This window comes from Rosa chinensis, chromosome 7 (assembly GCF_002994745.2).
Source record: "Rosa chinensis cultivar Old Blush chromosome 7, RchiOBHm-V2, whole genome shotgun sequence".
Classification (NCBI taxonomy): Eukaryota; Viridiplantae; Streptophyta; class Magnoliopsida; order Rosales; family Rosaceae; genus Rosa; species Rosa chinensis.
This window is the reverse complement of record NC_037094.1, coordinates 15,960,342-16,031,942: the sequence shown is the minus strand read 5'-3', so window position 1 is coordinate 16,031,942 and position 71,601 is coordinate 15,960,342. Positions and strand designations below refer to the sequence as shown.

The window sequence follows — 71,601 nt, the reverse complement described above, 5'->3', positions numbered from 1 at the left end:
AAGAAAAACAATAAAGCATAACCAGATGCACAAACGCATCTATAAAATAGGAAAAACAATAAAAGATAGCAAGATGCACAGACACATCTAAAATGAAAGGTAACCCTGTGACTTAATGTCAGACGACATCGCTGTACTGCATATGTCACGAGAGCAGTGAAAATATAATAGTAATCGTAACCGTAACCGGTGATATGATCACCTAGAAGAGGTGATTCGCTCACCGGGAGTTCGAAAGTAACCGAAGGTGTCAAAAACTCAAAAATTAGCAAACGAACTCCCAAGAACTAGAACAAATACCAAATCAACATGAGCAGCTATCTCGGATCCAAGATCCGGATTTGAATGCTATCCAGGTCCCAAATACGGATCCAAATCCTGCCAGAATCCAAAGTCAAATCTGACGGGTCAAACTTGACCAAAGCCCAAGCCCACCTTAATCTGATCTGGGCACCCTGGCTTCAACCTGATGTCCACTGCCATCTGAAGCAAAAAGCCGCGCCGCCTTTGCTTGAGGGAGGAGAGCAAACCGGAGGGAGAAACCCAGCAACTGTGACCTCCACTGGTGCCAGTCGATCCTTGCTACAGTGTCGTCAGCTTCTTCTCTTCTACCTCTCTCTGTCACCGTCGCACCTTGATCTTGCCACAAGACCCAAATGGACATCTGATCATCCAGACACTGAATAGCCAGAAGCTTTCCATGGCGAGACTGCTGCTGACCCGACACAGAAATTCGCCAAGTCACCAACTACACCCACCAAGATCGTCCTAGATCTACCAGCGCCGCCGCCATCATCATAGAATGCCGTTTGAGTCGCGCTCGCCTAGGCCTAGACGAGCCACCACAACACGGCGCCTCCAATGGGGCTCCAGAGGGTTGCACAGCAAGAGACAAAGGATCTGATACAACACAAGCCTCCACGCCAGCTAGCCATAAAGGCCCGGAAAACTTCTGCCACTGAGAGACCACAGCGACAGTCGGAACGGATTTGGGCAACCCCAAAGGGGATACCGAAGTTGTACTCCACGCAGGATGGAGAAAGGTACATAGAGGCCAAGCTCGAAGGCGGCGCTCTCCCAACCCTAGCAGAGCTCTTCTAGGTCGGAACATTTCGCCATTTTGGTTATCTTTATTGATGTGTAAAAAAATAAATAAATAAATAAAGGGGATAGACTTTTTCCAATGAAAGAAAGCCTCCAAGGGGGAAACAAAACAAGAGACTCATTTTGCTAACGACATTTTGTGGTTTACGCTAACGAATTTGACCTTGTCAACGCATTGTCGTTGGCAAAGATATTGAAGGAAAAAAGAAAAAGAAAAAAGAGGGACTCATTGTCGAAGACTTTGCGTTGATAAGGAATACCTTGCCTACAATTATCTGTCAATAAAGAATACCTTATTGATGAATTATTTGTCAGAAAATACCTCCCAAAAAGGTTTAAGACAAACTTTTGGTAAATCGTCCTAAAAAATAAAAGAGACTTTACAATCTTGTAATGTCATGACAAGTATCTCAAAAAAAAAAAAAAAATCCGTGGAAACTATTTTGTTTTAGAATGTAGGATGCAAGAGAGATTAATGAGAGAATTGTGTGTTCTTTTATTGATAATAGGAGCCCTATATATAGGGATTACAAAGTACAATTTCTTGCACAATATGATTGTTGAAGACGAGCATGATGAAGATGCAGCAGAGCCATTTGATCCGGATGATATCCCAACTAGACCCAAGAAAGCAGAGATATATGACAGACCAATAATTCCCACCGATGTTCATCGCAATCCGCATCAACTAAATCAATTCTTGCGTCGTCATAGGGAGGTTAGATGTCCAGTGATGAATAAAAACCTCCAAGATGATCTAGTCGATCATCTATGGACCATGAAGCTACAAGCTGATCAGAACCACCAGTGAGGAGTATGCCTTGGTGTTTTTTTTTTTTTTTTGCTTTCAATAAGTGGCCATGTAGTCATGATAAGTGGTCATGGCCTACTATGTATTGTGTGGTATGCGTTTACTTTGTATTGTGTGCTTTTAATTTGTGTGGTGTGCTTTATTATGTCAATAAAGTTCAGTGCTTTATTATGAAGATGATCTACTGAATTACATCCAAACAATTCAAGTTAATGGAATATTTTTTATTATCATAAATTAAAACACAAACAATTCAAGTTAATGGAATATTTTTTATTATCATAAATTAAAACACAAACAATTCAAGTTAATAATATGAATTACATCCAATTTGTCTCTTGAAGTGAATCATAAGTGGCCAAGCCTGTGTTGTCTCCTCCAGAGGGTGTAGGATCTTAAGATTGTTCCGGGATGCTTGAAGTTTCTGTCTCCTTATCCATTATTTGTTGTTGCTTCCTCTCCCAATAACTCCTCTTTCTTGGGGTGAAAATTGATGGATCCACCTGCATCGTGCGAGCATCCTCAGCGCGTTACTCAATTAGTTGGCCTTCCTCAAACTGTCTTTGCCTTTGTTGGTACTCGCGCTCTGTTTGTTCATAACATTTCTGCATTTGAACTCGTAGGCCATCCGCATCCTGCTTATTGCCTTTTTTCTTAGCTAGCTTCTGAGCTTTCTGTCCTTGAGGACGTGCCTTCCTTGATGGAGTCGGCTCATCATCAGTATTGGGTGTTCCATCGTCATCCAAGTCAACATGATTAGGAACACTAAAGGGGGTGTTTTCCATTGATGGAATTTTCCCAAACTTTTCCGTATTTTTCAACTCTCTCCAACAATGCTCAAACAAAAAATCACAACCGTTTGTGTCGTAGTACGTTGATTTGACATTCATGAGCTACATATAATATTAAGTAAATAAAATATTAATTAAAAAATTAGCTTAGTATAAATCGATCAATAAACTAGATAAGAACATTTTACTTTTAACAACTACATGAAAAATAAAAACATAATTATTGTTGAACATATTTCAATATAATTACCTCGTCCTCCATATTTTCGCCGCTTCTTCGTTGAAAATGTTCGACCTTGTTAAGAGCATGGCGCCACTTCATACATGCCGGACTTATTTTCTTCCAACGAGCTTGGCAACTAGAAGTTGTTCTCTCCATGCAACCTACCGGTTTGTGAGCATTGTACTCCTCCGAAACACGACTCCATAATAACTCCGACGTTTGATCTTTTCCGACAGCACCATCACCCCCAACGGTGATCCAAGCTCGGCAAAGAATAACTTCTTCATTGTGTCTCCATGAATCCCCTCTTGGAGCCATTTTTCACAAGACAAAAAAAAAATATATAGATATATTTAAGAACAAGAAGATGTGTTTATGAATGGAAAATTGTAAAGAAGATGGAGTATATTTGGTGTGAGGAAATAGAAAAGAATGGGTTGGTATTTATAGAATTTTCTATAATTTACTGTTCCCAGACCACTGTTCATCGGTCTCAGTCCTGGAAAAGTCTCAATTTTGAGACTTCAGATGGCCCCAAGTCTCATTTTTATGAGACCAGACCCCTCTAAAAATCAAGGTTGGAGATGAAAAGTCTCAAACTTGATCAAATTCTGATTTTTAGTCCCAAGGTTGGAGTTGCCCTTAGAGTACAAGGATTCCTATTCTAACTTGAATTGGGAATTCTCTCCTATTACAACTATAAAACTAATTCCTAGTTTGACATGCCACTCTAAAATTAACATTCTTCAACATTCCCCCTTATGCCGGTCAAACTTGGTGATAACGCTTGAAACATTACTGTGAGCCACGGAAAAATTGTCGAGCTAAGTTGAGATCGTTAAGACAGTAATTTCCGATCTCGGTAATTATTAAAGGTGCTCGAGATTATTTTTCAATTTTTTTCTCTAAATTGAAATTCTTGGTTTAAGAAAGTTATAATAAAGTAAACGACACGACGAGTTCCTGGTAATTTTGGGGGAATTTCTAGGACACTGGAAGTATTTATTATGAATTTCTGAAGTTTGAGAAATATGGAAATTCATTTAAATAAAAAGAAATTATCATGGTGCGATCTTGGCCGTTAGTTATACCACTGATTGTTCACAGCCGTCAAAATTAAGTTAGAGCAGCCTATAAAGAGGCCTTGGCTTGGTTGACGACCATAAGGATCGAGATAGAAGCTCGAAGCTTCTGACCCGAAACGGAGTCGCCGACCCGAGAAAGAAACCCGACCAAAGTGGCGTCGTCCGGCCACCGATCGACAAATGATGACCACCATCTTCTTCGCCTCGCTGTCGCCAACATCCTCCTATCCTCGGATCGTCCATGCAACGATCGTGAACGGAGAGTCGAAGGCGAGAAGCAGCGCCTGCTCCACCGGTTCTGTGGTATTTTCCGGTGACTCCGACCACCGATCGACTTGCATGAGGTATGAAAACAATCCTCCCGTCATGCTCTACCTGTTGGTGTAACTAGTTTCTACATTAGGCTGAGTTTAATGATCTGTGTTTTCTGGGTTGGTATCTGATGCCGCCGCGATTGTCGTCGTGGCCTCGCGGGCAATCGTTCTAGGTTTCTCGATTCATTTTCGGCATCCTTGAGTATGAACTTGCCCCTGGTCGAACCTAATCCGTGTTGCTTGTCGAATTTGGAGCTTCGAGGCCCGAATTGTTCTTTGTTGCTAATTACAGAACTCGTGAACTTGGTTTGGATTTTAAGCACCAAGCTGAGTTGATAGAGGTAAATTCAGAAACTTGCTATGTGGATTGGTGCTTGATTACTTTGTGATGAGGAGATTAGCCTCGGCCTTGTTTTGGTTAAGGTAGATTGGAAGTCTCACTTTGAAATTTTGAACTTTGATAATTGTTATGCTAAAAATGCAGAGCTTGTAAATTGAGGAAAAAGAAGACCAGGGAGAGGAATTCTGGTTTACCGTGTTCTTCCGTGGAGAAGCTTTTGGGCTAAAGTGGGGCTTCTGTTATTAAGTAGAGTTTATATCAAGGTGGGTACGTCCTCTTTGAAGATATGTGAACCAAACTGTGTGAAATGGGTGAATTTGGTTGCACTAGTTTTCTGTACGTTTTGTATTGGTAATGATCAAATCATGAATATATCCTGCTGGGTGAGACAAATAATTAGAAACTTGAGTTGAGTTCTCACAGGTTTGTGGTAGTTGGACAGTGTGTTAAAGCATGTTGAAATTGATTTATGAAGCTTGGAAAATAGTTTAAGGTAAATGGGTGTCTATAGTAATTTGAGTAGAATTACTATGTGACGGGAACATTAAGTGAATTCAAATTGAGATGTTAAAGGATTTAGGAGGTGAAGTTAAATGCATAGAAATTGTTTATATAAAAATTGCAAGTGATGTGTTCGGTAATTGCCCCAATTAGTGAGTTGGTCGTGATTGGTCAAACCTTGGTCAAACTAGAAAGTGGTCGGACAATTAAAGTGTCGATTGTTTCCTTAAATCTTAAGGAAAGTTATTAACGATCCTTATGTCGGAACTTAGGACTCCAGTTATCCAAGGAACGGAAGGTTTGCGACTCTCAGAGTACGTGCAGGAAAGTATCGAAATCTAGGTAGGGATTCAGAACTCTCCTCGGTTAGTGATTTTCTTATATTGTTATTAAATGATGCATGTTAGTTGGTATGGTTTGGTTATGTTCAAATGCAATGCATACTAACCAAACCATGTGAGAAAAGTGATGGCTTGAGAGCGAATGGTGGCTCTGACTTCCTTGGGTTCGATCCCCAAAACCTCCGGAGGGTTAGTTACACCGGTCGGACGGATAGCGATCGCAATGACGACCCGATCCGTGTGTGTAGCTAGGTAGCGGACGCTCTTGCTATGTTTACCTGGTGATAAATTAAATTGAGGTAAGGTCGTGTAGTGGGTCTATGGGACCGGCCATCAGGTAAAACTTGGATTTGGCGCCGTATTTATTTAATCATCATGCATCAGTTTTCAAGTTGAAAAACATTAAAGTTTGTCGTTCCTTTTAAATACTTGGTTTAATCATGTTTTCATACTGGAGCTCCAAAATCTATTTATCGGTTTCAAACCTAGTCGAGTTAGAGTTTGTATTGAGCACCGAGGACGAAAGCTCACCCTTACAATAGTATGAATGCAGGTACTGTGCACTGGTGACGGGACAATAGCGGGCAGAGCTGGGTGTGCGAAAGCCCGGTAAATCATCGTTTGGATTTTATTTTAAATTCTCTTTCTCGAACTTTGTGTTTCAGAGCTTGTTGTTATTTAGCCTCGTGTTAAATTCAGTTGAATTCTCTTTCATTGAAATCTGTACCTTGTGTGAGTCCTTATCCAAGTTCTGGACGAACGAAATAGATTTTAGCAATTCAAGTTTTCACCTCAAAAATATTCATAGCTTCCACTGTGTTTTCCAAAAAGTTTTTCAAACAAAATGAGCGGTTCTCTAGGATGTAAATCGAGCGTTCGGTTTACGTTTTAGAGACTCGCGGCATTGTGACTTGCTTAAGCTGGTGAGGTGCAGCTTGGGGCGTTACAATTACCTCGTTAAAAACCTTGCTCGAGTAATAAAAACCCTATGGGACAAAAATAACCTCTCGGAGGAGAAAACGAGTTCAACACGTCCTTCACTCTTCGATATCTAACATGTAGATGTCATTCCTCCCTCTGATGTCGACATCTCCCTCTGATTACTTCAATTTTAGGAGTTCAGATAATTTTCTCAATTCAGTACTTGCAACATGTTTCTCGAAGGTAGATTTAGGTAATGACTTAGTAAATAAGTCCGCTACATTATCCTCTGATCGGATTTAATTTAATTCAATCTTTATAAGTGCATGCTGTTGCTAATTGTAAAAGAACTTAGGTGATATATGCTTTTTGTTCAATACAAGCTGCATTATCTTCATAAATACATGTAGGTTCATCTGTGGTAGACTTCAAACCATAAATTCCTCGAATACGACTAATTATAGACCTTACCCATATGCATTTATGCACGGCTTCATGTAGAGCAATAATCTCTGCATGATTTGAGGAAGTAGCAACAACAGTCTGTTTTGTAGACCTCCAAGATATCGCAGTGCTTCCCATGGTAAAGACATAACTCATTTGGGAGCGACCTTTGTGAGAGTCAGATAGGTACCATGCATAAGCAAAGCCCATCAAAACATCACCATCGTTTTGATGCAAGGGAGGTGGGTGGCCGGCCACCCTTGGTGGCGGCGGCGGCACCTGCGATGGCAATATCGCCGGCCATGGCATCTTGGACGGTGACGTCATGCCTAATGGGGTCCGAACCCATTCTTCATTATTCATTTTTTCTCTGTAAGGATAAAACAAGTCCATATCGATCGTACCCTTTAGGTAGCGAAAGATTGTCTTTACACCAGTCCAATGAAGGCTTGTTAAGCAGAGCTATGTCAAGCTAACAAGTTCGCAGCGAATGAGAGGTCCGGTCTTGTGCATTGAGCTAAGTATAATAATGCGCCTATTTCACTTAGATAGGGCACTTCGGCCTTCAATAATTCTTCGTCCATATCCTTTAGATGAAACAGATCTTTTCCAAGCTCAAGACTATAGTCAATCATGAGAGTACTCACAGGCTTCACTTTATCATGATTAAAGCACCTTAATATTTTTTGAGTATATGCTGACTGATGGATCAAAATACCATTACTACGGTGCTCGAGTTCCAATCTGAGACAAAACCGTGTTTTCCCAAGATCTTTCATCTCAAATTCGGATTTCAAATACTTAGCAGTTTCTTTGAACTTATCTAGAGTTCCAATTAGGTTCATGTCATCAACATAAACTGCTACAATTGCTAATCTGGAACTTGTCTTTTTAATGAACACACATGGGCATATTTCATTATTAATATATCCCTTCCTAATTAAGTAATCACTTTGACGGTTATATCACATCTGTCCGGATTGTTTTAATCTATATTGTGAGCGTTTTAACCTTATTGAAAAAGCGCTCCGTGGTTTAGAGGAATTAGAGCCACTTGATTTAGGTAATTGAAGTCCATCTGGGACCTTCATATATATATATATATATATATATATATATATTACAGATCCTATCCAGAGCGGAGCTCCTCTTTGAAAATTAATGTGTGAAGTTCGAGTTTTGGGTCACATTTCGGTCGCATATCCACATCTCGACAGTTCAATTTTTAGGTACTAGTGTATAGATCATCTCTACAAATTTTCAGCCAAAATGATGATCGTTAAGACATTGATAACTGCCTTAAAGCTAGTACGGTTCAGGTTGACAGATTCAGTCCGTCCATTGGTTTAACTGAGTTAGATACCTTAACGATCATCAATTTGGCTGAAAATTTACAGATATGATCTATACACTAGTACCTAAAAATTGAACAGTCGAGATGTGGATATGCAACTGAAAAGTGACTGAAAACTCGAACTTCACAAGTTAATTTCAAAGCGGAGCTCCGCTCTGGATAGGATCTCTTTATATATATATATATATATATATATATATATATATATATAGGCGTACCTCAATGGTGTTGGGGAAGGTGAGAGCGACGGTGTCGTGAGGATCGATGCCGGCGGCGAGTAATTGAGAGGCGGCATGCTCGACGAGCTCCTGTAATCGGGCATGGGTCAAGTCGAATTTGCCGGAAATGGAAATAGCGCGGCGGTTTATGGAATTCCGAGGCGACCTTCTTCAACAAACTGGTCAGGGTCAGGCTATCCATTTTTCTTCGATTAAAAAAAAGAAAAAGAAATTAGAAAAATTTGTAGAGTGGTTGTTTTAAAGATTGGGGATTTGGGTTTGTGAGAGTGATAGAAGAAGGAAGGCTTTATATATAGGATGTTCCGATGCGGTGGAGGGTGGAACTAGGAAGGAGATGAGTGACATGTGGCAGCCTTTTTAACGGGTCGGTTTGAGTGTGCGGGACCCCGGGAGGTGTGGTTCCATGTATGGGAAGGGAGTTGTTGTTTACAGTGACATGTCAAGATATCTGACAGGTGTCATATTGAGTTGGGTCCCACTCCGTTGGGGAATGTGATGATGGATGATCTGGTGTTGGAATAGGATGGAAAGCAAATTCGGGTTTGTTTCTTCGACCTTTGGTTTTGTTTCCAGGCCTCCCCATGGGACTTGCGTGATGTTTCAAGACTCCATTGTGGACTTGACTGTAGTAGCTGCTCCTTTTGACTCGTTTTGAAGCTTCAAACTTGACCATTTGGTGTGTGCCACAAAGGGAAAGTTTGAGACTTTGAGGAAAAGATGAGGTTATAATTGGACACTAAAATATGTGGGTACAGTGGGAGGCATGTACTCGTAATTAAGTAAGAAAATTGGGTGGTTCTAGTTGGACATCTAAATTATCTATTTGGACCTCCTAGACTTAGTACACCTCTAATTTACTTTTTAGAATACTTGAAAAGTTAAGTAGGCCTCCTTATTTTTACAAAAACACCATTGAATATGAGATACAATAATCTGTTACTCTACTTTTTATCTCTATCTTCAACTACAAGAAGAAAAATAAATCAAAATCACATAATATTTCTCTCTTATGAGTATGTCTCTCATCCACCAAAATTAATTAGAGGGTTGGTTCTTGGTCTTGATATATTGCTAGAATCCCTTTGAATTTGCTAAAAGAAGGATTTCAAGGGTTTTGGGTTGGAAGATTGAGTAATAAGTATATCATAATATTCAATTAATTTAGTTTAAGAAAATTCCAAATCAGATTGTTTTCAATTTACTTTTGTATTAAATGATGGGCCATGTATAGAAATTATTATTTTTATTTAATTATTTTAGATAAATTATAAAACTATATGACAATATAAGGAAATTCCAGAAAAAGGAAAAAATAATTTAATTGAATGTTATATTTGGGGAGGTAAGAAGAGTAATTTTTTATTTTTTTTTCATTTTCCTTACTTTGTCCTTATTTGTGTTTTCATATGACTTGACAAAGTCTATTAATAATTTAAAAAAGTTGGAGGCCCAAATATCAAATTTGGTGGTCCAACTAGAACCCCCAAGAAAATTATGTTTAGTGAAAATAAATCGACCCAAATTTAAAAATAGTTTTTCTCTAGATATAGATGTAAAAGTGATTGAAAATTATTTTCTTACTCAAGTAAATATTACTGAAATATGGTGTAGTAAAAAATTGAAAAGCTAACGGTGCAGAATTGTCCATATCAGAGAAATTTTGTAAAATCAACTCATGAATTAGCAACAATAAAATTGTATTTGACTTTAGTATTGTCAAAAATGAAGATTTTGAACATACTATCAAACTGTTTAGACCTTGATCATGGACAAATTGCCTCATTATGTTTCTTTTCAAAAGTCGAATGACATTATTGAAACATTGATTACACGCATTTATATGCATGTACTTGTGTCTAAAACACTAGAAATAAATTAATACTCAAGTCAATTATTATGTAATTAATTCACTTTTATTTATTGTTTAGGAAATAAGCTGAGTTGCGGAAAATCAAGAGAAAATTGTAGAAAATTGGAGCAAATTGGAGTTTTCGACAAAAAGACGAAATAGTCAATGTGAGTCAATTATGGTCAATGCCATCAAAGGAATATCTCCAATAGTATGTGCGGAATTGCAACAATTAAGAAGATAAAAGATAATAATAAATAATGGATCTTAATTAATTAAGTTAATTAATCAATTGATTAATTACTTAATTAATCAACTCATGCTGTAGTCAATTAGTCATGCACATCATGCACATGCAGCACCTTCCTTAATTAAGGTTGCTTAGCATGCCCTTTTTCCATCACGTGTGCACCAGCCATGAGCCCCTTCATTCTGCTTTACACGGACCAGCCACGTCTCACCCTTCACCATTTCATTTAGTCTTCCTTCTTTGCCAATCCACATCATACACGTGCTCACCTTTTTATCTCTTCCCTAACACACATGACACACCACACAGCAGCCCATATATATATAATTGTATTGAAGCATAAGAGAGGAGGGAGAGCAGGGGGGAAGCAGCGCCGTAACGCAAAAGGGAAGGGCTTTGCCCTTTCATATCAGACCCATTCCTTCCTTTCTTCCCAGAACAGATAACCACCATTCTCTCTTCTCCTAAACCTACCAAGACCACAAACTCACACCCAATCAATTTTGATCATCTTCTCCAAGGATTTGGGTTAGGTATAGAGAAAGTATAATTCCAAGCTAATCATGCTCACTCTCTAGTGTGGTTGTGACTAGTGTTGGTTTTTTTTTTTTTTTTTCTCAACTCTATACTCTCTTAATTTATTATAATTTGATGAATTTTATTGTGGGTTTGTTGATGGGTTGTGAGTAGTGTATTTGGAAACTAGGGTTTGAGCCCTAGCAGGGATTTAATGTACTAAATATGTTTTGATTTAATGGTTTTCAATTTCGTATTTGGTGGCATATGTTCTATTCTATAATATTTGGCTTAGATGCATGATTAAAAGCTTGATTAACTCTTGAATGTGTAGATAAGCATGTCTAGAACAAATTAGGGGACCTAATCACTTCTCTAATTTATGGCTAGGACACTTGTTTAGAACATGGTTAGTTACAATTCCAACTTCAATTGTCGTGTTGGCTAGCTTGGGAACCTTGATTCTAGGACTCTTCGCATTTTGATGCAACTAGAGGCCCTAACAAGGCTCTAGATTGTCCAAATTGAGTTTATACGGCCCTTGATCCGGAGTAGGAATACCCTTTAAGGAATCTAATGACCCATGAGCCTTGAAAAACCTTGGGTACGGTTCTTGAGCTATTATGAACTGTTTGACCATTGTCGGAGTATATTTGTGCATTGAATTTGGCTAGGAGGATATCCTAGTGACCTAATTTCCATTTCTTACTTTTCTTTTCTTTATTTAATTTAGTTGTTTGCTAAAGCTTTCATTTAAATTCTTACAATTTAGTTATTAGAAAATTACAAACACAATTTTGAATGACAATTTCTCACTCATTTGTACATATCCACCACTAGGCTCTTAGTTTTTATTAGGCTTTGGTGAAAATCAAAGCCGAGCATTGCTAAGTCTTGGTGCCTTAGAGTAGCATTTTTATTTTATTTACTTTATTTTTCTTCTGTTTGCTTAGTGACTTTAGTTCCGACCACCCAAGGATTGTGGGTTAGCCACTAATCCCTGTGGTACGATAATCTTGGGTACAATATTTCCCTCTCTTGACAACGATACGTACGCTTGCGTAAATGTGTATCAAGTCAAACATTATTGGTGGAGACCATGAGAGAGAGAGAGAGAGAGAGAGAGAGAGAGAGAGAGAGAGAGAGAGAGAGAGAGAGAGAGAGAGAGAGAGAGAGAGAGAGAGAGAGATGAGTGGCAGTGGCTGTAGTTTATTAATTAGGTTGAGGATAAAATTGTGATTTTATTTTAAATTGTGTTAGTGGGAATAAAAATCTGTTGCTGGGGTAAGTGAGATAATTTTGGTGCTTTGGGTCAATGACCCTTTTTTTAACCGAAGGATTCTTACCTTTCAAGGGATATAGAGTATCCAAGACAAAAAGAAAATTGAAGGGATATCGAGCATCCAAGACAAATTGACCCAATGAGCCCAGTCTTTGATAGATATGCACGTCTAATATCTACAAGGCATCCAAGACAAATTAGCCTAATAATGGACATTGCCTTTCAACCTGATGTGCAACTTTCAACTAGCAGTTAAAGGACTCTAACATGAGACATTGGAAACAATGTGGGATCGATGTCAAAACAAATTAAAGTTCTAACACAAGAAACACTCACATTATAGAAAATGAAAAACTACATTAATACAAACAGACAATAAAAACCTTTCCTAATTAAAGATTGAGAAAAAATCACAAACGGTGTATGAGCTTTAAATGATTTTACACTTTGGTGTATTAACTTTCAAAACTATCATGTTGGTGTATCCACTTTGCTGGCACGTTTACTTACTTGGAATGGAAAATAATCATGAATCAGAGACAAGTGGAATGGAAGAAGAAATGAATCGGTATTGATTCTGGAGGAATGATTCCTAAACCCATCTCCCCCCTTCGTAATCGAATTCTTGAGTATTCAGGAATTGATTCATGATAAGGAGGTGGGACCTACATCCATTCTGCTTCCTTCATGTGTTAGTAAACGTAGGAATTCTTTTACCCGGAATCATTCCGATTCCTTTATATGTTAGTAAACGCAGGAATGTTTTTACCCCGTAATCATTCCCTTTCATTCCAAGTAAGTAAACGTGCCCTGCATTCATTCTATCACTTTGGTGTATGCCGTTAATTCCTCCGTTTTCATGTGGTATGTCATGTGCCAATTTTCAGGGTTACTTTCGTCTTATTATGTCAAAACTCAAAACCCTTTTGATAGAAGGGGGAAAAAATTGGTTCTGCTTTTCTCTTCTCAAATCATACGCCAAACAGGGAAACGAAATGATCATGTCAAAACTCATCTCTCTCTTGCAATTTGTTCCATGAGATTCTGAGAAAACTAGGGTTTATCGCATTGAGATTCGATTCACAAATCTTATAGATAGGTGGAGTGATGATGGTGAATTATTATAAGTATTTCAGGCTCGATGGAGAGCAACCGTGTACTGACGGTAAGTGATTTTGCATCTCTCATTTTTAAGGAGTAATTAAGCCCAGAAATATTCTCTCTGGAAAGTGGCAACAACTTCTCTCTATCTATGATGATTATGATTAGGGTTTACTTAATCTCTTGTTCTGGGTTGTTTCACACATCGGCTCTCTTGGTCCAAAGATAGCCCCTCTTGATTTTTTGCTTTGGTGTTTATGTTTTTCTTTGGTCTTTTGAGTGTGTTTGTATCGACGTGTTGTTGTTTTAGCTAGCTATTCAATTTCGTGATTGTAATCAAGGCTTTGTTCAGTAATAAAAATTAACAAGGTTTAAGAAGAAAAAAAACAGCCTTTGTGTTTGTATTATAGCCAAAAACCCCATTCTGACAAAGATACCCTTGGAGAATGGCACATGAGAGATCACATGAGCATACTTAACTTAGGAATTAACAGCATACACAAAAGTAATAGACGGAATGCAAAGTTGATACACCGATCTGATAGTTTTGAAAGTTGATACACCAAATTGTAGAATCATTCAAAGTTCGATCATACACTATTTATGATTTTTTCCCTTAAAGATTTAGCAATAAATATTACGTTCGTACCCTCAACAATACCATCTAGTCATCAATTTTCCATTACTTATGCGACTTGAGTACTTGAGAATTTATATTTCTTTGAGTGAACATTTACGTATATGTGATTGATTTGTCGTGATTCAGTATAAATGTTGCTTAAGCAATCCATTCGTCTCCTATCCTTTGAACCAATTCATATACGTACGCAGGAATGTTGATGTTCTCCCTTGTGATAGGATTCTCTATCAAATAAGCCTTGGTCTGCTCCTTATCTCTTAGCTTTTATCGATCATCACTTCATCAGCAAAGAGTCTTATGTCTCTCATTGATCACCTGTAACCTGTTCATTGTTTTTCTTAGATTACTTGTTGTTCTTTCAATTAAGTATGTAATCAAATAAGCATTGAAAATAAAGACAAATATTCAACACTATTTCTCTCAGACTTTTGTTCTTCGACCAGTATATAATTTGTCTCTACCTCATATAAATAGCTTGAAATAGTTTCTTCTTTTCTTCATATCTTCGGAAGATGTATGAGGTTACGTTTTTGTCTATGTTCATTCATCTACCACATACCATACCCAATATATCCTTTTAGGCCATGGATTTGAAGAATCAGGAAAGAAAAACCATTCATTTCCTTTGTTTGGTAAGCACAAACTTGAGAATTATTTTCCTGATAAGGGGGAAAATAGGGTGGAAGATGCACTACTAGAATTTTCTCCAATAGGGAGTAGGGACTAATTAGTAGCCACTAAAAATTATAGGTGGGAAATGGTAATAGTAAGCTACTGTTGTAAATTATCGGTGGGATAAATTTTCTTCACACTGTACAACAGTGGCTAAGTGATGAAATGCCGATATTTGTGATTATTTTATAGGGGAAAACATCACCAATGGTCACTGAGTTATGACTTATTCGACACTTAACTCACTGTATTTTCAACAATATCACTTAACCTATTCAGTTTTACATCTGTCTTTCACTTAACTCACTATCGTTAATTCTGCCGTTAAAAGCTATTAAAATTGAGGGTATATTTGTCTAAACACTAAAAAAATGCATTTCTAACTCTTTTTTTTTTAAGGGCAATTTATTTTTTCAAATTATATTTAAGTTAAAAAAATCATTTTTTATTAGAAATCTCAGAAATTTAAAAAATTGAAAAAATTGTTAAAGTAAAATTGAGATTGAAATTGGTCTACTCATTTCATTTCATAGTCTCTTTATATAGGGATAGAATTACAAAGGAAATATCGATTACATTAATAATACTAAATGCTGATTGATCCGTAATTGCGCTGATTGATGGTAATCACTGATTCCTTGATTCCCTCTCCGTCAGTTGCTTTGATGAAGGCACACAATATGTTTTTCCTTTAACACTTCCTCCTGTACCAAGTCAAAGATGAAATGGTGCATGAGTTGTTGCCTCACTAAAAACCTTGCCAAGTAACAATAAAAACCCTGTGGGACAAAAAATACACCTTGGTCGAAGGAAAAGAGCACAACGCACCTTTTACATTTGAGGATGACATGTGTGTGTTAGACTCCCCCTGACGTCTACACCTCCCCCTTATCTTTACATTAATCAAGGGAGCTTGGAAAGTCTTCGCATTCCTATACTTTTCACATATTTCTCAAATGTGGCCTTAGGCAGTGATTTGGTGAACAAATCTGCCACATTCTTCTCAGACCTTACTTGATTCACTTGAATCTTGAGGAGGGTCTGTTGTTGCTGATTGTAGGAAGACTTTGGTGATATGTGTTTTGTATTATCACCCTTGATATATCCTAGCTTCATCTGTTCGATGCAAGCTGCATTGTCTTCATAAATGCAAGTAGGCTTTTCAGTGGTAGAACTCAAACCACTAGTCCCTTCAATATGTGTAATGATAGTTCGTAACCATACACACTCACGAACAGCCTCATGTAGAGCAATGATCTCTGAGGGGTTCGAGGAGGTACCCACACGGGTTTGCTTGGTTGATCTCCAAGATATCGCCGTGTTCCCATTGGTAAATGCATAACCAGTTTGGGAACGATCTTTATGTGGGTCAGAGACGTATCCAGCATCAGCAAAACCAACCAAAACGTCATTTGACGTTTTAGTGTAGTGAGTGGCGTTTTCGCCATCAACATTTCCTTTAGGGATTGTAGTTCCATCTGCAGTCCCTCTTGTCTCTCTGTAGGGAAAGAACAGTCACAAGTCAAAGGTTCCTTTTAGGTATCGAAAATGTTCTTGATACCATTCAAGTGCCGCTGCGTTGGCGTTGAGCTAAATCTAGCTAATAAGTTCACTGAGAATGCAATGTCTGGTCCAGTACATTGGGCTAAGTACAATAATGCGCCTATTGCAATTAGATAGGGAATTTCAGCTCCCAATACCTCTTCGTCATCTTCCTTTGGACGAAATGGATCTTTCCTTGCATCCAAGGTTCGACCGATCATGGGAGTGCTAGCAGGATGCGCTTTGTCCATGTTATATCGCCTGACTCTTGGACATACACAGACTGGTAGATTAGTATTCCATAAACTCAGTGTTCTAGTTCAAGGGCTAGATAGAATCGAGTTTTCCCAAGATCCTTCATCTTAAATTCGGATTTCAAGCAGCTCACGGTTTCTCTTATTTCATCAAGAGTACCTATTATGTTCATATCATCGACATATACAGCTACAATTGCAAATCCGGAACTTGTTTTCTTTATGAATACGCAGGGGCATACTTCATCGTTCTTATATCATTTCCCAGTCAAGTAGTCACTTTGACGGGTATACCACATCGGCCCAGATTATTTCATTCCATAAAGTGAGCGTTTCAACTTAATTGCAAACGCACTCAGTGGTTTAGAGTCACTTGACTTGGGTAATGTAAGGCCATCAGGCATTTTCATATATATATATATATATATATATATATATATATATATATATATATCTCTGAATCTAGATCCACATAGAGATATGTAGTAACCACATCCATGAGCTGCATTTCCAGTCCTTCGGAAACTACTAAGCTAACTAAGTAGCGGAATGTTATAACGTCCATTACGGGAGAGTATGTCTCCTCGTAGTCAATTCCAGGGCTTTGTGAGAAACCTTGTGCCATAAGGTGAGCCTTGTACCTCAAGACTTCATTCTTCTCATTACACTTTTTGACAAAGACTCATTTATGTCCTACAGGCTTTACACTTGGTGAGGTTAGCACTACCTGATCAAATACCTTTCTCTTTGTCAGAGAATCTAATTCAGCCTGGATTACTTCTTTCCATTCAGGCTGATCTGCTCTTTGTTAACATCCTGCAACAGAGCGTGGTTCGATATCATCGTGCTCTATGATTCCTCGAGCAACAGTATATATCATCAATGTGTATGGAAGATCTTTCTATCAACTCATACGCACTCTCAAAATCCTTTGAGATTTATTTGTTCTCTGGAATCATTTTAAACATCGGAGCGTCGTCCAGTATTGATTCATGGACATAACTACAATCAGAGACAATCTCATGAGAGGGATTTTATACATTGATGATTGGTTTGTGCCTTACTCGCTCTCTTCTTCCTTGGGTGAGTGTCAATCGAACCAAGTGGCCTCCCCCTCTTCCTTGGGGAGCCACGGCCTCAACCACACTTCCACTAAGTGCGGTTGCAGTGCCTCTATCTGCGGCACCGTGCCCCTTGTTGGGGACTTCTAACCTTGCAGGCACATTTGCAGCTGGTATATGTGATCTCGTCACTTTTGCGATATCAGTAAACGCATCAGGCATCGAATCTGCTACGTTCTGAAGATCGATTATTCTTTTCACTTCACTTTCACTTTCTGAAGTGCGAGGATCAAAATGAGACAAAGTGGGGACAAACCACAACAATTCCTGTCGTTCCCTTGGAAAATCCTTTTTCCTATCTCCCCCTAACGACGGGAAGACTATCTCATCAAAGTGACAGTCCGCAAATCTGGCGGTAAAGAGATCGCCTGTCAAGGGTTCCAAGTAGCGGATAATTGGTGTGGATTCGTATCCAACATAAATACTTAATCGTCTCTGAGGACCCATTTTGATGCGCTGTGGGGGCGCAATAGGCACATATACTGCTCAACCAAATATGCGTAAGTCATGCTCATTTCCAGTTACCAACTGGTACGCAGAAAATGGTTGGCTAGCAATGGGTCTGAAACGAATAAGTAAAGCTGCGTGCAATATTGCATAACCCCAGGTAGGTTGGTGCGTATAACCAATGCTCTAGCCACCATTTGTAGCCTTTTGATGGTGGCTTCTGTGAGACCGTTTTGTGTATGCACATGGGGTACAGGATGCTCTACATCGATCCCAATAGGCATGCAATATTCATCAAATGCTTTTGATGTAAACTCTTTAGCGTTATCAAGCCTTATAGACTTGATATGGTGATCAGGGTGGTGAACCCTTAAACGTATAATCTGTGCTAGGAGTTTTGCAGCATTTCTTGTGGACAATAAAGCAACATGTGACCAGTGTGTCGAAGCATCCACCAGAACCATAAAGTACTTGAATGGTCCGCATTCTGGATGGATAGGTCCACAGATATATCCTTGTATCCTTTGTAAGAATGGAATGCTTTATGTTATATCTTTAGCATAGGGAGGTCTCAATCCTGTTTTTGCTAAAGAGAAGGCTTTGCAAAACGAGTGATGTGCCTTTGAGATAGTCAATGAGGCATAATGAGAGGGAGGTAGTGCTTCTGGTACTTCAGAAGGCAATGACTGCATTTGAGCAATACTAGAACCGATACCTTGCAGTGTGACAGATTTTTGTCCCATTTTATGTTTCACTCGAAAGAAGGGATGTCCATATGAGTTTTTTAAAATAAGGATCATCATGTCACGACCGGGGTGCTCTAGGCGGTCATGCCAAAGCCTGTATGAGTTAGTGTCCCACATTTCATTATGGGTGACGACAAGGTTCGAAAAATCGCTAGGCGCTAGTCGGGCTGTGGGCTGTGGGCTGGGGAGGAGCGCCCAGGTGGGTGCCTAGGCGGAGATTTTTGTTTTTTTAATTATTTATTTATTTATATAGCATGTAAAAAGATATATAAGTTTATAATATAAATATTTCAATTTAAAAAAATGTATAAATAAAGATATTCTAAAAAATACATATTTTATATCAATAGATTCCAGTCAAACAAGTCATGTGTCTTGATTACTATTTAATACATATGACCATATTCAACGCAAACCCAACACACCACCCAGCAATTTCTCCTTTTTCAATTCATTCTTATCTAAACCACCGCCTCTTTTACTCACCTCACCCACAACTACACGTCTACATCACCAGATTCATTCTTGCTCCCAAACAACGACCAAGACCCATTCGTTCTGTTTCTTTCATCTTTGATTTGATTCCGTCAATCTCGACCACCATGGCCATCAACCTTTAGGCAGTTCTTGCCGCCACCGGATTATCAATTCAAGCAAAGATGAATACTTTTCCAGATTATCAATTTCTCAGAACTTACAGTGGGGAAGCTAAGGGAGGAGATGTGGAGCGGAGGGGCGAAGAAGCTGAAGCAGCTGCCGGTTGAGATGGTGGAGGAAGAGTCGATACTGGGAAAGTACAGAAACTGATCTGGTTTCAGAGTCAGCCGCGTGGAGAGAGAGAGAGAGAGGCTCATCCACACAGAGAAGCGATTGAGCGACGGAGGAGAGACTAAGACTGAACGACAGCGATGTTTTGGGTCTTTAGGTCTTCAGTCTTCTATCACGAATTGGGTGTTGACGTCTTGTATCTCGAATTAAAAAAAAAGAAAAAAAAAAAGAAAACGCCTAGCCAGCCGCCCAAACTCCCAACCGCCCACCTAGGCCGCCTAGGCTCTCGCCTAAAATCCCAACTCCCAGAAGCTCCGATTATGCATTACTCGAGGCGGAGAGGTGCCGCCCAGCACCTAGGCGGGCTGGGCGGCCGCGTTTTAGAACACTGGGTGACAATCTAGGATTCAATGATCCGAATTATAGTGAGGTTCAGTCCACTAGATTGACTCATGAGTTTCTCTAAAATGCGTTTCCTTCCACATTCATTAGAGGTAATATAAAAGTATTCAGTTCCATTCTCACAGTGTGTTTTTACATGATAACCGTTGGCACGAATATCTTTGATACTTAACAGGGTTTGATTAGCTCTTAGTGAATATAGAGCGTCTGTGACTTGAAATGTTGTGCCATTAGGCAGCAAAAATTTGGCAGTTCCTCGCCCTTTTATTACTTGTGATGATCCAATCATCGTAGTCACAGAGGAATTATAGGCTATTGATTCAATGAATAATTGCCTATTTATTAATATTGTGTGGGTAGTCCCACTATCAATTAAGCACTCAAGTTCTCTTCCATTCATTCCTACAAATAAATGGGAGGTATTTAGAAAATATAGCTCATATTCTTTAGAGTATTTCTATTTGTGTAGAATGGTATTCTTTTCATTCTAATAATTTTTTGTTTTTCTAGATGTATTGCTTTACATCTTTATAGTGCTATTTTGAACCATGTGGATATGTGTAGTAAATAAATTTGAATAAATTCAGTGCTTCAAAATAAAATTCAAAATTTATTAATAAGCCAACGATAATCAAATCAATGTCTTTGTTCAGAAATCTAATTCATCAAACCATTCTTTAAGACCAAATAATAGTCTAATTAAAAATGAGGCATTATCCCTTCACAACTGTCTGTGGAAAAATGAATAAAGCAGATCAGTCAAGATTGAGAGCATTCATTGACTTAGCAAGTTCCTCTTTGCCATTGAAGTCTGCAATTGTAAGGTTGACGTCTAGGTCATGACCTCCTTCTTCTATATAGTGAGTCTCTTGTTCTTTAGACTCTCTATACCTCTTGTACTTGGCTGCTACTCTGTTGTTTGCTTGGTAGTTCTTGTACCAATGCCCAATGAATCCACACCTATAGCATGGTTTATTGTCAACTCTTTCCTTTTGCATCTTGTTTCCACGATCTCCACATCCCTTTCCACGTGGTGCATGGTTGCCACGTGGGTAGGGATCAGCACGTCTAAACCCCCTTGCATTGGAGTTCTTTCCACCTTTCATTTTTCCATAATTAGCATCAGGAATTTTTTTTTGTCCCAGTGGGCCTGACATTGTTGTTCAAGAGAACCTCATTATGTCTCTCAGCCACTTGCAGTAGGCTTATTAACTTATTGAAGGTTGTGATTCTTTTATTGTCATACTCCAACTTATACTGGTTTGCTATTATAAATGCTGAAGTAGGAAAGGTAGTAAGAGTCTTGTAGATCATATCATCTTTTGTGATTTCCCTTCCACAGAAATTGAGACATGCCTTAAGGCGCAACATGTCCTTGTTGAAGTCATTGACCCTTTTGTAGACAAGCAAGCGGATTCCATTCCATTGAACGACCAGTTCTGGGAGCAAAATGTCATGAATGTTCCCAAAACGTCCCTTAAGGGCATCCCACAGTTCTCTGGGTGTCTTCAACTGAAGGTACTCCCAGTGTAGGCTAGGATAAATATGTCGCCTCAGAAACAGTAAGACATCTGCTTTCACCTTATTAGATAGTTCATCATCTTTGGGGGGTAATGGTGGCAGTGTAGTCTTTTGCTACAAAGGCAGTTTCTACATTAGAAACCCAACGATGGTACTCAAGTCCTTCTGAGTCCAAGATGTCAAACTCAGGTCGAGTTGGATCAGCCATGTGCATAAAACAAGAGAGAAGATATAAATTACACAGTCATAAAGACATCCACGTGAATTATTATTTAAACATATGAATTAGATTTGAAGACCAAGATTCGTAATGGTCACATTTTTTTTTCGATGCTACGTGAAAATGCATTATCACGGTAAGTATGTATGTATAATGCTCATGAATTTTCATTATCATGGCAAAGTGGATTATATATGTTGCGTTCTAACAATAAGCATTACACATTTAAACATAGCATATATAAGAAATAAACTACATGGCATGCTCAAATTTCATAAATATACAACAAATTATATACTACACATAATAATAGCAAGAATATATCATGCATAAAATAAAATATAAACAATAGCATATTTAAAACATGCTTAAACATAATTATGAAAAACATAAATAACAAAACATGCTTAAAATGATCAAAATTATCTAACTAAATATGCTCAAAAGTTCTAATTATAAATAATGAAATATACCATAGTATGAAAATAAATAAAAGATAACATACTTGGTTGCGAGAAAATAAAACAATCCTAGCGCACGCGCGTGTTGATGCAGGCGTGCGTAGCAATGTTTTTGGGCTTAAGAAAAACTGGGCCGCTTCCTCTTTTTTCAGCAATGGGCCACAAAGACTTATTTTTTTTCTTTTCTCTTTTTTTTTCTGGGCCGCAGGCCTACTTCTTTTGTTTTTTTTTCTTTATTTCTGCTGGGCCCCAAGGCCTGCTTTTTTTTTTTTGATTGGGCCGGGTCCTTTTCTTTGGGCCGAGTCACACCGTTTTTTTTCTTTTTTTTTCTTTTCTCTCTTTCTTCTTCTTCTTCCTCGCGTCTTCTTCGTTCTGGATTTCTATCCTTCTTCTGGGCCGGAGCCGGACGTAGCAGGTTGAAGACACACGACAGAGGAAGATAGAGGTCGGTTTGGACGAGGTCGCGTCGGTGATTGGGGCCGAGGCTGGAGGGAGCACGCTGCAGCGACGAGATCGGAGGCGTGCTGCTGTGATCGGTGCTGTTGAAAGGTTGGGATCTGCAGGTGGGAGGCAGCAACGATGGGTGGAGGTGGGTGGGCTAGGCGCGGCCGGTGAGGTGAGACCGGTCTGTGTGATGTGTGATTGAGGTCGGTCTGTGCTATTGAAGAGCACAAGGGGCTGTGTGATGTGCAGGCGGAGGTGAAGCGCGGCCTGGTGTGCTGCAAGGGAGATGGAGGCCGGACGGGGCCGGTCTGGTTTGGGCGGCACAAAAAAAAAAAAAGTTTTTTTCTTCTAGGGTTTTGATTTTTTTTTTCAACGAGAAGAAGAAAGAAACTAGAAAATTAACGTTTTTTCTTTGGCTATTGGCTCTGAGCGTGCTGATAACGTGTTAAAGTAAAATTGATATTGAAATTGGTCTACTCATTTCATTTCATAGTCCCTTTATATAGGGATAGAATTACAACAGAAATATCGATTACATTAATGATACTAAATGCTGATTGATCTGTAATTGCGCTGATTGATGGTAATCACTGATTCCTTGATTCCCTCTCCGTCAGTTGCTTTGACGAAGGCACACAATATGTTTTTCCTTTAACAAAAAGTCTAATAAATGTAAATTGAAGGTATATTTGTCTAAACACTAAAAAAATGCATTTATAACTTTTTTAAAAAAAAATTTCAAATTATATTTAAGTTAAAAAATCATTTTTATTAGAATTTTCATAAATTTAAAAAAATTGAAAAAAAAGTCTAATAAATGTAGTTTTTTTTAAGTTAAAAATGATTTTTAAGTGTTTTGACAAAGATACCCTCAATTTTAACGGCTTCTAACAGTAGAATTAACGGCAGTGAGTTAAGTGAAAGACGGATGTAAAACTGAGTGAGTTAAGTGATATTGTTGAAAATACAGTGAGTTAAGTGTCAAATAAGTCATAACTCAGTGACCATTGGTGATATTTCCCCTATTTTATAACCCAACCCCACTATATTGGTGTGAAACCTGCAAACATGGAGCTGACACATATGCTTTTATCAGCTTTGATGATTTTTTACAGCCATCAGGCTAGTGAGTAGTTGATCGAACGACAATAGATGGATGGGCATCTTCCTTTCAGTCTCTCTCTAGTCTTGTTGAGAGTTGAGAGTTGAGACTAGAGATCATTATCCAAAAAAAAAGTTGAGACTCGAGAGTTGAGAGATAAATCAAACCCAGATCTACTTTCTTTCTCTCCTCATCTCAGTCTTCGTCTCCCTCTCCTTCCGAGTTGAGATCTGAACAAGATCTAGTTTGTTCTCCCGTCATTTTAATTTGATTCCTCTCTATTGTTTTTTTTTTTTCCTTTTCCGGCTTCGGTCTATCTTCTCGTTAATTTAGGCCTCTCCGACTTTTCCTCAACATATGCCCAGAAACCCTAATCCCAAAAACTCCCTGTATTCACTCTGGCAAATTGAGATTTCATTTCAAAGCAGAAGGAGGTAAATCAGGGTAAGTTGCTCTCCAAAAATGGGTATGTCGCTCTCCAAATTGTTGTTTTATTTTCGTTCTTGGAGCTGGCTATTTGAGTTATCTCTCCATTCATTAATATCTAAGGAAATTCTTTACTTTTGGGTAGCAGATTGGGAACTAAAAATTGAAATCAGAAAGAATGGGATTAACAACATAAGGAAGCATTGTTACCATGTCGGGCCAATTTCATCCACTTCCACCTATGGTCTCCATGGAACTGGTAATTCTTTTTTAATCTCCTTATCATGGTGATACTTTTGTAATTTGTACGCTTGTTTTAATTTATCTCAAAAGTGGGTTAGCCTTCTTGCTGTAATTTGTCTGTATCTACAATGTTTCAATTTTAGTTGAATGTTGAAGTTATTTGTTGTACTTGTTTTAGAAGACTCTTACTTAGATGATTGTTGTTTTGGTTATGAAGCAGTGAATTATGGATTCATTGCTTGCCTTCAACATTTTTTTTCTTCTACTAGTAACATCCCTGCTTCTCTTTTGATTGATTATTCAAATTTGTATAAATTTTATCTTTTCTCTTTCTTTCTAATACAGGAAAGGCTCTTATTTCTTTTCAACCTGGCGGATGGTCAATCACTTAACACAGTCTCATTGAATGGCATGTGGATGTATTTAGCACTCTGTTTGTTTTGATATGGAGGTGCTAGACTTTGCTTGCCTTATCAGTATGTCTTAGAATGGCATGTGGATGAATTTAGCACTTTGTTTGATTGTTGTCAGAAAGGTAGAGTTTGTTTGTGGTAATATGTATGCCCATTGACACAATAGCAAAACCCTTTTTTCATTGGCCAATCAACGACATCTGAATACTCATAAATTGCATTCATTTAATTGTTGGAAATCTGATACTTTAGCTAATGTCCTTTTTGTATCTCTATGTATATTTATTCTAGTCTTTTTATTCTGTTTTCATATGCCAATGTGCTTAAAGGAAGCTCTTTGGCTAAAAATGGCCATACTCTTCATCTTTTGCAGATATTCTTAATTTCCTCCATGTTATATATTTGTTTGTGTAACAAAAATGGACTCATGTTATTTATTTGCACATTGCGGGTGGGATTGTACCACACAACTGTTTGGATACACAAAATTTGAATTAAGCACTCTCTTCTGCAGTAGTTTTATGAATCTTATTCCAAGTGCATATGATTATTGGCCTTCCAATTGCAGGTTCTTGTCTAACTCAGGAATGTGGGATTGGTGTACAATGCAAAGTTCATAGGCCAGCTATGGAGATAATTTTGGAATAAACTCAATGATCGATTAAAATTGAACTTTTGTATCTCAGTTTCGGTTTGTAGTTGATGACCATATGGCTAATAACTATGTTGCCAAGCTTTCTTAACCTTAATGTTGTAGATCTAACTAGTGTTGTTTTTCTCTCCAGGTACCACCACTCAGCTTTCAACATCATCTTCTCTGCAACTTTCACTTTAGTTATTTTATTAGGTGAGTACTCACCACTAGATGATCTCTATAGCATAACAAGCTGGCTGATGCTCCTTGTTGAGGTACTTGAACAACGGAGTCTGATTTTTTATTTTTTATTTAGGACAACTGCATATTTAGTTGCTAGCAATATATATTTGATGGTACATTCTTCAATAGTTAGCATTTGCTTGTAGGGTACTTAAACTTCCTATATGCTGTGTCAATTGCAGGAGATCAGGAAATGCTAATTGGACATCCAAGATAGACAAATGAGGTGAGCTTTTTGTGGGTTTGGTGAATTGCTTATTTGGTAATTGTGTATATACAATTTGATATCCTGGGCATGCGTGTTTGTGGCAGTACCTTTGTTTTTTTAAAGGTACTAACTTCTGCATATAAGTATGTACGTGTTGGGATAGTGATTTATACTGTTGCTTGAAAGTGGCTATTAAAGTTGTCGGTTGTTGGTTTGGGGTTGGTATATCATTCTGAGTATCTTGTTTTGCTATCAGCTTGGTGTTTTATGAACCACATGTACAAGAACTCATTATTTTCATTCTTGTACAATTTTTGTTATGTGTTGTTAAGATGTTAAATTTTGGATACTGATTGAATTGAATAAATTTGCTATTTTGGTTGCTCTTTATCTCAGTTTCATTCTTGTGTATGTTGCAAGTCTTTTATTGAGTTTTTAATTTGTTTGACAGAAAGCATATAAAAGTTGCTGGAGGTGGAGGTATCAGATGCAGCTATGGGGAGGAAGATAAAGAGATTTATGATTTTTTAATCTTGTATTTCATGTGAAGTTGTATATGAATTGTACAGTATTATAATTAGTATATTTTAGAATTATACAGTACATATAGGTGGGCCAAATCGTTAATTTTTTTATATATATCCTCCCAAGTCTGCCACTGATGTCGGTGGCATTAGAAAACACACCAATTCAATAACAGTGGGAAGGAAAAAGTAATGTGCTGCATTGGGTATTGGTATGTCACTGTTGTTTTATCAGTGTGTATTGTCCCAATAGCACCTGCAATAGAGGGGACTGATTCCTCAATAATGGCTGCATAGAGGCTAATGGCAATAGCCACTATTATCAGTGTATATTGGGACAAAGGAGACTAATTCAAATCAGTGTGGAATGAGGAAATTTCTAGTACTGATGGTTCCTTTCAGAAACCATTGAATTGATTTTCCCTTTCTTTTTCCCATCATTTATTTCAAAAATTTAAGACTACAATATCTCTACTCAAATGTGTTATTGTCAATTTCACCCATGATGATAAATTTTAAAATACAAGGGTATATTGGAACATTGATATATTTTTTCTTTCCTTTCCCAAACCAATCAACTACTGGAAAGGAAATCAAATAGTCTTTCTTGAATGTTTTCCCTGTTTTACCAAATATCGAAAGGAAACTTGACATGAATTTTAGTTTCCCATCCCAGTGAAACAGACAAGGGAATTGATCATTTCCCTTCCGTGAACCAAACATGGCCTTAGTGCTCTTCCATATCTCTATTTCATAGAATGAAAGATTTACATTGTTTTTTTTTTTTTATGACAAAGATTGACATTGTATGAATTTTTTCTGTGTTGATATTGAGCTTGTCATTCATGTGCAAACTGACTTCATTTTTTCAAGGTTTTTCGGTTTTTGGTATCTACAGTAATAGAAAGATAAAATGATGTTGAGTCGAACATATGCTAAATATTACACTGGAGTTGGTACGTATAATCAAATCTGGACTAGGTACATGTCGAACTCTGGAGTGTATACATTAGGCCTCATCATATGGCCCTTGGGCCCTAAGCCCGCCCGGCCCGGCCCTTCCATTAGGGCGGGCCGGCCCGACCCTTTTTTATTTAGGGTAGGGTATGGGTCACACAAATAAAGCCCGGCCCTACCCTACGGCCCGACCCGATTGAGCCCTTAAGGGCTAGGCCCGGCCCGGCCCTAAAAGCCCGGCCCTAACCCGGCCCTAAAATTTATATTTTATTTTTGTTATTTTCTATTACATGTGTTATATGTATAAAACTATGGAAGTGTAGAAAATTATTTCAATATGCCATATTAGGAAATGAATCTTTTAAATTGAGCCATATTTTGAGAAGAAAAAAATATTTTTTTAAAAAGAATTAACCGTTAATTCGGCAAAAACGCCGCCGTTTTAATATAATCTTATGGGTATTTTAATATTTACCAATAATTACTGTTAACTAATTAACTGTAATAATTACAAAGCTATTATTTCAAATTGGACAATATATTCATGTAATACCAATTTTGAAATAAATCAAGTAATCAACATAACTAAAAATAATCAATTGGTCGAGTTGAAATCATTTTACCAATGTAATGTTAACTTCTTAATGAGCAAAATGGGGGACGAAATGGAATTTTTTAAAATGCACCGCTGGATGTTATTTGCATATGAATATATGTTAGTGGTAGAAATTTCAACAATTTCCGCCTTTGTTTGGACCTCGATCTACCCGGTCAACTCAATACCCTAAATAGAACATAAAACAAATACGCTCTTAACCGGTCCTTGGCAATTCACTTTTTTCGATCTTTCAGCTCCCACACTCTCATGGGTAGGGGGTCTACTTATGGATGTTAAAATTCCGCAACGTTTGTCCGCGCATGGTGCCGCTCCCCTTAGGGAAGTTTGCTTGTGCAAAGCGTTGACCGCTCCGTTAGGTGCCTTATTCACGGCGGATCAGTCTAATTTCTTTACACAATACCTATCACTATTGTATAAACATATAAGAATTTTCCGATTGATCGATTTTCATTTCAAAATTTTTGGATCGCACATAATCCTTATATGTCTTGTAATGTAGTATAACTAGTTTATTAGTCTTGTTACCCTCCATGAGCAAAATAGGAGACGAAATGGAATTTTTTAAAATGAACCGCTGGATGTTGCTTGCATATGAATATATGTTAGTGGTAGAAATTTCAACAATTTCCGCATTCGGTTGGACCTCGATCTACCCGGTCAACTCAATACCCTAAATAGAACATAAAACAAATATGCTCTTAACCGGTCCTTGGCAATTCACTTTTTTCGATCTTTCAGCTCCCACACTCTCATGGGTAGGGGGTCTACTTATGGATGTCAAAATTCTGCAACGTTTGTCCGCGCATGGTGCCGCTCCCCTTAGGGAAGTTTGATTGTGCAAAGCGTTGACCGCTACATTGGGCGCCTTATTCATGGCAGATCGGCCTAATTTTTTTATACAATACCTATCAATGTTGTATAAACATATGAGAATTTTCAGATTGGTTGATTTCCATTTCAGAATTTTTGGATCACATATAATTCTTATATGCCTATTAATGTAGTATAACTCGTTTATTAGGCTTGTTATCCTCCATGAGCAAAATGGGGGACAAAATAGAATTTTTTAAAATGCACCGTTGGATGTCGTCCATATATGAATATATGGTAGTGGTAAAAATTTCAGTGACTTCCACCTTCGGTTGGGTCTCTATCGACCCGGTCAACTCCATACCCTAAATAAAACCTAACACAAATATGCTCATAACCAAGAATTTGCAATTTTTTTTTTGATCTATCAGCTCCCACACTCTCATGGGGAGGGGGTCTATCACATGCTGTCAAAATACGGGGATGTTTGTCCTCAAAAGGTGCCGCTCCCCTTACAGAAATTTGCTTATACAAAGTGTTGACCGCTCCGTTTGGTGCCTTATTTAATGCAGATTAACATAATTTTTTTACACAATACCTACTACTGTTGTATATGCATATGACCATTGTCAAATTGATCAATTTCCATTTCGAAATTTTTGGTCCGCCCGAATAAGCCCTAAATTTTTTTTATTTTTTCTATTTTTTAATTATGTTTTTCTTTTTTCTATAGTATGCAATTTATCTATTTCTTTGTAATTGATTTCATAAGTTTTGTTTTCTTTAATTTATATTTTCTTTGTTACACAACAATTAATATTGAAAGATTTACATAGATAGTTAATTGAATATAACCACCTTAACTAATATTAATAAATGTTATAAGTTACAAGCGTGTGTGTGTATTAAATATGTTCAATAAAAAACAATGAGTCTTTTATTACCAATATATACCATTAAGCCATATTTTGAGAAGAAAAAAATAATGTTTTTTTTTTTGTTAAACAAAATAAGGCCCTTTTTTGGCCCATTTCGGCCCTATTTGAGGGCCGGCCCGACTAGGCCCTAACGGATCGGGCTTTTCGGGCGGGTAAGGGTTAGCATATTTAAGCCCTGGCCCGACCCTACCCGGCCCTAAATTTTATTGACTTTGACTAGGCCCGGCCCGACCCTACCCTAAGCCCTAAAATTTAGAGTAGGGCCGGCCCTAACCCGGCCCATGATGACCCCTAGTATACATATAAAAGAGGTCAACAAGAAAGAAGAGCACACACATACGTACTCTCAATGAGGTACCACGTTTATCAAGGCTTGACCCCACTTTTTATCAAATGCAAATCTAATTAAGTACAAGTTCCAGATGTCATAATATTATTACATTCTAGATATTTGATCTTATTAGTCATACGATCACTTAATCACTTTAATTCAGACAAATGTTCGATCGTAGACAATAATTTCCATTAAACAGCAAATGATCAATAAAACACGTCGTCATGGGTTCTTTCGTGTTGATAATATAAATCTAGATATACGGCCAATTTAGTTCGAGTATTAGTTATCACGTAAAATATGAAAAATGTTAGCATCATGAGTTGCTCGCGTATGCGTAGGCGTGTGATGGATTTCCAGTAATCGAGTAATTATAACACTAACCGCAACACAGCTCTAGCTTAGACACATATACTTGATCTCATGTCATTATGCACATATGATAATAGTATAAATCTTCCTCTAAGGCCACCAAAGAAAATGGTCCGTTGGACAGAACTGGCACCAGAAACCACCTTCAGGAATATAACACAAACTGGTCTTTTTCCTATATTTACTTAATCAGTATACGCAGAGGAATTCATATATAATATTTAGCATCAGTCTATTATATTATATTTTATTTACCACAACGAACAATCAACAGCTAAAAAGACTGAAATCAAATCCATATGAACGAATAAAAGCTCAGAAGTGTTCGGTATTTTAGTTGCTTGCTGACTAAGTCTTTATGACTTATCTCTTTAATATCGTGTTGGTTGTTTTCTGTTATATAAACCCTTGTTTGTAGGGTGTAGATTAGCATTTGAATTAGTCTTCTTCAATCTTGAACCACGTTGTAGTTCATGTAAATGTGGATGCTTTTGTGATCATTCCTGTTTTGTAATGGCTGTATAAAAGCCGCAGTTGTGTTATTAATAAGGTAAGCTTGAGAACTCCCAAACATTGTGTCTTCTGTTTTAGAGTTTGAGGTTCTTAACAGTGGTATCAGAGCCCCATCACGGGGCCTGATCTTGAGTAGAGAGTGGAAAAGAAATAGCAAATTTCTTAGAGAAAGAGAAAGCCAGAAAAGTGTGAGAAGAGTGCGAGGATGGCTTCAAATTTAGAGGAAGGTTTTGTGTAGCTTGCCATACCAAAGTTTGACGGCCATTACGATCACTGGGCCTTGTTGATAGAGAACTTCTTGAGATCAAAGGAGTATGGGGCATTGATCGAGAATGGAATTACAGTGCCGGAGGATGAGGCAGCTTTGACAGATGCTCAAAGAAAGGTCATTGATGATCAAAAGCTCAAAGACCTTAAAGTAAAGAACTACCTATTTCAGTCCATTGATCGTACGATAAAGGAGACAATTCTCAATCGAGACACAGCCAAGAATATTTGGGATTCCATGAAACAGAAATTTCAAGGATCAACCCGAATTAAGCGTGCCCAACTACAAGCCTTGAGGGGAGAGTTCGAAGTATTGCAGATGAAGGAAGGTGAGCAGGTGAATGAATACTTCTCAAGAACCCTAGCAATTGCCAACAAAATGAAGACGCATGGGGAGAAGATGGAGCAGGTGGTGATTATCGAGAAGATATTGAGTTCTATGACCTCAAAGTTTGATTATGTAGTATGTTCTGTCGAGGAATGTAACAATCTGGAAACCTTGACAATAGATGAGCTGCATAGTAGTCTCTTGGTGCACGAACAGAGGATGAATGGGCACGGGAAAGAAGAACAAGCTGTTAAGGTCAGTCATGAAGAGAAGTTTGGCTTCAAAGGCAGAGGGAGAAGTGTGTTTCGAGGAAGAGGAAGAGGCAGGGGCTGACAGCAGTTCGACAAGGCAATTGTAGAGTGTTACAAGTGCCACAAGTTAGGACACTTCCAATATGAGTGTCCTAGCTGGGAAAAGAACGTCAATTATGCTGAACTCGATAAAGATCAAGAGATGCTGCTTATGTCTTATGTTGAAATGCATAATTCCAAAAGAGAGGATGTATGGTTCCTCGACTCTGGCTGCAACAACCATATGAGTGGTGACAAACAGTGGTTTATCGAGCTCAACGAAACCTTCAGGCAAGTAGTGAAGCTTGGCAATGACACAAAGATGGCTGTCATGGGAAAGGGAAACATCAGAATACATGTTCATGGAACAAATCAAGTGATCACTGACGTATTTTACATTCCTGAGCTCAAGAATAACTTGCTTAGTATTGGCCAGCTTCAAGAGAAAGATTTGGCTATTTTGATTCAATATGGTGTCTGCAAGATTTATCATCCTGTAAAAGGGTTGATTATGCAGACTAACATGTCTGCTAACAGAATGTTTGTGTTGCTTGCTTCTGTACCAACTCATGCTCCAGGACCAGCGTGTTTCCAAATGACATCTGAGGGCACAACTCACCTATGGCACCGGAGATTCGGACATCTAAATCTGAAAGGTTTGAGAACCTTGTCATACAGGAAGTTGGTAAAGGGTTTGCAGCCTCTTAAAGCCTCCTCCAAAGTGTGCACAAATTGTGTTATAGGCAAGCAGCATCAAGACCCGATTCCTAAGAAAAGCTTGTGGAGAGCTTCTCAACGTCTACAACTTGTGCACTCGGACATTTGTGGTCCAATTACTCCTGAGTCAAACAGCCACAAGAGGTACATAATCACTTTCATAGATGATTAGAGTCGAAAAGTATGGACATATTTCTTACATACCAAGTCAGAAGCATTTACCACTTTTAAGAGTTTCAAGAGCATGGTAGAAAAAGAAACAGGGAATTTCATTTGTTGTCTTCGTACTGACCGAGGTGGGGAGTTCACCTCATCTGAGTTTAACATATATTGCAGCTCAAATAGGATCAGTAGAAGCTCACTGCAGCCTTCACCCCACAACAAAACGGGGTTGCAGAGAGAAAAAACCGAACCATTATGAACATGGTGCGATGTATGCTGACTGACAAGGAAGTTCCCAAACAATTCTGGCCGGAAGCTGCAAATTGGGCGTTGCATGTTCTTAATCGATGCCCCACGTTAGCAGTGAAAGATAAAACACCTGAAGAAGCATGGAGTGGACTCAAGCCTTCTGTGGGGCATTTCAAAGTGTTTGGTTGTAGTGGACATGTTCGCATACCGGATAACAAAAGGCAGAAACTTGACAACAAGAGATTCAAGTGTGTGTTTTTGGGCATAAGTGAAGAATCCAAGGCTTATCGGCTGTTTGATCCGGAGTCTAAGAAGATTGTTATAAGCCGAGATGTAGTGTTTGAAGAAGAAGAAAAGTAGAGCTCGGGTAAAACTATTGAAGAAATTTGTTGTGACACTCTTGAGTGGGGAGATGAAGAAGAAGAGCAGGTTGATAACAATGAAGAGGAAGAGCAGGTTGAGCAAATTGCAGAAGGAGGAGGTAGTGGCTCGGGTTCATCTACAACAACTAACGCAGCAGAAAACAATGCCCCAATCAATGCACCTATTCTTGATCAAGGGAGGATAAGAAGGGTACCAGTGTGGATGGAAGACTATGAAAGTGGTGAGGGATTGTCCGAGGAGGAAGAAATGCAGCAGCTTGTCATGTTCACTTCATCTAGTGATTCAGTAACTTTTGAAGAAGTTGCCAAGAGTCTTACATGGAGAGAGGCTATGGACCTAGAAATCAAAGCTATTGAGAGAAATGGTACGTGGGAATTGACTGAGTTGCATAAAGGAGCTAAGAACATAGGTGTAAAATGGATCTTCAAGACTAAACTGAACGAGAAGGGGGAAGTAGACAAATGCAAAGCTCGGCTCGTGGCAAAGGGGTACACTCAACAAGTTGGAATCAACTACAACGAGGTATTTGCTCCTGTTGCTCGGTGGGACACTATTAGACTGATACTTGCACTTACAGCTAGCAGAGAATGGAGTGTGTACCAGCTCGACGTGGAAAGTGCATTTCTGCACGGTGAGCTCAATGAAGAAGTTTTCATTGAACAACCTCGAGGTTATGAAGTGAAGGGTGCAGAAGACAAGTTTTATAGGTTGAAGAAAGCATTGTACGGGCTTAAGCAAGCCCCATGAGCCTGGTTTAGCAAAATAGAATCATACTTCATCAAGGAAGGGTTCTAGAGATGTTTGAGTGAGCACACACTTTTCATAAAGTGTGGTGAAGATGGAAGAATTCTTATAGTCAGCTTGTATGTGGACGACCTTATTTTTACAAGAAATGATGTGAAGATGTTCGAGCAGTTCAAAAGTTCAATGAAGCGAGAATTCGATATGTCCGATCTTGGAAGGATGAAGTATTTTCTCGGAGTGGAGGTAGTGCAAAGCTCGGCTGGAATTTTCATAAGCCAAAAGAAGTATGCCAATGACGTGTTAGAAAGGTTCGGAATGGAATGGTGTAATCCTGTGAAAAATCCTATTGTACCAGGATGCAGACTTGTGAAGGATGAAGGAGGTATAAGGGTTGATGCCACCGCCTACAAGCAAATGGTGGGCAGTCTTATGTACTTGAATGCCACTGCCTACAAGCAAATGGTGGGCAGTCTTATGTACTTAACTGCCACAAGACTGGATCTCATGTATGTGGTGAGTTTGATTAGTCGATTTATGGAGGCTCCCACTGAGTTACATCAACAAGCAGTGAAGAGGATCTTTCGGTACTTGAAGGGAACAGCTGAGATGGGAATATTTTACAAGAGAGGAGGAGAGGAGAGCTTGGTTACTTTCTCAGACAGTGATTATGTAGGAGACCTTGGGGATCGTAAGAGCACTTCAGGGTACATGTTTAAGCTGAGTTCTGGCGCTGTGGCATGGAGTTCCAAGAAACAACCAGTAGTAACACTCTCTACAACTGAGGCAGAATTTATAGCAGCTACTTCCTGCGCATGCCAAAGTGTATGGATGCAAAGAATTCTCGGAAAGCTCGGCCTCAACCAAAGTAAGTACACTATTTTCTATGATAACAAATCAGCCATTAAACTCTAGAAGAACCCTATCATGCATGGTAGGAGTAAGCATATCAACATTCGTTTTCTTTTCCTTCGAGATTTAACCAGAAATGGAGTAGTTGTCTTAGTGCACTGTTGGTCTAAAGATCAGTTGGCTGACATTATGACAAAACCCTTGAAGTTAGAAGCGTTCTTGAAGATGAGAGAGCAGCTTGGAGTGTGCGATGTTCAAAAGGTAAACTGACTGCATTTCCTGCAGGTCAGTTGAAGGGAGGATTTGTTAGGTATTTTAGTTGCTTGCTGACTAAGTCTTTATGACTTATCTCTTTAATATCATGTTGGTTGTTTTCTGTTAAATAAACCTTTTTTTGTAGGGTGTAGATTAGCATTTGAATTAGTCTTCTTCAATCTTAAACCACGTTGTAGTTCATGTAAACGTGGATGCTTTTGTGATCATTCCTATTTTGTAATGGCTGTATAAAAGCCGCAGTTGTATTATTGAATAAGGTAAGCTCGAGAACCCCCAAACATTGTGTCTTCTGTGTTAGAGTTTGAGGTTCTTAACAAGAAGCTGAGAATCTAAGACTGAAATCAAATCCACAACTCACATCGGAGGCATTGCTGAGAAGCTGGTTGATCTCTGTCGCGGTCGAGGTTGGGGTCAGAGGCTAAGAAAGGTGGAGACGGAGTTCAAGATTCAGAGCCTTTTTGTCAATTTAGTTAAGAATCAATTTGGCAAAAGAGTAAAAATTGTTAGGAGTGACAATGGTCCAGCATTTAAATGCACACAATTTTACTCTTCCAAGGGTATTTTACATCAGACCAGTTGCATCAACACGCCCCAACAGAATGGCGTCGCTGAGTGCAAACACAGGCACTTGTTGAACGTTGCTCGTGCACTTCTCTTTCAATCAAACTTGCCTAAACCATTTTGGGGGGATGCCATACTCACCGCTGCCTATCTAATAAATAGGACACCGACACCAATTTTGCAAGGTAAAACACCTTTTGAAACATTATTTCACAAATCACCAAACTACTCTCATTTGCATGTTTTTGGTGGTCGTTGCTTTGTGTCTACTCATCCACTCCGGCCTAGCAAGTTTGATCCACGCTCTACTGAGTGTATCTTCCTTGGTTGCCCTCATGGTGAAAAAGGATATAAAGGCTGTAGCCTGAAAAATAAGAAAATGTTAGTCTCACGAGATGTCATCTTCTTTGAAACCGAGTTTCCTTATCAATCCAAACTCTCCACATCTTCGCCTTCTGTCAATTCTCCAACACCTCCTCAACTCTTTCCTTCTTTATCTACCTCACCTCACATTGTTGACGATCAAATCTTCTCAAATCCCTCGGAATCAAATCTTGATTCTAATCCCACAACTTCCGCTGATATCAATCCCACAAATCACTCGGAATCAAATCTTGATTCTAATCCCACAACTTCAGCTGATATTAATCCCACCAATCACTCGGAATCAAATCTTGATTCTAATCCCACAACTTCCGCTGATATCAATCCCACAAATCACTCGGATTCAAATATTCCACCATCTCATTTTCCAAATACGTCACCACCAGACTTATCCATATCCCAAGATGCAATACCTCATTCTTCATTGCCACAACCACGAAGATCATCACGGCCAACTACAACTCCAACCACATTGCAAGGCTTTCATATTGAGGCAGCCCTTCCTTCACGTACTGCATCATCATCTTCCACGAGCGAGGTTACTCATCCATGTACCCCTCATTCTATTGCTCATGTTTTATCCTATGATAGACTCTCTCCTACACATAAAGCTTTCACTATTAACATTACACTCGAAAAGGAACCTAGATCTTTCTCTCAGGCTATCCTTAAACCACGATGGAGAAAAGCTATGGACAAAGAGATTCAAGCTCTTCAAGAAAACAAGACATGGAGTTTGGTGCCTCTTCCCCCTAACAAGAAACCAATCGGTTGCAAGTGGTTTTACAAGATCAAACACAACCCAGATGGCACAGTAGAGAGGTATAAAGCTCGTTTGGTTGCAAAAGGTTATAGTCAAGTTACAGGGATTGATTACCGCGAGACATTTGCTCCGGTGGCCAAACTAACAACAGTTCGAGTGTTACTCAGCCTTGCAGCTCTTCAAGGTTGGCATCTTCATCAACTAGATGTCAACAATGCTTTCCTTAACGGTGACCTCTATGAAGATGTGTACATGAAGTTGCCTCCTGGTTTCAGACGAAAGGGGGAGAATAGAGTTTGCAAGTTACACAAATCATTGTATGGCCTCAAGCAAGCATCGAGGCAGTGGTTTTTGAAACTTTCTGGTGCTCTCAAGGCTGCCGGATTCAATCAGTCTTGGTCTAATTACTCACTCTTCGTCCGACACACTCAAGGTAGATTCACAGCATTGCTAGTCTATGTTGACGATGTTATACTAGCAGGAAACAACTTACAAGACATCATGGAGACAAAGCACTTCCTTGCAAATCATTTCAAGCTCAAAGATATAGGTCAGTTAAGGTACTTCCTTGGAATAGAGGTTGCAAGGTCCAAGCAAGGCATTGTTTTATGCCAACGAAAGTATGCATTAGAGGTCCTTGAAGATGCAGGCTTCCTAGGCGCTAAACCATCTTGATTCCCAATTGATCAGAACTTTGTGCTAACGCAAGGTGAAGGGGTCGTTTTAAAGGACGCCTCTCAGTATCGCAGATTAGTTGGAAGGCTCATATACCTCACAGTCACGAGACCAGACCTCGTGTATGCTGTACATATCCTAAGTCAATTTATGGATAACTCTAGACAACCTCATCTAGATGCAGCTTACAAGGTGTTGAGATATGTTAAGCAGACACCAGGACAAGGAATACTTTTGCCTTCCACCGAACAATTGGAGATCAAGGCATATTGTGATGCAGATTGGGCACATTGTAAAGACACAAGAAGATCAACTACTGGCTACTGTATTTTCTTAGGCAACGCACCCATCTCATGGAAAACAAAAAAGCAAGGAACAGTGTCTCGTTCTAGTGCAGAAGTGGAGTACAGATCTATGGCAACAACATGCTGTGAGATTACCTGGCTTCGAAGTTTATTAAGAGATTTGAATGTTAAACATGCACATGCAGTTTAATTGTTCTGTGATAATCAAGCTGCCATTCATATAGAATCAAATCCCGTCTTCCACGAACGCACAAAGCATATTGAGATAGATTGCCATGTTGTGCGGGAAAAAGTACAGAGGGGGCTAGTCAAAACCATGCATATTCAAACAAAGGAACAACCAGCTGACTTGTTTACCAAGCCGCTGGGTTCGAAGCAATTTTCAGCACTATTGAGCAAGTTGGGTGTAATTAACATACACTCCAACTTGAGGGGGAGTATTGAGGAAAGGAATCTCATATGATCTGGAGTCTTCGTTATTGAGATCTTCTGTATCATCACAAGTTAATTAAGATATTTGTATTACTATAGTTAGTCCTATAATTATGGATAGAATTAGCATCTTTGTTGTATAAAACGTTGTAAACCATTCACCGGAAAAGGGTTCGAAAGAGAGATGGGTTTTTTGTCCAGCTTTGTTTGGAATTTTCAATCTATGAAGAAGAAGACTGAGATCGAGATGGGTTTGTAAGAGAGATGGGTTTCTAGGTTTAAGAGAGGACTGAGATTTCGTTTAGGTTCGAGAGAGAGCTAAGCGTCGAGCATCAAGTATCGAGAGGAAGGCTTTCTTTTTCTTCCTTTTATTTTGGACACGATGGCAATTAAACCTAGCTAAAAATTTTCAAAGTTATTCACACAACACAAACCTTACTAACTGTCGTCTGAGTGCAGCACTAAAAATCAAATGTGAAATCATGGAGGGAAAAATGGTTATTGAATGATATGGATTAGAGTACTGTTTATGTGTTAATTACTATCTAATATTCAGTCATACAACACAGTACAAAACCATGTGTTGTATGATGATAAAAGAGTTCAAAATTGAGGCTTCTCTTACAACAGTCACCGGTTGGTACCCAATTTGATTACAATATTCACACAATGGATAACCAAATATAGTTGTTGTGTGAACTAACAACCAACAACAAAAGAAAATAAAATTCTGTTGTGTGAGATTCATAACACACAACAGAAATAAAATGATCACTGTTGTCTGAGTAATCAACAGACAAGGGAGATAATTTTACTTCAGTTATGTGTTACTTACCTCAGACAACAAATATTAAGTTATATCCGTTGTCTGCTATTAGTCTCAGACAACAAAGAATGAGTTATATCCGTTATGTGTTATGAATCTCAGACAACAAAGAATGAGTTATATCTGTTGTGTGTTATGAATCTCAGACAACGGCAAATTTCCTTTTCTGTTGTCTGACTGTGCTGCGGCATCCCCGCGCATGCCATGCCAGGCACATGTCTGCGCAGAATTCACACAACGGAAACTAGTATTCTATTGAGCAAAGTACTATCACACAATGTTGAAATCACCGTTGTCTGATGTTTCAATCACACAACACTCACTTAGACCACGGTGAGCTTGGTCATCACACAAAACAAATTCACCGTCGTCTGATGACCTTTTTGTAGTAGTGATACCCTAGCTATTCTATTTCATAATTTTTTTTTTGAAGGAATGACGAAAAGCTATATTAAATAAAACTAAAAAGTACATGGAGCGATGCAAAAGCATCAAAAGAAAAACAATAAAGCATAGCAAGATGCACAAACGCATCTATCATAAAGAAAGTTATAAAGGAAAGAAGATAAGTCGATGATCTTGTTGTGATCTAGTATAGAGTAATTAGAGTGATTGATGGAGATTCTGTTCTGAGTCTAGGAGTGATTGTAGGATCGTGTTATATGCAATTATAGCTTGCCTAGAATAGCTTACTGATGCTTTTGTATATAATAGCAGTCCTTTGTACAATTGATTCAATCAATCAAAATACTGATCAATATCAATTATTGATATGGTATCAGAGCACCGTTTCTGGTGTCTCTAGAGCCTCACAACCTTCCACCACAAACACATCAAAACACCACCAAAATAGCATTATGGTACAGACCAAAGACGAGTCATCATCCAAAGACATGGAGGAAACAGGCCTCCCTGATCCTCTCGTCTTGCATCACTCCACACACCAGGGCTCATCCTGGTTAACACACCACTTGATGGACACAACTATGGACAATGAAGCTGCCAATTCATCTCAGCCTCACTGCCAAGAACAAGCTTGGACTGATTGATGGAACTATCAAGGCACCTTCATCCACTGATGCCAAATACCCCATGTGGAAGCGCTGCAACAACATGGTATTGACTTGGATCCTACATTCCATCAACCCTGACATCACTAGCAGCGTCATATTCTCTGACATAGCCACTGCGGTTTGGAGCGACCTCAAGGACAGATTTTCCCAAGGAGACGACTCAAGAATATATCAGATTTGACAACAAATTGCCGAGTGTCGCCAAAGTCAGCAATCGGTCTCCGTATACTACACCAAACTGAAGGCCCTTTGGGATGAGTTAGCCTCTTACCTGGAACCAATTACATGTGAATGTGAAGGTACGAATAAGCTTGCCAACCGAGAAGAGAAGGAGAGAGTTATGCAATTCTTGATGGGGTTAAACGACTCCTACTCCAATGTTCGTGGTTCAATCTTGATGATGAATCCCCTTCCTGACACCCGCAAGGCTCATGGCTCGATTCTCCAACACGAGAGGCAGATGGAGGCAGCAAGCCATCATGAAAACTTACCAACTTCCCATGCAATGCAAGCTTCAAGTTCCCCAGCCACACTGAGTCCTTTCGTTCACCGTAAACCTCTCAAGTGCACATATTGCGAACAAGAGGGCCATTTGGTGGACCGTTGCTACTATATTATTGGGTTTCCAGTGGGTCACAAATGGCATGGAAAAAATGTGAAGCCCAAGAACAAGAGGCCAGCTGCTCACAATGTTGAATTGAAAAAGGTACCCACCAATGAAGGTCCAACCTTCACCACTGAGGAATACAATCAAATCATGGCCATGTTACGCAATAAGAACGGTAATGAACAACCACTTGAAAATGCAACAGGTATATTCACACCCAACTGCAATATCATAGAACATGATCCGCATTCGACATTATATTGGATTGTGGATAGTGGAGCAACAGATCATATATCATATTTATCACCCACTCACAATAAAATTAAAACATCCCATGATTTTGTTGGTTTACCAAAGGGAGGGCAAGCTACAATTGAGAATATTGGGTCTGTTAAATTATCGCAAGAATTATCTCTTGATGGAGTCCTACATGTGCCTAAGTTTCGTGTAAACTTGATATCTGTGAGCAAATTAACCCGAGCCTTGAGATGTATAATAATATTCTATCCGGATTTCTATGTTGTGCAGGACGTGGATACAAAGAGGACGATTGGCCTGGGCAAGCATTTTAATGGGCTCTACTACCTCACACTAGAACAAAACCCTCACCCAGCAAATCATGTCACCCACACCTCAGAACTTTGGCACTGACGTCTTGGGCACCCATCCTCAGCACCCATCCAATCTCTCTCTCAGATTATTCCAGAAATTATGTTTGATCCTAAACATGTTTGTGATATTTGTCCTCTAGCAAAGCAAACTCGTTTATCTTTCACTTCTAGTCCAATAAAAACAGTAGCACCTTTTGATTTAATTCATTGTGACATTTAGGGTCCACATAAAACCCACACACAATCTGGGGCTCGTTATTTCCTAGCTATTGTCGATGATTTCACTCATTTCACATGGGTACACCTTATAAGTTTTAAATCTAACACACAAACCTTGCTAAAATCCTTTTTCTCTTGGGTCAAAACACAATTTAATCAGGATATTAAAATCCTACGTGCAGACAATGGGGGTGAATTCACATCGATGCGTGCATTTTTTGATGATCATGGTACCATTTTTCAACATACTTGTGCCTACACTCCCCAGCAAAACGGGGTAGTGGAACGCAAACATCGCCATCTTTTGAATGTTGGTCGGGCCCTTCGGTTCCAAGCTAATTTACCATTAAAATTTTGGGGGGAGAGTATTCAAACCGCTTGTTATCTCATCAACCGGCTTCCTACACCCTTACTTTCTCATAAATCTCCTTATGAACTCTTGCATGGCACTTCTCCTAATTATACTCATCTTCGGGTTTTCGGGTGTTTGTGTTATGCCACAAACCTTACTCCTGAACACAAATTTGACACCCGTGCTCATCGATGTCTTTTTCTTGGGCATCCTCTTGGTCAAAAAGGTTATCGTCTCTATGATCTTGAAAGCAAGAAATTCTTTTCCTCCCGAGACGTTGTCTTTCATGAACACATTTTCTCTCTTACTACGTTGCCCCTTGAAGATCAAGAAGACTACCTTGTCCTACCAACTCTTTCTTCCGACATTTCAGCCAAGTCATCCCAACCCAATCCGTCCATCAACTCTTCACTCCCAGCCCAATCACCTCGGTCTAATCCGGCCTCCACATCGCCTATCCCATCTCTCGACCCCATCTTCTCTTCTTCATTCTTATCTCCATCCACTGATCCTCTATCGCCCGTTCTTGCCTCCTCTCCTTCACATTCATCTATGCAGCCCTCTCCAGATCCTGTACCTCCACCGCAATCCGCACCACTAAGAGCGCCCCCACCTCTCCGGTCAACCCGTGCCACCAACCCACCACCCTACCTCCGTCATTATCAGCACATCATGCTGCCCTCCTTGTCCCCGATATCGTCTCTTCCTCCACGTCCAGCACCCAATATCCTCTGCAAAGGTATGTCTCTTACTCTGGTTTGTCTCCTACTTATCGATCCTTTGTGCACAACATATCTCACTTGATCGAACCAGCAACCTATGAGCAGGCCAGCCATGATCCACAATGGGTTGAGGCAATGCATTCTGAGATTCAGGCCCTTGAAGACAACCACACCTGTCCATGCATAGTTCCTTTGGCTTTGGGTCACCACCCGATATGATGAAAATGGGTATTCAAGATTAAGTATCATGCTGATGGCACTGTCGAACGTTACAAAGCTCGACTCGTTGCCAATGGGTTCACTCAATGAGAGGGTGTTGATTACAAAGACACCTTTGCTCCGGTTGCGAAATTAATCATAGTCTGTTGTTTATTAGCCATAGCTGCTGTTCGAAATTGGCCATTGCACCAAATGGATTTGCAAAATACATTTCTCCATGGTGAACTTCTTGAGGAAGTGTATATGTTTCCCCCTCCTGGTTATCGTCGACAAGGGGAGAATTTGGTTTGTCGACTTCACAAATCTCTATATGGACTAAAACAGGCTTCTCGCAGTTGGTTCCAAAGGTTCTCTTCTGCCATTCAAGGAATTGGCTTTCAACAGTCCTGTGCCGATTACTCTCTGTTTACCTAGGTTCGTGATGATTTCATTACTGTGGTATTGCTTTATGTGGATGACATGATCATAACAGGAAATGATGAGAAGGCAATTGGTGACCTCAAGAAGTTCCTTAATAGTTGTTTTAAGATCAAAGATCTTGGACCACTCAAATATTTCCTTGGCCTAGAAGTTGCACGTTCCAAAGCTGGAATTACAATTTGTCAACGAAAGTATACGTTGGTTATATTGGAGGAAGCCGGCTTACTTGGAGTAAAACCTGCAAAAGTACCTATGGAGCCTGATTTGGTGTTAACTACAAAAGGGAGTGATGCTCTTAAGGACCCTTCACGGTACCGTCGATTGATTAGGAAATTGATCTATCTCACAATCACCTGGCCAGCCATTGCATATGTTGTGAATACACTCAGCCAATTCATGTAGGAACCCAAGCTACATCACCTTAAGACACCACACCGTCTTCTCTAATATCTCAAGGTAGTCCCAGGACAAGGCTTACTATTTTCTTCTCATAGTCCACTTCATTTGATGGGATATTGTGACGCTGATTGGGCAAGGTGCCCGATACACGCCGATCAGTAACGGGATATTGTGTATTTCTTGGCAAGTCACTTGTATCATGGTAGAGTAAGAAGCAAGTTACGGTATCTAGATCATCTGCCGAAGCTGAATATCTATCTATGGCTGCAGCTGCTTGTGAACTTACTTGGTTGAGACACTTGCTGAGAGATTTACGTGTATAACACCCTGAGCCAGCTAGACTATTTTGTGACAATCAAGCTGCCTTACACATTGCAGCAAACCCAGTTCATCATGAACGAACGAAGCACATTGAGCTAGATTGTCATTTCGTTCATGAAAGAATTCAAAGAGGGGAAGTCAAAACTGCTTATGTGCAAACTGGAAATCAAATAGCTGACTTGTTTACAAAGCCACTAAGAGCACTTGTTTTCCACACGCACCTTGGCAAGTTGGGTGTTATTGACATTCACACTCCAACTTGAGGGGGAGTGATAAAGGAAAGAAGATAAGTCGATGATTTTGTTGTGATATGGTACAGAGTAATTAGAGTGATTGATGGAGATTCTGTTATGAGTCTAGGAGTGATTGTAGGATCTTGTTGTATGCAATTATAGCTTGCCTAGAATAGCTTACTGATGCTTTTGTATATAATAGCAGTCCTTTGTACAATTGATTCAATCAATCAAAATACTGATCAATATCAATTATTGATATAAAGACAATAAAGGATAACAAGATACACATATGCATCTAGAATGAAAGGTAACCAGGTAATCGTAACTGTAACTAGTGATATGAGCACCTAGGAGAGATAATTCATTCATCGGGAGTTCGAAAGTAACCGAGGGTGTCAAAAACTCAAAAATTAGCAAATGAACTCCCAAGAACTAGAACCAATACCAGATCAATATGAGCAGTTGTCTCGGATTCAAGATCCAGATTTGAAAGCGACCCGGGTCCCAAATACGGATCCATATCCGACCCGGAGCCAAAATTAAGTCTACCCAGGCAAACTTGACAAATGCCCAGGCCCAACTTATCCTGATCTGGGCACCCAAGCCTTTGAGAACGCTAGCTTCAGCCCTTCTCTGAACACCCAAATGTCTGGGCATCCATCCAGCTCTGCGTCGCCACCCCGCCACCCGGCCACTTCAACTCTGATGAAGCCAAGCCGATACCAGAATGAGATTCCGGGAACAACCCGAAGGCCCAAACGCCAATCCTCCAATCCATAGGCCCCAAAGAGCATGACCGCAGATGTAAACAAGGCCACCGCTGGAAAGAATCTGAACACAGGATCTCCATCCACCACCGAAGCAAACCATCGGCACCCACATGTCGAAACGCCACCATCATAGAGGATCTGAAATCAGTGCCTCTATTCATGACAGACCCGGGATCCCATATCTGGTTTGGATCCACCAGACCAAGGCACCGCCCACCATCATCACTGAAGCAAGCAACGTACGGCCAAATCTTGGAGGGAATGAATTCCATCGCCAAAATGATGAGATTAGGGTGCAGCAACCCCAAGGTTGAAAATAGGAGATTCTAGAATCCAAAGGAATCGACAGCCAAGGACCTCGAGCGCCATCGTCGCAGGTGTTGAGATATAAAAAATAGCAGTTACGATCTTGGTTGCTACAAATCCATGAATTCCATTCAAAATCCCGTATGGATAAGTTTATACATATTGTTACACCCTTGACTATTTCAAACAGCAAATAGGCCATTCAAAAAAGAAGCAAAAGAGATATGTTGCTAGTCAAAGTTTACTAGCTTTGAAAAAAAAGACTTCAAACGTGAAGCAAATTCGGGATTGTTGCTGGTCAAAATACAGGATAAGTTTCTTATCCAAAATTCAAAGTGTGTTATTCAAATTTCAATGTTACAAGTCCTGCAGAAGGCAAAGTTATCTGAGGAGCAGCTATACTATTATAAAGAACAATAACATGAAGAGAGAGACACGGAGAGACACACGGGAGAGAGGAAAAAACAAAGCAGCAAGCTAGAGACTAAAGCTCTGCCAAAATATTCAAAGCAGATCCGGCCACCATTCAAGCTCTAAAGGTGACGCTCAGGTATACTACGCATCCTTGCTGTACCTGTCTTCTTTAACAAAGAAATACATCGCCCGGAATGCTTGCTGTCAACAAAAGATAGGCTGTTCATGAACAACCTTCTTTCTTTTGTTGAGTCTCTCTTAAGTTATCAAGAAATACATGGTCGTTCATGAACGGCCAACTTCATGGTGATTTTCTCCTCCGTTGAGACATATATGGTCGTTCATGAACGGCCGGAGTCTCAACGCACTCAGCTGCTGCAATTCCTAGCACAGGAACATGGAGTCGTTCATGAACGGCAAGTTCCGACGCTAAAAAAAGGAAGAAAAAGAACAGTCTGCACAAAATATCATCTTCGCTCCCTGCAAATTCAGCAATCCCCTGCTTCTGCCTTTCTTCTCCCACCACTTTCAAAACCAGAAATACAAACACTAAACTCCTACCAAGCTAAACACCAACCGTAATAAGCAAATCAATAAGAGCCTCACCCTTAATCTTTAGTTTCGATCTTCTCTGCAGCCTGCAAACAGAATGGAGTTTAGAAGAATTTAAAGTCGTAGGCTCAGAATTCAAAGGTTTTAGACTCACCGTGTCAACTAAACAAATTGATCTGCCCCTTGAATACAGAGGCAGTGGCGAAGCAACCGAGTCTGCACACCAAGTAAAAAAAAACATTTGTTAATTAATTGAACTTCTTTCTTTGTCCACGAAAGTAGTAATTTAGTTAACAAAGAAGACAAAAGAGGCAAGCTTGATTATAAAGCTGGTATGCGGTGGTGAAGCGGTGGCAGTATGTTGAGCAGCTTTTTGATGCCATGTTGTGATCAAGTCAAGATTGTAGTTTGTGCTATGCACGGTCAGATTGTCAGAAGCAAAGCTAGTGGTACAAAATTAATTATATGACTTCCTTGAGATCGTGAAGCAAATACTTGGACGAAACTTGATTGTTTCTAGAATTATGATTAACAAGAAGATAAGGAATATGGCTTGGTTGTTCAATCTGGGACTTGCAAAAAGAAATCAAATGGTGACAGGCATGATTCATTTAATCAATTAATTAATTCTTTTTTGCAAGCTAGAAGACAAAGTGTGGTGTGATTAATGGCAGCAAGGCAAAATGCAAATAGCTTCACCTTTCCAGAATCTTAATCAAGAAGGAACGTCCAAAACTTGCAGACAATGACAAAAAAGGCTTTAAATATAGGCTTTTAAAAATATACTCCAAAGCTGAGCCTTCAAATTACATAATTAATATATGTGCTGCAAGATGAGCTTCTAAGCATATATAATTAATTATTGAGTCATGGTGTGCTGTAGGTTTCTTTCATATGCAAGAGACAAAGACCAGTATATTTGGCATATATATATGGAAAAGAATGGAAGGCATGGCAGGAGTTTTCAAATATATATTGCATGATGATCAATTGCAAAAACGGTGGTCAAATGGGAAGACCAAGCTTTTTGAATGTGTGAGGCGGTGGTACATGGTCAACCAAGAAGTAAAACAGAAAGCGATCGATTATATGTGCACAGAAGTGGTCGTACCTGCAGATGGAAGAGTCACCCCAGCTTTTGCTCTTGCATGCAAATTAAATTCGATCAACCGCCGGTTACTTGCTTTTGAACCTTCAACACCCAAAAACGTTGGGAATTTTGTCAGTATTCTACAAAAGTCTAAGGAGGAGAGATGGGGAAGGATAGAACTCTTACCCAGTTTCGAGTCTCTGTAAAATCAAGAGGATCAGTTCCCTATTTGTATGAAGCCGGACATCAAGACTCCTTCTCCTGGCCGGACTAAAGTAACTGGTGCCCATCTCCAATTCAATTTCTAGCCCAAGCATACGATCACGCCTATTTTTTCTCAATCTTATCAAAGCGATTTGAACGAGGACGAGGAGCTAGTTGTTGTGTGGCCGGAAGCGTTTCTCTTAGATACACGGATTGGGCTCTTTTATTGGGCTGGAGTTTCAGACTTGTGGGAGACCACCTTGGGTTTAAAATTGGGGGTGGACATAAAAAGGATGGGTGTCCAATTGCTGAATTGCAGAAACCCATTTCCGAACAGTTTATCCCGATGTTTGGGCCCGGTTAAATTTGTTATCAACAACACAAAAGTCCATTTACACGGCCCAGTAAAATATTAAACACATCGGGGTGCCCAAATTAAATTCCAGCGTCTGCAGAAGAAATACACTTGACGGATTCAAAAAAAATATATGTACATCCGTTGACACAAAAATTCTGCCAACACTAGAAATACAAATTCGTTCGAACTACAACGGTTTGATCCCTTTACAGGGTATGTAGGCAATCTAGCGACCCACTAGATGCAACCGCAAGTCCAAACAAAATCCTTGACTCCCTGGTTCATTCAATTCGAATCCCTGACCTCATCATTCAAATTCCACCAAACACCAGGAAACGTCATAGCTTTTTCCAAACAAATCCAAAATCGAATCCCTGGTTCACTTACACCAAATTCGTCCAAACACTATTCCTATTTCCAAAAAGCAATACCCTCCAATGGGTCATTCACTCATTGGAATTCTTGAACTATGAATGGCTTGATCCCTCTCCCATGGTACGTAGGCAACCCATTCAGACATTCGGGTGCAGCCACAAAAATAAACAAACACACACATCCCTACAATTGATTTCTTCATAATAGGAATCAAAGGGTGTTTCCTTGTAATAGGGATTGTAATTAAAAGACACATTCTGTCTTGAATGGGTCGAACCCGAACTAATTAAAACTCTATTCATTTAATGAATACGAGTGAAATTATGTTGGGTGACATTTACGCTCACTGTGCGCAATTTTTGCCCAACATAATTTTTGGCACACCCAGTGGGACCCATTCTCCTTTTCATCTCCTTTATGAAGATACTAATGTAGTTTGTGTGTATGTTTCTCAGGAAACAAGACAATGGCACCACAAGTTACCGTGTTCTTCCACAGGCTCCTAACAGTTGGCGACAACACAAAAAGGACTGGTCATCATATGTCCTTTGTGATTGGTCATGCACCCATCACTCGAAGCATGACGAAGCCCAAGCTTGGAGCCAAACAGGACAACAAGGTTGTGAAGGTCGTCAAGACTCAGATCGTTAAGGCATTTTCAAAGAATGCCATCAGAAACCAGAGGAAAAGAGCCGCCAGGACTCAGAGGAAAAGAGACGCTGAGACTAAAACAATTGAGGCCATCTTGGCGGAAATTGCTCGTTTGGCACCAACTCTTGTCAGAACCACCAACGCTCCCAAGACTCCTCCAGCTACTAAGGTCCACATGCCAGTTCATTTCATGGTTGGCACCATCCCGGTCTATCTACCTAGCACTGAGAGTGTGATGGTGACCTCTACTGAGGAGAATGATGAAGACCAAGCTTCAGTGGCTCAAGAGTCCACTACCTCTTCACAAAGAGTTATCATACGGGAAGGTCAAAACATCGACCCAAAGCAAATAGCTGAAGGGGTAATCAAAGCCCTCGATGCACCATCAAGGGGTGCAGGGAGGCCAAAGGGGGCTAGAAACAAAGAATATCCGGTTTTCAAAGATGACTCTTACTCAAGGCCAGTCACTCGCAACAAGGCTCACAAAATGACGCCTAGAGATGCTTCTTCAGTGGGCACTGCATCAGAAGATGAGGGACAAACGTGGAAAGATAATCCACTCTATGAGACATCTGTAAAAGAAAGAGTCTCCCAGCTGCAAACTGACGGCTCCTCACAGGGTTCAGAAAGCAGTGAAAGCAGAGAACCCGATGGTGCACAAGTGCTGGTAGCTAACCCGCAAAGCCCTGAAGAACAAATGCAAGAGTTGCAGAGAAGGTTAGCACAACTTGAGCTTGAGGCTATTCGAAGGCAAGAGGAAGAGGCCAAGAGGCGTGCTGAAATAAAAGCAGCAGCAGCCAAAAAATTGGAAGAGAAAGAGGCTGAAGTAGCTGCATTGGTAGCACAACTAGCCTTAATGGCCAATAACAAGGAAAGGGGCAAAGAGATGTTCCAATACACAGAACGGAAGCATGAGGAACGTGGAGATTCTTCAGGCGGCTCAAACACATTCTCCCCCGCTGACATCAAGACAATGATAGCCGAGGGGATTAAGGAATTTCAGTTATCACTGAATCCGCCTGTAATTGGGTACAGGAAGCCATACCCTCTCTATTATGACGCCATACCTTTCCCCAAAGCGTATCAGAGGTCCACTTTCGATAAGTTTGATGGGATAAATGGCTCTCCTCACGAACATTTGGCCCACTTCCACTCAGCTTGCGGAGAGACTTCTCAACTGGATGCCTTTTTGGTTAGGCAATTTGTTCAGTCCCTCAAAGGGTCTGCATTCACATGGTACACCCAACTTCAGCCAGGGTCCATTACAACATGGGACGACATGCAGAGAGCATTTTTGGCACAGTTTGTCAGTTTCAAGAAAAAGGTCTCAATCATTGACTTGGCTGATGCAAGACAAAAGGTGGGGGAAAATGCCAATGACTTTATCACAAGGTGGAGAAGCTTGAACCTCCAATGCCCTGAGAAGCTGACTGAACAGTCTGCAGTTCAAATGTGCGCCAACAACTTGCTTCCGGATATTGCGACATTCGTTGGCACTGCAGAGCCTCAAACTTTTGACGCATTGGTTTCAAAGGCCAGCAATGTGGAAAGACAGATAGCACGCCAAAAGACGATGACTCCAAAAGTTCAGGCGGGGGAAAAGAAAAATGACCTCAAGAAACCTGCAGTGAAGAAGGGAGAGTCAATGGCCACCTTCGTCAAAACGGAAAAGAACAATGCGGGCAGCAGTAATCGAGGAAGGGATGAGCAACCTTGGGGGCTCACATGGAAAGAAAGAAGACAGGTCAAGTATTCATTTGATGACAATGATGTAGACTCGATCTTTGATGAGCTTCTTGCAGCAAAAGCCATAAAGCTCCCAGAACCGAAACGCCCTGCTGAAATGAACAGGACCAATGACCCCAGGTATTGCAGGTACCATCGCTTGGTCGGTGACACGCTAAAGGGCTGCTACATCCTTAAAAATTTAATTCAAGAGATGATTAACAATCAGGAAATAGAGATTGATTCGTCTCCAAACAAAACTGCATCTGCAAATGTGGTTGAGGAAGGACCAAGGCAAATTCCCTCACCAACAAAGGCTGCAACAGTCTCATTATCAGAGGGTGCTATACGCGTCGCTTTCCAGGTGGACAATGAAGTCAAGATTGTTCATGCGCACCCAGATATGCCTCGCCTTGGAAATCCAAAAATTCCGAGTCTGTACGAGCTAATGACCGCACCGAGTTTTGATATTTGGGAAGATTCAGAAGATTCAGATGGGTCAGCAGACGGGTGGAAGACACTGGCCAAAGTGTTCAAGCACCGTCCTATCAACACTGGGTCCGCCGCTCAATCCAAAGTTAAGATCAGGGGAAGGTCGTCCTTAAGAAACAAGAAAAAGAAGAAGAGAGCACCTAAGAAAGTTCAGATCCTTGATGAAGAAGAGTATGAACAACCACCAAGGGTGCCAATCACTCTACGATAATTTTTACTTGAGGAACTTCTCGAAGCTGAACAGCAAGAGGATGGTGAGGAAGTGCTTGAGTGTTGCATGGTCACCATTGAGGGCCCTAAGGGATCAGACACCGAGGCGGATGAGGAAAGCTCTGATAAATCGGAACCCGAGGTTAATAAGATCACTCTACGCTCTGGTTTGAGCATTCCAGGAGCTGACAAGCAGAAAGAAGTCAACGAACCATCTGATAGCCTGAAAAAGTTAAAGTCGAAAAACGTTCCAGAGAACACAACGGACAAGACTGGAAAAGCCTCGACGTCAAAGAACTCTAAACCGGAGCAGAATGAGGGCCGAATAAAGGAGTCATCACAGAAATACAGATATAATGTGCTGGCTCACCTGAAGCGTGTCCCGGCTACATTGAGTGTCTATGACGCATTGCAGATGTCAAGGGAGCTGAGGGAAGCACTCATTGAAGCTTTATTGAGCCCTGACATGTACAAGGAAGAGGTTGCCATAACCACACCAAAGGTTTGTGCAAGTTGTATGGAGTGCATCACATTTGGTGAAGAGGATCTCTTATTAGGGTCTGAGTACCACAATAGACCCCTTTATGTTACAGGACTTGTGGGAAACACGATGCTTAACCGGATCCTCTTAGATGGTGGTTCAGTTGTGAATCTTCTACCGCTCAAGACACTTCGCACGATAGGAATGGGTGTGAGACAATTGTCCCCATCCATGTTGACAATCCAGGGATACAACCAATCTGGGCAAAAGGCCATAGGCACTATTACACTCCAGATGGAGATTGGGGGGCTATGCTCGGACGCATTATTTCATGTGATTGATGCTCCAACATCTTTTAATGTACTATTGGGACGACCTTGGCTCCACACATATGGCGTTGTTCCTTCGACACTACATCAGTGCTTCAAGTATTTGGCAGATGGTGAGGCCAAGAAAGTATTGGCAGATGTAAACCCTTTTAAAGGTGAAGAAGTAAACTACTCTGATGCCAAATTCTACAAGCCTCCAACCTTTAGTCTGACACAGCAGCCAAAGCCTGAACAACGGTCTGAAAAACCTGAGGTTGCTAAGCCACCAAAGCCCATCCGAGTCAAAGTGATGACCCCAAAAGATGAGAAGCCTTCAAGCTCAACAGCGATACGACCTAAAGTGATCTTCAAATATTCAAAGAAAGACCAGCGAGAACCTGGACAAAAGGCTTTAACTCCAATCAGAGATACAATTGAGGCACTCATGATAAGTTATACTAAGCCTCTTCACAAGATTGATCAGTCTATCCCAGGGGGCAGCTTGGTCATTTCCACAAAATTTGGGAACAAGCAAAGCCAGAACAAGCGCATTGTCTCATTCAGAAATACAGCATATGCTCCACTAAGGGTCAAATCAAGAAGGCTCAGGAACAGGCCGGGGAACAATGCACTCAAGATCACAGTTCAACATGTGAATGGCATGCTTAAAGCAAAAGTTCCTGAAGCAGACATACTTACAGATCACGAAAGGGCTGTTTTTCAGGAAGAACAGGTGATGGAGAAGCCATCACGTGTCTCAGTCTTTCAACGCCTAGGGACGAACAATCCACCCCGCGTCCCAATCTTTCAGCGCTTGGAAACTCAAAAGCAACCCCGTGTCTCAGCTTTCCAGCGTTTGGGCAACACTTCTTCCTTACCGTCCAACGAGTCACAAGCAAGCAAGAAACGGAAGGTTAAACGACACACAAGGGTGATCTTCAAAAAGACAGTGGGTTCTAAGCTGGACAAAAACTTGGAAGAATCAGTGTCAGTGAACTGTGTTTCGTTTGAAGACGAAGATCAGGCTCCAGAATTCATTGATACCGCCCAGCCTGCTCCCCCACAAATGGAGGATGGAGGACAAGCAACCATTGATGACCTCCAAGAGATCAACCTTGGGACAGCTGAGGACCCAAAGCCTATATTTGTGAGTGCTCTGTTGACGCCAGATGAATTAAAAGGCTACAGATCTCTCCTTCAGGAATACAAAGACGTTTCACCTGGGGCTATCAAGACATGCCTGGTTTAGATCCAAAAGTGGCAGTTCACAAGTTAGCAGTCTCGGATCAGAAACGCTGGGTAAAACAAGCTCCCCGACGCTTTCGCCCAGAGCTCGCAGTTCAAGTTAAGACTGAAGTTGACAAGCTCATTGACGCTGGTTTCATCCGGGAGGTTAAATATCCCACATGGCTGGCAAGTATCGTCCCAGTGAAGAAGAAGAACGGACAGATCCGCATTTGCGTTGACTATAGAGATCTCAACGACGCATGCCCAAAAGATGAGTTCCCACTCCCAATTACAGAATTACTCGTTGATGCTACAACAGGATATGGTGCCTTGTCCTTTATGGATGGTTTCTCTGGTTATAATCAAATCAAGATGGCACCTGAAGACGAAGAGCTCACAGCATTTCGTACACCGAAAGGGGTATACTGCTACACCGTAATGCCCTTCGGTTTAAAGAATGCAGGGGCAACCTATCAAAGGGCTATGACAATCATCTTCAGCGACATGCTACACAACACAGTTGAGTGTTACGTCGACGATTTGGTGGTCAAGTCAAGAAAAAGGGAGCACCACTAAGTTGACTTGAGGAGGGTGTTTGAAAGGCTCCGGAAACATCAACTTAAAATGAACCCCTTGAAGTGTACATTCGGGGTAACATCTGGAAAGTTTCTTGGCTTCGTTGTCAGGTACCGAGGAATAGAGATTGACCCCACAAAAATCAAGGCAATCAGAGAGATGCCTCCTCCCAGAAATTTGCGAGAGCTAAGAGGGTTACAGGGCAGACTGGCTTACATAAGGAGGTTCATTTCAAACCTTTCTGGAAGATGCCAACCCTTCACAAGATTGATGAAGAAGGATGTCCCATTTGTATGGGATCAAACTTGCCAAAATGCCTTTGACAGCATCAAGGAGTACCTCCTCAAGCCTCCAGTGTTAATGGCACCTGTCAAAGGAAAAGCTTTCATCCTCTATATTGCGGCACTCGAACGATCTCTGGGGGCATTGCTTGCTCAAAACGATGACGAGGGGAAAGAAAATGCTCTGTATTATCTGAGCAGGACACTTGTGGGGGCAGAACACAACTACACCCCCATCGAAAAGGTTTGCCTAGCCTTGGTCTTTGCCGCTCAGAAATTGCAACACTACATGCTCGCTCACAACATTACTCTAATCTCCAAAGCCGATCCACTCAGGTACTTAATGTCAAAGCCCGTGCTATCCGGACGCTTAGCAAAATGGTCTTTATTCTTGTCAGAGTTCGATATCAAATACGTATCCCAAAAAGCCATCAAAGGGCAAGCACTTGCAGATTTCTTAGCAGCACACCCTGTGCCTGATTGTATGGAACTACCAGAAGACCTACCGGATGAAGAAGTTTTCTCAACAGAAACATCCTCATGGCAGCTTTATTTTGATGGGGCGGCTAGGAAAAGAGGAGCAGGAGCAGGCATCGTACTTATTACACCATCTGGGGGTTTAATCCCATACTCATTTTGTCTCATGGCTATATGTTCGAATAACGTTGCAGAATACGAAGCTTTGATCATTGGCCTTGAGATAGCACTGGAAATGGGGATTGACACTTTACAAGCCTATGGAGATTCTCAATTGATTGTCAGACAAATAAATGACGAATATGCAGTCAAAAATGAGAACCTCATCCCGTACCATCAAAGGGTCAAACATCTCATGGGGTAGTTTCAAGAAGTACATATTAGCCACATTCCCAGATCCGAGAATGACAAAGTAGATGCACTGGCTAATTTGGCAGCATCCTTGACCCTCCCAAATGAGAGAGATGTCCAAATCACAGTTGCAGAACGTCGGTTATTGCCTCCCACATTTGAACGGAATGAGGAATCCCAAGAAATACATGCAGTCTCAGTGTTCGAAGTCGAGGAGGTGCCAGATTGGCGAAAAGACATGATCGAATACTGCCGAACCAGAAAGTTGCCTAGCGATCCTAGAAAAAGGGTGTATGTGAGGCGAACAGCCCTTCGGTTCATTTATCTAAATGACACTTTGTACAGAAGGTCCTTTGATGGGATACTCCTAAGGTGTTTGTCAAAAGAAGAGGCAGCTCAAGCTCTTAGGGACACCCATGTAGGTATTTGTGGAGCTCATCAGGCTGGTCCAAAACTGGCAGCTCAACTGAAACGAATAGACTACTACTGGCTGACAATGGTACAAGATTCAGTGAATTACGCTCGAGCCTGCAAGGCATGCCAAGTACATGGGGATTTCATACATCGACCCCCATTACCTCTGCATCCTTCTGTCCTTTCATACCCCTTTGAGACCTGGGGTTTAGATGTCGTGGGTGCCATAAATCCTAAATCCTCACGACTACATCAGTACATACTAGCAGCGACTGATAACTTTTCTAAGTGGGCTGAAGCAATTCCCCTGAAGGTAGTCAAGGCAGAAGATGTTGCAAGCTTTATCCGGAACAACATCATTTACCGTTTCGGTGTACCTGTAAAAATAGTATCTGACAACGCCTCATACTTCAAGTGTAAGGCCATGGTCCAGCTGTGTGAGAAATACCATATTCAGCATGCATTCTCTGCAAGCTACAACCCTACAGCTAATGGGCAAGCCGAGGCTTTCAATAAGGTTCTTTGCAACATCTTAAAGAAGATGGTCTCAGGAAATAAAAGAGATTGGCATGAACGCCTACCTAAGGCATTATGGGCCTATAGAACTACTGTTCGTACAGCAACAGGGTGCACACCATATAAGTTGGTATACGGGTCTAAAGCAGTGTTACCACTAGAGATCCAGTTGCCATCACTGAGGATTGCTACTCAGCTTGCAAGTCTAGATGAAAATGTGAAGATCAGGCTTGCAGAACTTGAAGCTCTTGATGAAAAAAGACTGGCGGTCCAACAAAGGCTCGAGATCTACCAAGCACAGGTTGCTGGTGCCTTCAACAAAAAGGTTAAGTTCAGATCATTCAGAGTTGGAGACTTAGTCTTAACAATACGAAGGCCCATAATTGTTACAAGAAAGTCAAAGGGAAAGTTTGAGCCAAAATGGGAGGGACCCTACGTCATTACTAAAGTCTTCACCAAAGGAGCATACGAGCTTTCAAATGCAGATGGAGACTGTATCTACCCATGTGTGAACGGAAAGTTCGTCAAAAAGTTCTTCACTTAAGATGCTCGCTGGATTGACAACCTAGAAGAATAATCCAGGCCAAGATAGAGCACAGAAATACAGTCCCACTAGAACTACGACTGCTTGATCCCTCAAAAGGGGTACGTAGGCAGTCTAGTCTCAAAGCTAGATGCAGCCACCCATTTTAAACACCCATTCCTGAATCAATCAGGTGAACTACGTGTAGCTTGATCCCTTCACAGGGTATGTAGGCAACCTAGCTTTAACTAGGTGCAGCTGCAAAATTTTTAAAACAAATCATTTCCCTGATTCAAGCAGGGGGAACTACGTTTGGCTTGATCCCTTAATAGGGTACGTAGGCAGTCTGGTAACAACTGGATCCAGCCATCTTTTCCAACACATTTGCTTTCCTTTAATTAATTCAAGTTGTGGTTAAATCAACAATCACAGGTTGAATTATCAAATACTTCAGTTTTATCAAGTTGTGGTTAAAGCAAACAAAGGAAAGAAATAAATGAACAGATACTTCAGTTTTGTTCCAGGTTAAGAAAACACATTTGGAAACTACTTTAAAGCTGAAGTACATCTTATCAAAGTTCAGAATCAAGAGAAGGACGAAGTCAATCACTAGCTATGGAAAATGGAAACAAAAGTCCTACACAAAGAGCAAACGGTGGGAACAGGCTCCCAAAACCGAATCCTAAACTACCTCAAGTCTGTACTGAGGTGGTGCACACATGGAATAATGGGAACAAAGAATCGAACAGGTTCTGATACGCCTCTATTTCCAACTTATATGAAGCCGAAGCCTGCTCAATCTCAGGAAGTTTCTCCGCCATATAAACAGCTTTGTCTTCTTGAAGCTTTTGGCCTATTTCATCATGCTCTTTCAAGGAATCCTTCAGTTCCTGCAGAGTATCTTCAAGAGATTGTCTCTTAGCATTATATTCTGATCGCCTCTTCTGAACACGCTGCTCATCTGCTATGATATCAGATTCCGTGGCTTTCAAGGCTTCAAGCTCTTTGGAAGATCCCACAAGCTGAGACTCTAAACTTCCCTTGGATTTATTACACTCCTCAAGTTCAACATCCATGGTAGTTTTCTGCTCAAGGACCTTAGTAGTATCTAACGACTGGTCCGCCACCTCTAGCATCTTCTCAATAGCAGTTACAAACGCTTCAAGTTGCAGCTTTCCATCTTTTAGAGGCTTAATTGCAGGGCGAAGCATGTCAAGACTTGATCTGATGTCCAAAACATGGACTAATAGCTCCTTTGGCGTCGAAGATGAAGAAACTTTAGTGTAAATGTCTACAACCTGAGCAATGAGGTAATTCTTCTTGAAGGACGGCAGTTCTGAACCAAGCAAATTAGATATGGAGTTCTCCATATTTGACAATGGTGACAGAGCCTGGTTTGAAGAAGCTTCACTCAAACAGATGGTTGGCATAATCGTTTCATTCTCAATGACCTGATTTAGAGCTTCCGCTCTCAAAGGACTGTGAACATCCAACTCACGCTCACCATTTGAAGAAGACTTCACTGGGATAACGACAGTCTCTTCAACTACCTTTTCAAGTCTAACTCTTTTGTGCCCACCACGTTCATCTGTGGGACGAGCCCTACTGGCCTTAGAACAAGAAGCTCCATCACGAGATTTTCGAAGAGACTTTTCCACCTCTGAGATTTTAACCTCTTGTTTCAAACCAGTAGAAATTTCTCTCAAGTTCTGCACAACGAAAACACGTTGTGGCTTTTCGGGAGGGCGCTTATTCAAAGTCATGAAGGTTTTGGACACCGATAGCTCCAAGTAAGGAGTACAAGCTCTTGACCACCACCTGCAGTACCACCATGTACACTGTCCAGAACGAGAAGAGCGTGGGATAAAGAAACGAGAGGTAGTGTTCTTCCTATACATGATAGTCTGTGCTTTCAGCAGATCCTCAACACCACATTGCTGCCTTTTAGAAACATTAAAGGATAGCTTGCTAGAGGGAACACTCTGATCAAGACCAAATCGACGAGCAAACCTGTTTGGATAATAGGGCTCAAGGAAAAGACTCTCGCCAACTCGCACAGGAAGCACTGCAGAACGCATACAGATGAGGACCTCAAATAACACATCAGGCAATTTGTTGTCATCAAGCAAAAAACGGTCTTTTTCACAGGCTACAGAGATAGGGCGATGCACGACAGATTTGTTGGTCCTGAAAACCATACGAGCCTATGTGATGCTTAAACTCCTGCCTTGAACACCTGCATACCTGGCCAAACGAGGATACCCTCCTGGGAATTCTTTATCAGAACGTGATGAGTACAGATAAGGAAAATATTCTCCAAGCCAGCCAATGACGTAGTGGATAGGCAAACAAGAGTTGGAAGAGCCAGGACCAGCAGAGTGAGTAGCCATCTCACCAAGACCATGGTACACATAACCCAGAACTGTGGGCGCAAGAGATACCCTGATGCCCTGTGCCATCAAAGAGGCCATATAGAAAGTCTCAGGCCTTATCTTCTTACTGTTGGAGGGGAGAACGAACCTGCTAAGCCAGAACGCGAGGAATGCAGCCAGTCTTCCTTGCTTTGAAATCTTCAACTCAAGCTTTGGTTCTCTCAGTTTCGGAACCCCAGAATTCTTACATTCACCATAGGCTCCGTAAATTATCTCCCCACGATAAAAATGTTCGATCCACCATGGCCAGTAGACATATCTGCTCTTATAAGCAGCGCACAGATAGGTATAAATCCTCAAGAGCTCTGCAACCGTAGAATGGTATAATTCAACCTTTACCAGATCTTTATTTGGAGGAATGAATTCTTCGTATGGTTCTCCTGAAACCGGCAATCCTCCAATAACATTCAAATCATGCAAAGAGATGCTTATTTCCCCATCTGCATGGTGAAAAGTGTTTGTTAAAGGCCCTCATAGCTCACCGAATGCCCTCCACACATTACTGCAATACTCATACGGATAACGGGAAACAGCAACTGCACAGAAGATACCAGCTGTGTCTAATATCTCTTCAAATTCAGTTAGGGTGGTTTCCATCCATTCTAGAATGCCATGCTCAAATACTGCCCGACCACGAAAACAGAAGTCTTCACCCCAGTCTTTCTTACACTTCAGCATTCTATGAAGGGCTGGGTAAAAATCTTCTCCAACTGGGAGCTTGTTGTCACCATCCTCTTCATTGTTTGCCTTCATCAACGTGTGAGCATCAAATTGAGCACCGAAATAGCGAACATTCTTTATGACACCGTCTTCGGCATGAGGATCGAATCTAAGGTGACCAGAATTCAAGTTGGCAGTGGTAACCCAGGTAGGCCTACTCTCAAGGGACACCGTGAGACTGATCGAGTTCAAAGGGAACGATCTTCGGTATTCAGGACCGTAGTCAAGATCTTTCCCTTGCTTCTTTGGGGCTCTCTCGGAGCAAAGAAATCCTTGAGCATCCATTTACCTATACACAGAAATATAAATTAGTAAGTGGGAAATATCAAGCATCGCATGTGTAAAGTCTTTCCATGCACGATGCTTGGGGTGCAACTGTTGAGATATAAAAAATAGCAGTTACGATCTTGGTTGCTACAAATCCATGAATTCCATTCAAAATCCCGTATGGATAAGTTTATACATATTGTTACACCCTTGACTATTTCAAACAGCAAATAGGCCATTCAAAAAAGAAGCAAAAGAGATATGTTGCTAGTCAAAGTTTACTAGCTTTGAAAAAAAAGACTTCAAACGTGAAGCAAATTTGGGATTGTTGCTGGTCAAAATACAGGATAAGTTTCTTATCCAAAATTCAAAGTGTGTTATTCAAATTTCAAAGTTACAAGTCCTGCAGAAGGCAAAGTTATCTGAGGAGCAGCTATACTATTATAAAGAACAATAACATGAAGAGAGAGACACGGAGAGACACACGGGAGAGAGGAAAAAACAAAGCAGCAAGCTAGAGACTAAAGCTCTGCCAAAATCAAAGCAGATCCGGCCACCATTCAAGCTCCAAAGGTGACGCTCAGGTATACTACGCATCCTTGCTGTACCTGTCTTCTTTAACAAAGAAATATATCGCCCGGAATGCTTGCTGTCAACAAAAGATAGGCTGTTCATGAACAACCTTCTTTCTTTTGTTGAGTCTCTCTTAAGTTATCAAGAAATACATGGTCGTTCATGAACGGCCAACTTCATGGTGATTTTCTCCTCCGTTGAGACATATATGGTCGTTCATGAACGGCCGGAGTCTCAACGCACTCAGCTGCTGCAATTCCTAGCACAGGAACATGGAGTCGTTCATGAACGGCAAGTTCCGACGCTAAAAAAAGGAAGAAAAAGAACAGTCTGCACAAAATGCCATCTTCGCTCCCTGCAAATTCAGCAATCCCCTGCTTCTGCCTTTCTTCTCCCACCACTTTCAAAACCAGAAATACAAACACTAAACTCCTACCAAGCTAAACACCAACCGTAACAAGCAAATCAATAAGAGCCTCACCCTTAATCTTTAGTTTCGATCTTCTCTGCAGCCTGCAAACAGAATGGAGTTTAGAAGAATTTAAAGTCGTAGGCTCAGAATTCAAAGGTTTTAGACTCACCGTGTCAACTAAACAAATTGATCTGCCCCTTGAATACAGAGGCAGTGGCGAAGCAACCGAGTCTGCACACCAAGTAAAAAAAAACATTTGTTAATTAATTGAACTTCTTTCTTTGTCCACGAAAGTAGTAATTTAGTTAACAAAGAAGGCAAAAGAGGCAAGCTTGATTATAAAGCTGGTATGCGGTGGTGAAGCGGTGGCAGTATGTTGAGCAGCTTTTTGATGCCATGTTGTGATCAAGTCAAGATTGTAGTTTGTGCTATGCACGGTCAGATTGTCAGAAGCAAAGCTAGTGGTACAAAATTAATTATATGACTTCTTTGAGATCGTGAAGCAAATACTTGGACGAAACTTGATTGTTTCTAGAATTATGATTAACAAGAAGATAAGGAATATGGCTTGGTTGTTCAATCTGGGACTTGCAAAAAGAAATCAAATGGTGACAGGCATGATTCATTTAATCAATTAATTAATTCTTTTTTGCAAGCTAGAAGACAAAGTAATGCAAATAGCTTCACCTTTCCAGAATCTTAATCAAGAAGGAACGTCCAAAACTTGCAGACAATGACAAAAAAGGCTTTAAATATAGGCTTTTAAAAATATACTCCAAAGCTGAGCCTTCAAATTACATAATTAATATATGTGCTGCAAGATGAGCTTCTAAGCATATATAATTAATTATTGAGTCATGGTGTGCTGTAGGTTTCTTTCATATGCAAAAGACAAAGACCAGTATATTTGGCATATATATATGGAAAAGAATGGAAGGCATGGCAGGAGTTTTCAAATATATATTGCATGATGATCAATTGCAAAAACGGTGGTCAAATGGGAAGACCAAGCTTTTTGAATGTGTGAGGCGGTGGTACATGGTCAACCAAGAAGTAAAACAGAAAGCGATCGATTATATGTGCACAGAAGTGGTCGTACCTGCAGATGGAAGAGTCACCCCAGCTTTTTCTCTTGCATGCAAATTAAATTCGATCAACCGCCGGTTACTTGCTTTTGAACCTTCAACACCCAAAAACGTTGGGAATTTTGTCAGTATTCTACAAAAGTCTAAGGAGGAGAGATGGGGAAGGATAGAACTCTTACCCAGTTTCGAGTCTCTGTAAAATCAAGAGGATCAGTTCCCTATTTGTATGAAGCCGGACATCAAGACTCCTTCTCCTGGCCGGACTAAAGTAACTGGTGCCTGTTAGGAGCATAAAATGCGATAAATATAATGTGAAACCTTTATACTTTTCTTAGCTATTTTCTTTAAAAAGTCAGTTTTAACTTTGTTTTCTTTTTAGGTAGTTTGTGAAGTGATTCAAGAGAAATAGAAGCTTAAAGGGAGCAACGAAGCCATAGATCATGAATTACTGATGCAGAGGACCAAGTTTGATCAACTATTTGGCCAGAAATTACAAGGGAAATCCACGGAAATCGTTGTGCAAAACAGTTGCTGCAAAGCAGAAAACTGCAGTTTCAGAATCAGCTTTCTGGGAACGGTATTGAGGAGCAATTCTTGCATCATTCCATCTGTACCTATGAATAGAGGGCCATCGATCCTGGAAGAAATAATGTTATACTTTAACAAGAGCCAAAGAACTGGTCAAAAGGGTCAACGAGGCAGTAGGAAATCAATGTCGAAGTATGCTTCCCGATAAGGCAGAAACTGTCAGCTTTTCACGAAGCTTTATGGGAGATCTTTTCCGGCGATTTTCTTGGAGTTTTTCCAGAAGGTTATTGATCATTCTAGATGATATGATGTCATAGAGCACGTGGGAGTCAAGAAACATCCAGAAACTTGTCAAGAGGAAGTCGTTCCTTGTCCAAGAAGGAAGCTTCAGAGTCAGAAATCGAATCCTAGTCGAAACAGGACTGTTTGGCAGAAATCTTTTGTGGACGAATTTTGGGTGCATTTTTGGAAGGTTATTGCTGCTGCAAATATGAAGGAGAGTCCTAGAATGATTCCTCAAGATTTTGGGAAGATTATTAAGGCTTGAAAATCATTTAATTATGCACCAAGTAGAGTAATGCTTAAGTAACTAGGAGAGGCTTTCAAAGCGGAATTGGAAAAGGAAACTTGGGCTGTGTATTCTATATATATAGAGGCTCTGAACACGTTTAAAAACACCACCCTACAGCGCCATCTTCTGCCCTAAACCCTAGCACACAAAGTCTAAAAAATTCCCAAGTCTTCAAGAAGGAAAACCGTGCACATCACCATCCATCTCCATCAAGCTTCTGCCGTGACCTATCTTGAAGGATTGCCTGCATCTAAGGCTGCCTAAAAGTGAATTCGTGGCTCTCATACTCTCCCTTTTACGGTTTTTATCATCTTGTAATCTAATACTCATGTTTTTATTTGTTGAATTTAAGACGATGTGTGGCTAGTTACCTTTTGTTAGGGGCGAGGTTTGAAGCCCCAATTATGTCAAACATATGTTTGTTTAAATTTAGTTTCTTGATCTGTGGTGTGGATTGGTTGTTTATCTCTGATTGATTGAAAACTTTTACATGTGTTTGTTTTATGGTGGCCAACATAGGATTTATGCATGTAATTGGAGCTAAGTTTAGAAAATAATTCACCTAATCGTCTTGTTTTCTAATCCACAAGTATGCAAGGCTTTGAACAAAAGTTGATGTTTTAAACAACTAGAAGAGCATGCTAGGTAGGCGTTCCACACTAGACTGCAACTCTATAATCAATCGTTTCCACGAGATCTTAATGCTTCAAATATGTTGACACTATATGTGTTGTTGATAGGATAGCGTTCTATGCCTTGATTGCATGTTTGATAGGCTTAGCTATTGTGCGTTCACGTAGACTAAGTATTTAGGGAAACATTAATAAGGGACATGATCTGCTCCGACTTGTTTCTTGGTTGATTTCTGTTCACACCTTAGTAATTGAAACTAGGTTAACTTAACATTGTTCGGAAGTAATTGGTGGTGGATTTCCGAGTCTCTAACATGTTCTCCATCTTGTTTTCTCAAAACCTAAAATAAAAATCGTTTTTCTTTTATGTTATATTTTATTTTCGTTACAAACCAAAAATCCCAAAATATTGTTCTTGTTTAGGATTGCAGAGCCCTTTCTATCCCCTTCTGTTTCCTGCCATATTTTTCTATCTTTTCTAGTATCTGACGTTTTTGTTTTGTTTAGTTATTTTTCTTTGTTTGTTTAACTTGTGTTTTTGTTAGTTTAGCTTAGTTTATTTTTCTTTGTGATTAATTGGTTACCCTCAATCTCTGGCATCGAACGATCCTTGCTTACTCTATATTGCTAACGACTACATCTTGCAGGGTTAAGTTGAGCGCTTGTTTTTAGCGTATCAGTGCCCATCTCCAATTCAATTTCTAGCCCAAGCATACGATCACGCCTGTTTTTTCTCAATCTTATCAAAGCGATTTGAACGAGGACGAGGAGCTAGTTGTTGTGTGGCCGGAAGCGTTTCTCTTAGATACACGGATTGGGCTCTTTTATTGGGCTGGAGTTTCAGACTTGTGGGAGACCACCTTGGGTTTAAAATTGGGGGTGGACATAAAAAGGATGGGTGTCCAATTGCTGAATTGCAGAAACCCATTTCCGAACAGTTTATCCCGATGTTTGGGCCCGATTAAATTTGTTATCAACAACACAAAAGCCCATTTACACGGCCCAGTAAAATATTAAACACATCGGGGTGCCCAAATTAAATTCCAGCGTCTGCAGAAGAAATACACTTGACGGATTCAAAAAAAATATATGTACATCCGTTGACACAAAAATTCTCCCAACACTAGAAATACAAATTCGTTCGAACTACAACGGTTTGATCCCTTTACAGGGTATGTAGGCAATCTAGCGACCCACTAGATGCAACAGCAAGTCCAAACAAAATCCCTGACTCCCTGGTTCATTCAATTCGAATCCCTGACCTCATCATTCAAATTCCACCAAACACCAGGAAACGTCATAGCTTTTTCCAAACAAATCCAAAATCGAATCCCTGGTTCACTTACACCAAATTCGTCCAAACACTATTCCTATTTCCAAAAAGCAATACCCTCCAATGGGTCATTCACTCATTGGAATTCTTGAACTACGAATGGCTTGATCCCTCTCCCAGGGTACGTAGGCAACCCATTCAGACATTCGGGTGCAGCCACAAAAATAAGCAAACACACACATCCCTACAATTGATTTCTTCATAATAGGAATCAAAGGGTGTTTCCCTGTAATGGGGATTGTAATTAAAAGACACATTCTGTCTTGAATGGGTCGAACCCGAACTAATTAAAACTCTATTCATTTAATGAATACGAGTGAAATTATGTTGGGTGACATTTACGCTCACTGTGCGCAATTTTTGCCCAACAGCAGGCTAAGGAAATCAGACGGCGAAAACCTAAGGTTAGCCGCCGCACAGGGGAGAGAGCAAGAGCTCTCATTTTTTACCTAGTTTAATATGAAAGTAATCTTCATATATCGACAAAACTATTTTATTTCATGATGATTTAGGAGAATGCATTGAAATCATTTACCAAATCCTTTACTGAACGCATCTTTGGTTTTTATTTTTTTTAAATCTTGTTGGATATGAATAAACGTATCTTTGCCTTTAGTCAACCAAAAGACAAAAAAGAAAGACATGCATGGATAAATTTGGGACTGAACTTTTACAAAAGAAAAGGTTAATTTGATGGATAATATCTGTGATTTTGTCATAAATACTTATAGCTCTGTATCTTAGTACAATACTAATATTTTCATATTTTGGACAATTTTTAGATTCACTAAGGTCATGAGCATGCTTGCTCGGGTCAGTTCTTGATTCATGAATTTCTATTTTGCATTTTCATATAAAACATTATGTTAAGTAACTTTTTGGATATAATTTATGTAAAAATTCAGTCAACGTACACATGATCATTTAGTCATCGATTTGTATCAAACAAATGAACAATAGTATAAACAAGAGGTTTTTAAATATAAGTCCAATTTCATTCCACCATAATCGATGCAGTCCATAAGTAATTTTATTATCAATCTAGATCCATTGACTATTGTCATTACATTTTCATACCCATTTTTCCCCTCGAGTTAAATATAGAAACAAAATAATTGCTTTTAAGCATTGATTTATTTATTTTTTCAATTTAAATTTTGAATCCATGATGAACCTGCAATCATTCAAAATATAATTAGTATTATAAAATTAGCAAATAGAGATGGGAAATCAACCTAACTGAAAGGTAAAAAAAAAATTCATCAAAACATTCTAGCTAAAAGATACGTATAACTTTAGTAAGGGATAAAAATGTAAGGATTTCCTCTATTGTAGGTATACCATAAGTAAGAGATTCATACCTAAGTAAGAGATATACATTTACGGATTAATGTTCTTTGATTATTATAAATGAGATATGTACCTAAGTAAGAGATACAAATTTACGGATCAAATTTCTTCTAATGTAGGTATAAATAATCGAGATATATACAAAGTAAGAGATATACGGATTAACTTTCTTGTATTGTAGGTATACTATAAAAAAAAGATACGTACCTAAGTAAGAGATATATGTTTACAGATTAATGTTCTTCGATTACTATAATTGAGATATGTACCTAAGTAACAGATATAAATTTACCGATGAGTTTTCTTCTATTGTAGGTATATATAAATAATCAATATGCATATGATGAGAAAAACTACATATATATGAGGTATACTGAAATGCTGAAATTTCGATAGTGGTTTGTCAACCAATAATACAGACACACACACACACATGTTCTTTTCCAGGTTAAAGATAAGTTAAGAAGGAAATGTAAAAAAGAAAAATGAAGAAGAAGAAGAATAGCTACCATCGATGGAATGATTTACACCAAAAGGATCACAATTGTTTAGGGCCAACAAGAAAATACTTTGACCATAGAAAGCTTAATGCTAAAGAAGGAGAACCACATTCATAAAATACTTGACATTACATACAAGAGCCATAACCATAGAACATTTGGTGTTGAAAACAAATATTATCAAAATATTGCTTTAGAAAAATTCTTAACTTATAGAACACATCTTCCTTTCAAAAAAAAAAAAAAATACATCTTTTAAGTTAGAATAATTTTAGGAATGATTTACATTAAATATTTTATTCAATTTCATATTAGTTCCATAATTTTATACCAAATCAATAAGAATAATTTAAGATTGATATGCATCAAATATGATATTAAATTACTAATCAGATTGCTAATTTTAATCCTATTAATTCTTGCCTTTTATGTGCAAAGACATTCAAGAGCATGAAGGTAGGGCGAGTAGTGCTGGGATACCCTTAAGCTTTTTTGGTGAAGAGAAAGGTGAGGTGGGACGACCTCGTTTTGGGACTGTGGTGTTCACAGGACAAGGGTTAGCTCCGTGTTGCTGCAATCCCCAATGTCCTTGGAGCGTAGCACATGCACAGAATAATAATAGGTTTTCGTATCTGTTCCTTTGGACCAAATAGCATTCGACTCACTGGAGGAAGGATAGGGGTCGTCACTCCCTGGAAAGTGAAGGTGCCATTAACAATCTGATTTGCAAAGCCTAGCAGAGGGCATGTGATGTCTGGAGTTTTCTCTACCGGTGGTGCAGGAGCCACTTGAGCAGCTAGTGGACAGAGCCCATTCTCATGGAAGATTAAATGACAAACATCACATTTACTTCCCAAATTCTCAAAGAAGAACGAGATCTCAGCAATCACATTTGTTTCCAACTTTAAAGTTTTTTTAAAGTGAAAAGGTTTCGAGATGTCATGGGATACCCGAACCCTAATTCTTCTAGTAGCATTAAACAGCTTGTCATCAAGTTCAAGAAACTTACCAGCAACAGATGCGATGTTTCTGATCGTATGGCGCTCTTCGAAGTCCGACGGTACATTAGTGATGCGCACCCAGAAGAAGAGGTCAGTCATGGGTAGCTGATGAATCGGTGACACCCCATCAAAGATATGCAGGATTGCCGGTGCCTTTTGGTAACGCCATGGACAGCCTCGCAGCACCTTGTTACGGTCTTGTCGGAGATCAAAAGATATGAGAAAACGATCCTCAGCTCGTTGTTGGATTCGAAATCCCGCCTCCAGAACCCATATCCGCCGAAATAGTTGCCTGAGGTCATTCAGCACCGGCTTTGGTGCCAAAGGTTTGGCAAGCAGATACGACTGTGTCGCTCTCCGCTGCGCGCCTCCCTCCTTTTTGGTGATGTCAACGAAATCATTGCCGGCCAAGGCCAAAGAGGTTGCAAAGGACGCTGTGACTGCATCAATGGATGACATCTCTTTGTTGTTGAAGGTCGTTTTGCCGTTTAAGTTGATATTAGGGTTTGGGACGTCAAGAGTGGCGTCTTAGGGTTTTTCAGTTTTCTTAAATTAGTTGTTCATTAATTTACATATGGCAGCTGAGTCATTGGACCGCAATTAACAAGAAAAATTGATGTGGACTAGAATCTTCGATATTTTGAAGGTGGTATCCAGTCATCCAGATGTGATAGATTTCACAAGCCTGATTATCAGGCTCAGTAATTTGGGGAGGAGTGGAAAACAACCTTTTGACTTTATTTTTAATCAAATGGACGAAATATTAACGAAAAAACAGAACCACCAAACATCATATTCATAGCGTTAGACTCAAGTTCATGGTGGAAGCCTCCACCCCGACTCGTCGATCAAGCAAATCCCCACCTTTAAATCCCCCAATGATTCAAATCTCCCAACAACCTCTGATATTACCCTCCAATTTTTAAACGTTATTTTGTTTGTTTTCTTTTCAGAATCACCAACAAGCTCCAGACGTACCTACGCCACCCTGCTGCGTTTTTCATTTCATGGCCTCAATTTCCACTCAAAACCTAATTTTCACCTTTCTATTGCTCAGACAATATGTAGACATGCACTTCCCAGTTCCCACATCAAAACAATTTAAAATTTCATTACCTACTTTACTTGACTACAAGCTCCATATCATATATGCCTAGCTAGCTCACTCAACCCCCTTTTATATATACCAGCTAGCGTCCCAGAAAAGAAAGGCATCATATAAAATAACAAGAACAAACAAAAGCCTCAAAGTTTGCACAGAGAGATTTCAAATTCATGAGTTGCATTTGCAGGGATTGCTTGGGTGGCATGTCACCCGGGCCACGGCCCCGATACCCAAAAGGCACGTCTCCAGAAGCAACGAGGAAGGCCAAGGGTTCTGAGGTGAAGGCCTTGTTCTCTGTGGTTGGAATGACATGCATGTGCTATCATAATCTTTGGAATGTCACATGGCTATCATAATCTTTGGTTAAAGGGAAACTATTTATTGGTAGATTAAGCCACTAACTCTCTATATTGTAAAACCTAAGCTTGTTGTAATTGGGAAAGGATCCTGCTCCCCTCTTTCAAAAGGAGCAATAAACCATCTAAGAGTTAAAAAATAAGAGAAGAAATATATGAACTCTTAGAAACTTGATTAGTTTGTAACTTGATTAGTTTCAATGTCATATATGTTTGTAACTTGATTAGTTTCAATGTCAACATGATAGGAGCATAAATGCGACGAATATAATGTGCAATCCTCTACACTTTTCTTAGATATTTCCTTTAAAAAGTCAGTTTTAACTTTGTTTTCTTTTTAGATAGTTCGTGAAGTGATTCAAGAGAAATAGAAGCTTAAAGGGAGAAATGGAGCCATGGATAATGAAGTAATGATGCAGAGGACTAAGTTTGATCAACCTTTTAGCCAGAAATTATAAGGGAAGTCCACGAAATCGTTGTGCAAAACAGTTGCTGCAAAGCAGAAAACTGCAGTTTCAGAATCAGCTTTCTGGGAACGATTTTGAGGAGCAATTCTTGCACCCTTCCAGATGCACCTTTGCAGAAAGGGACAGTGATCCTTGAATAAATGATGTTATACTTCAACAAGAGCCGAAGAACTGGTCAGAAGTGTCAACGGGGCAGCAGGAAATCAAGCACAAACTAGGCTTCCCGATAAGGCAGAAACTGTCAGCTTTTCACGAAGCTTTTTGGGAGATCTTTTCCGGCGATTTAATTGGAGTTTTTCCAGGAAGTTGTTGATCAATATAGAATATATGATGTCATAGAACATGTGGGAGTCAAGAACCATCCAGAAACTTGTCAAGACGAAGTCGTTTCTTGTCCAAGAAGGAAGCTTCAGAGTCAGAAATCGAATCCTAGTCGAAACAGGACTGTTTGGCAGGAATCTTTTGTGGACGAATTTTGGGTGCATTTTTGGAAGGTTATTGCTGCTGCAAATATGAAGGAGAGTCCTATAAGGATTCCTCAAGATTTTTAGAAGATTATTATGGCTTGGAAATCATTTAATTGTGCACCAATCTGAGTAATCCTCAAGCAACTAGGGGAGGTTTTCAAAGCAGAATTGGAAAAGGGAACTTGAGGGTGCTCCACATACACATAGGGCTTCTGCAAAACGTTGAAGATAACAATCCTATAGCGCCATCTTCTGCCATAAACCCTAGCACACAAAGTTTTGAAATTCCCAAGTCCTCCAAGAGCAAAAACCGTGCACACCATCATCCATCTTCATCAAGCCTTGCCGTGTACCATCTTGAGGGGGGTTCTTGCGTTCAAGGCTGCCTAAAAGTGAATTCGTGGCTCTCATCTTCTGCCCTTTATGGTTTTTATTTTCTTGTAATTCAAACTTATATGTTTCTAGTTGTGAATTTTGAGACAATGTATGGCTAATCTAATTTTGTTAGGGGCGTGGTTTGAAACCCCTAAGATATGTTTTTGACAATATTTTGATTCCTAGTTTTGTGATTGCTTTGTGGTGAAATTGTTTATTTGGTTTTGGTTTACAGATAACTCTTGCATGTTTATGTTTTATGAATGCGCACATAAAATATTATGATCATGTGAGTGGGGCTAGAAATAGGTATTTTAATCTCTTAAATGGTTAATAATGCTTGTTTCAATGGTAGTGAAACCTATAGGACAATAGGTGAAACCAAATAAAAAGGATTGCATGCTAGGTAGGTGTTCCACAGTAGTTTTGCATACTTGTTTCGATCAAACTTCCACACGTGATTAATGCTTAGAATGAATTGTTGATAGGATAGCGTTCTATACCTTGATTGTTTATTCTAAAGGCTTAGTAATGGTGCGTTCATCTTGCTTAAGTAATCTAGGGAAGTAATAAGAACTTATGCATGTGTTCATGGTTTGTTCTTGATTGAAACCTTTTTCACGACTTAGTAATTGAAACTAGGATGATAAATTTGTCTCAAGCATATTTTGGTGGTGGATTTCCGAGTTCCTAAC

General features: G+C 39.9%; 5 protein-coding genes and 2 long non-coding RNA genes across 11 annotated transcripts; 4 read left to right on the top strand and 3 right to left on the bottom strand.

Moving 5' to 3' along the window:
- Positions 1-23,868: 23,868 nt before the first annotated feature.
- LOC112175780 lies at positions 23,869-26,785 on the top strand. Of its 3 annotated transcripts, none has more exons than XR_005802601.1 (6): positions 23,869-24,250; positions 24,381-24,491; positions 24,821-24,926; positions 25,457-25,735; positions 25,948-25,991; positions 26,425-26,785. It is a non-coding gene; the product is annotated as an uncharacterized LOC112175780 (long non-coding RNA). The 3 variants fall into 3 exon arrangements; XR_002926629.2 differs by having other exon boundaries at positions 24,821-25,579; positions 25,674-25,735; XR_005802600.1 differs by having other exon boundaries at positions 24,821-25,735.
- Positions 26,786-31,245: 4,460 nt separating this feature from the next.
- On the top strand, positions 31,246-31,968 carry LOC112177486. Its single transcript, XM_024315776.1, has 2 exons — positions 31,246-31,267; positions 31,331-31,968. Exons 1-2 carry the CDS (start codon positions 31,246-31,248, stop codon positions 31,966-31,968), a joined length of 660 nt encoding a protein of 219 aa, XP_024171544.1.
- Positions 31,969-34,340: 2,372 nt separating this feature from the next.
- LOC112177485 (uncharacterized mitochondrial protein AtMg00810-like) lies at positions 34,341-35,442 on the top strand. The gene is made up of 3 exons (XM_024315775.1): positions 34,341-35,046; positions 35,203-35,291; positions 35,431-35,442. Exons 1-3 carry the CDS (start codon positions 34,341-34,343, stop codon positions 35,440-35,442), a joined length of 807 nt encoding a protein of 268 aa, XP_024171543.1.
- A 7,805-nt stretch (positions 35,443-43,247) lies between these two features.
- On the top strand, positions 43,248-43,877 carry LOC112177484 (uncharacterized mitochondrial protein AtMg00810-like). Its single transcript, XM_024315773.1, has 2 exons — positions 43,248-43,340; positions 43,470-43,877. Exons 1-2 carry the CDS (start codon positions 43,248-43,250, stop codon positions 43,875-43,877), a joined length of 501 nt encoding a protein of 166 aa, XP_024171541.1.
- Positions 43,878-45,653: 1,776 nt separating this feature from the next.
- Positions 45,654-47,909, bottom strand: LOC112179631. The gene is made up of 4 exons (XR_002927839.2): positions 47,750-47,909; positions 47,585-47,665; positions 46,628-46,689; positions 45,654-46,559 (listed from the first exon to the last, which is right to left on the bottom strand). It is a non-coding gene; the product is annotated as an uncharacterized LOC112179631 (long non-coding RNA).
- A 9,375-nt stretch (positions 47,910-57,284) lies between these two features.
- LOC112179113 lies at positions 57,285-62,501 on the bottom strand. Of its 3 annotated transcripts, none has more exons than XM_040511969.1 (5): positions 62,401-62,501; positions 62,236-62,316; positions 61,306-61,367; positions 61,206-61,237; positions 57,285-60,173 (listed from the first exon to the last, which is right to left on the bottom strand). In XM_040511969.1, exon 5 carries the CDS (start codon positions 58,928-58,930, stop codon positions 57,425-57,427), a length of 1,506 nt encoding a protein of 501 aa, XP_040367903.1. In that variant the 5' UTR covers positions 58,931-60,173; positions 61,206-61,237; positions 61,306-61,367; positions 62,236-62,316; positions 62,401-62,501; the 3' UTR covers positions 57,285-57,424. The 3 variants fall into 3 exon arrangements, 1 of the variants encoding a protein (XP_040367903.1); XR_005803904.1 differs by lacking the exon at positions 57,285-60,173 and adding an exon at positions 60,477-61,124; XR_005803903.1 differs by lacking the exons at positions 57,285-60,173; positions 62,236-62,316; positions 62,401-62,501 and adding an exon at positions 60,477-61,124 and having other exon boundaries at positions 61,306-61,661.
- A 5,191-nt stretch (positions 62,502-67,692) lies between these two features.
- Positions 67,693-68,595, bottom strand: LOC112177483. The gene has a single exon (XM_024315772.1). The coding sequence runs from the start codon at positions 68,593-68,595 to the stop codon at positions 67,693-67,695; it is 903 nt and encodes a 300-aa protein (XP_024171540.1).
- Between the last annotated feature and the right edge of the window lie 3,006 nt (positions 68,596-71,601).

What these genes read in the sequence shown, in the direction of transcription:
- LOC112177483 (XM_024315772.1), bottom strand. Translation starts at nt 68,595, where the DNA reads ATGTCATCCATTGATGCAGTCACAGCGTCCTTTGCAACCTCTTTGGCC.
- LOC112177486 (XM_024315776.1), top strand. Translation starts at nt 31,246, where the DNA reads ATGGCTTCAAATTTAGAGGAAG. An exon ending in GGCTTCAAATTTAGAGGAAG is followed by an intron (nt 31,268 to 31,330) that starts GTTTTGTGTAGC and finishes CCTTGTTGATAG; the next exon opens with AGAACTTCTTGAGATCAAAG.
- LOC112179113 (XM_040511969.1), bottom strand. Translation starts at nt 58,930, where the DNA reads ATGGTTTTCAGGACCAACAAATCTGTCGTGCATCGCCCTATCTCTGTA.
- LOC112177484 (XM_024315773.1), top strand. Translation starts at nt 43,248, where the DNA reads ATGGATTTGCAAAATACATTTCTCCATGGTGAACTTCTTGAGGAAGTG. An exon ending in GTCGACAAGGGGAGAATTTG is followed by an intron (nt 43,341 to 43,469) that starts GTTTGTCGACTT and finishes CTGTTTACCTAG; the next exon opens with GTTCGTGATGATTTCATTAC.
- LOC112177485 (XM_024315775.1), top strand. Translation starts at nt 34,341, where the DNA reads ATGTTCGAGCAGTTCAAAAGTTCAATGAAGCGAGAATTCGATATGTCC. An exon ending in AAAGCTCGGCCTCAACCAAA is followed by an intron (nt 35,047 to 35,202) that starts GTAAGTACACTA and finishes GTTGGTCTAAAG; the next exon opens with ATCAGTTGGCTGACATTATG.